Genomic DNA, 59921 nt, shown 5'->3' with positions numbered 1-59921 from the left:
TTTTTTTTTTCTTTTTTTCTGTTATACATATTCTATGTTGAATAAATTTGGTGTCCTATGAAGCTCGCTGCTCTAATGTCTCTTTTTTATTAAAAAGAGAGAGAGAGAGAGAAGAAAAGAAACACTTGCTAAGAAAGACTCATTCCCATTTAATCCATTCTTTAGTTCTTTTTTACAAATATTTAAGAAAAAATTGTAAAGATTGCTCATATTATTTGCTTTTAGGAGTGGTATAGATTATTAATACGTAATTGCATGGAAGCTAGGGTTATGCTTAGGCTAATTGGGCATCGTATTGTTCCTTGCCATGAAGGCTATGCACATCAATAATCTATATACCGTGGAGAAGTTAATCATAACGATATGAGTAACCAGCAAGCAACACTTCTATAGCAAGCAGTCATCTACTATTTTGAACAAGAAAGAAAAAGAACAATTAATCCACCATTTGTAGAGCAAATGATTTGATGATGATACCATTTAGGTGTTCCTGCATGAGATGAGATAAGTCCACTTGATGCGTACTTTTTCTTCTAACATGGCAATATTTGCATAGTTTGACACGATATGGATTGCAGTAATCTCACCAGAATTATTTCGTAGTTTGAGTTGCTTTCAGAGAACTTTTATAAGTTCCTTTTTATGTACCTAGAAGATTCTAACTCTTTTTTTTTTAGAGTTTTCTTTCTCACAAAGTTATAGGTTTCTTTCTTGTAAATTCTTATTAGATCCTAAGAATCGGCAAAATTGGATGCTTGTCTAAGACTAAGATTTTTGGATTTGATACTCACTGTTGTCCATCTATACCACCAGGGTGCAGTCCCTGTCCCTTAAAAAGGGTTCCACGTGATTCCAAGCTTTTAGGGAGTCCCCATCAACCCTTAAAAGAAGGGCACGCAAAAGATACCTCTTTAAATAGACATGCCAAACTGGCCACATATATTGTTTGTGGCCCAGTTCCATAGCAGGACGTGTATGGTCACGGTGCTCCCAAGGATGCAAGAGGTGGTCCAAACAGTTAGTAGTCACAAGCTGAGGTCTAATTATTGGTTAGATAAGATCCACCAGTTTGACGGTGAACCAGTTCAACCACGAAGCAAAGCATCTATATCGCACACCCTTGCTTTCTATTTCTTTATTGTCCATAGATGTCTATACCGCTTCACGATTAGATTGGTGCTGATGGATTTGATACGATCAATAATTTTTCCATCCAAGAAGAACAATTATTGCATGGACCAGATCCAAGTGGACCAGGGCAAATCTCGAAGCATATGCATGATGGATCACGCGCAATTTGGAAGTGGACCAGGCACAAGAACACCTCCCAGTGTATTTGAGCCTTGAGGTGGTAGTAAAGCCACCAGTCTTGATCCACCGCAAAAACGGGTGAGAAAAAATGAGGTCGGATGGTTGCCACCCTTTTGCCTTTCCGTCCCTTCTCCTCGCACTGTTTGCTTCTATGGTGTCGCTCATGGCTGCCTTTTGAACTTGTCTCTCCGGTGACTGCGTCTGTGGAAGTCGTGGGAGGAGGAATAGAGTACAATAATAGAGCTGACATGTGCAAATGGAGCATGGAGTTTTATTCAACACTTTTTTTCTTTTTTTGCTCTAAAGGAGAAATAATTAGGAGCCCAAGTTGATATAATCAAGACAATGGAACAAAAAAGGAAAAAAAAAAATCCTCAAAAAAACTGAACAAGAAAGAAAGAAAGAACATGTGGAGCAAATACCAGATACATCAAGAATGTACGGAGCACATACCACATATCCTGCTTCTTGCTTGGTTCACTTCTTGAGCTAGATATATATGTAGGATGGCCGGAAGATGGATGAATTTTTCTTGCACCTCTGCAATGATTAACATGGACAATTTAAGAAAAAAAAAAAAAGGATAGTATCTAGCCAAAGTGCATAATCTTGGTTACCTTCTAAATCCTTGGAATTTGTTCATTTTTACTGATACACGCGTGCGCGTACACCCAAAAAAAAAAAAAAAAAGGGAAGAAGAAGAAGAAGAATGGAGATGCATTGCGTTTTTTTTTTAGTAGAGGGAGATGCATTGCTTTGATGACTGCTTGTACATCCTAATCAAATGCTGGATTTTTTAAGAAGTAATTAGAATATCCCAAAAAAAATAAAAAAAGAGGCGATGTTTTGAGATGCCACAGAGTCCTAGAAACACAAGAACCTAGAATACCTCGCAAATGTACTAGCTGTATACGTACAAAAATGCATGCATGCATGTATATGGAATGAATACATTTACAACAAAAAAGATTCACTAAGAAGTCAAAGTCATCAGCCAATGCTTAGAATCCCGTGCACTCTTTGCTCTTTTCAAAGAAAATATTCACACGGCAACTACCGATTCCATTCCTTTTCCAGAGATTGCTTATTCTTCTACTGCATCAAATCCTTGTGGTATCTTTTGGCTTGGAACCAAGTGAGAATTTAGCTTCGATACTTTTTCTTACTAATGTGACGGTGGGGGAACAGTGAAAATGACTTGAGCTCCGCTGAGCCACAGAGAGAGGCTACTGTCGCTTCTCTTTCTATTACTTGAAGCGATGGTCAATGCAGCATCTTACACGTAAGAATTGATCCACTATAAAAATCGAACAAGCAAAGAACTTGGCCTTCATGTGTTGGAGCTGCATGCATGAAAGCTAGTAGACTGTCGACGTAAAAATTGTAGTGGGACCCTTTTGAATCAGTAGCTGTTGGGTTGCCCAATTTTTTGTGTTTTGCCTATTTGTGCCCTTCTAGGTCATCCATCTGGACCCAGTAAGCTATTTCTAAGGAAGTAATTGTGATCAAACCAGAGCCGTATCATCTTACCCCAAATAAAAAAAAGAGAGAGAGAGCCGTATCACAGTAGCTCTCATAGCATCCATCCAAAAAAAGGGCGGCGAAAGAGCGGACTTATGTTTGCGAGGCTACGAAGACTGAGATTTCGTTATTCTGTACATGTTATACTGGATGGTGGATATGGTATGCGTGCAATGATCGCATTGTTTCCATAAAATGATTACCTTTTTTCTCAAATTAGTTGATATATGAGTGGCAATTTTCCAAGCTCAGGAGCTCACAGCCAATGTAACCAAGACCAAGTTGGACTCAACTAGATGCATGGATGGGCATAGAATATTCTTGCTCGATCTGATCATTGTAGCTAAAGCAACGTCTGTTTCTCTTGGCTACCTTCCCACCTCCCAAAATGTAAATGAATAATTAAAAAAATAAAAAAATATGGGAAAGTTAAATAGAATGGTGTCAGCACACTACAACGAAAAGGATGTTTAGCGATCATTTTTTGCCGATACTTTTGAAAAGCGTCGACAAGTTGCGCTGACCTACCGACGCTTTTAAAAAGCGTCGTCGTTCAACGACGCTTAAAAGCATCGTAAAATTATAGCATTGTCAACGCCGACGCTTTTAGCAAAAGCGTCATTAAATAAAGAAAATGCCGACGCTTTTTTACGCCACTATTTAACGACGCTAAAAAGCGTCGTTAGGTTCGTTTAATACCCCAACCTCCCGTGCCCTAATCTATCTACCGCCGCCCCTTTCCATCCTTTCCTCCGCCGACCCCATCTCTGCCACCGGTGCGCTCCGGTCTTCCTCGCCACCGTCCTCGAGTACCTCTCCTCCGAGGTTGGTCCTTCTCCTCCCTTTTTCTCTTCGTCATTTAAGCTTTTGAGTTGCTGGCTTTCTTGCATATGACTTGTTCTTGTTAGGGTCTCGTTTCTTTTTCCTCAAATTTGTAAGCAGTATCTTCTTGGTAATGTAAGGGGGGGGCGAGTAGGTGGGAGGTTGGTGCCGTGGAGAAACCGCAGGCCATAGGAGGGGGTGGGCTGTCGGGGGGTAGGTGGGCGGTGGCTCCGGCGGGGCGTGGTGGCGTAGAGAAGCCATGGATCATGGGGGGAGGTGGGCCGTGGTGGCGCGGAGAAGCCGCAGCCCGTCGGGTGGTGGTGGGGGTGGGATCGGGAGCGCAGAGGCACAGACGGCGGGTCGGGGGAAGAGGGCGGAGGAGCCGCGGTTGGCGGGTGGCCGGGGCCGGGGGTCGGGGGGGCACGGCGGAGGAGCCCGTGTGGCGTGGGGGGGTGGGATGGGCACGAAGAAAGCACGGACAGAAGGAGAAAGAGAAAAATATATATATTATATTATTTTTTAAAAAATAATAAAATATATAAAAATATGATATATGTAATATCTTCAAACGTCCTTCATAATAAAATACTATAAAAAATATCATAATATAATTTTATAATCATATAATTTTTATTATATATTTTTTTAAAAAAATATAGATAAAATTGTCACCCCTGTTCCATAGCACATGAAATGATAAAGCAGGATGTCAAACCCATGAAGTCCTTTTATTGTAGGAGAAAAATTGATTGAATAAATTATAACAAACGGCAACATGACCATCTAAGAAGGATAGGTTAATCTAAATGAACTACTCTTATGGAATTTTGAACATAAAGTTAGCTATCAATCTCTGCTTATCAATTGAATAAGAGACTAATTGTATGTTTAAGTCCAATTAATTGGATTAAAATTGTTCTTTATCTAATCTATGCCTTGTTATTGTGCATTTTGAACCAAAAGTTTTACTTTAAAATATCATATCAAGAGGATAAATGACTTTGTTTGGAATCCATTCTATACAGTAAATTTTTTATATGGTGTCTATCGAGAATAGAAAGTTAAGTAACAATTTAATCAATTATTAGATATTTTTATGTTAATCTTATGGCATATTTAGTTCACATATTTTTTTTTAAATGAAGCATGATATTAAAACTTCATGGATGCACTAAACTTTTCTTAATATAAGACCATTCAAGTACCCTTATTTATATAATAGCGAAAAAAATCGATTGGTTTGTTTCTCTTGACAAAGTAAAGACTCCAAAATGCAATCTAACCAATAAATTGCATTCTTTGTTCATGTTAATTTTAGTTTCATATTTTTTTATAAAAAAATTATGATCATGAAACTTCATCAATGCACTAACTCTTTCTTGATATGAAACTATTAAAATATATTTATTTATACGATGCTAAAAGAGTTAACTTAAAGTTTACATTTGGCATGTTTTTCTTAATAACATGAACAATACATCATTATAGTAATCTTAAGTTTATTATAAAATATTATATTAGCAGATTCCACATTTCCTATGTAATGATTTCTCTTAAAGGTAACATAGATACTCGTTATAGCTACAATACTCTTCTGCTAGGTAGGCAGCTGTTCCACGCTGTTCATTTTGAAAAAAAAAAAAGTACTTAGCATGGATTTTAATTTTAAAATCCATGCTAAGTAGATTTTCATGGGTGTTTTTGTGATGGTTGTGAATTTCATGCCAGACAATGTTAATTATGAATTAATTTTAAAAAAAATTGCATTGCATAGAAACATAGACCCGTCTTTTGATTAATGTACATATTCTATTGTATCCGTATATTTATTTATTTTTGTACGGATAAAAGAATTATGTACATTGATCAATTGATTATCCAGTATGGACAGTTTGAAAAATATGAGTAATTCTATAGGTCATTACCATAATCAAATAGTATGCTGAGGGTTCGAAACAAATTTCGGATGGTATTTTTCTTTTGTTCTTCCTATACGGAAGAACTAAGGAAAAATGCTGCCGAAATTTTTTTCGGCTCTTGTTGCATATCATTTGATTTATGTAATTGACCTATAGAATTAATACATTTTCTGAATGGGATAGGACCTTCTTTACCTATTAGTTGATGATAGCAAGCATTTACTATGTAAACTTTATCTAGCTGTTATTTTTTTAGATTTTATGAAATGACTAATATTTTTTACTCATTGCATTAATATAGATTGTATAATTTTTTTTATTTTTAGATAAATTACAAGTTCGATCATTTTTATCCTACAATGGACAAAAGTTGGATAAATAAACCAAGGAATAGTAAAGAATATTTAGATGGAGTTCATGACTTCATTAAATTTGGTATGGAGAAAAGTAGTTTGAATGGAAAGATTTTATGTCCATGTCGGAAATGTGTAAATAGTTCTTCTTTAGATCCACAAAATATTGAAGAACATTTGGTATGGAATAGTTTTTTAAGAGGTTATACCGACTGAATTTTTCATGGAGAATCTATGTTGCCATCATCATGTAACCAACTCCTGACTCATTTTGGATCCACTAGCCTACAAGACAATTCTGCAAGAGATGATGATATAAGGGGTTTGATCACAGATGCTTTTGGATTTGGTGTTCAAAATTTAGGAGAATCCAGTAGTATACAAGAAACAGTTGGGATGTTTGATGGATGCACGCATACGGAACGTATGCATGTTGAGGAGCCTATACATACATCTAATGATGAGACAGCTCGTTATCACACCTTAATGAAAGATGCAGACGAAGAATTATATCCGGGTTGTACGAAATTTTCTAAGATTTTTTTTCTTGTACATTTATTTCATATAAAATATTTGAATGGATGGTCTGGAAAGAGTTTTACCATGCTGCTCAAGTTATTAAAGGATGCATTTCCAGAAAGTACTCGTTTACCACCATCGTATTATGAAGCCAAAAAAGTAGTAAAGGAATTGGATCTTGGATACGAAAAGATTCATAGTTGTCCGAAAGATTGTATGTTATATCGGGATGAAAACGCTAATCAAGAGTCATGCAATGTATGTGGATCTTCAAGATGGATAACACAAAAAGAAGATCGAGATGATGTACTGAATGAATTGGATGCAATGCGGAGTAAAAAGAAACCGGCCAAGGTATTGCGTTACTTTCCTCTTATACCTAGATTGAAAAGGATTTATGCATCATCAAAAACAGCTTCATCAATGAGATGGCATGATGAAGGACGTACAAAGGATGGAATGTTGAGACATCCAGCAGATAGTCTTCAATGGAAAGCATTTGATGATAGGCATCCTGATTTTGCCTCTGATGTTCGCAGTGTTAGGTTTGGCTTAGCTTCTGATGGCTTCAATCCATTTCGGACCCTGAGTTCTACCTACAGCCCTTGACCAGTCGTTTTGATACCTTACAATTTGCCACCGTGGATGTGCATGAAACAATCATCACTTATCTTGTCAATGGTTATTCCAGGAGATAAGGGTCCAGGCAATGATATTGATATTTTCCTACAGCCTTTAATAGAGGAATTGAAACAGTTGTGGGAGGGTGTTGATGCATTTGATGCTTCCAACGGCCAAACATTTAAACTACGGGCAGCTTTGTTATGGACTATTAATGATTTTCCAGCATATGCCAATTTATCTGGTTGGAGTACAAAGGGACGGGTCGCATGTCCTTGTTGTGGAGATTCAACACATTCAATTTGGTTAAAACATGGAGGTAAATTTTGTTACATGGGACATCGTCGATGGTTGGAAGCAAATCATCCGTTTCGATTTCAGAAAGATTTGTTTGATAGTACTATAGAATTAGAATGTGCCCCTATTCCACCTTCTGGAACTGATGTTCATAGACAAATGGATGGCATCAATTATAGCTATGGTAAGCACTCAAAGTCCTCTAAAAAAAGAGGAAGGGATGATGTTGAAAGCTCAGTGCATGAAGGGTTATCAGAGGAAGTCAGTATCAGTACTATAGATGCAGAGGTGTTTCAAGATCCAGACAATTATTTCGAGGATGAAAATGAAGAAGACACACAGATAGCATCTACACAACAGCCCAGTAAATATTTATGGAAAAAACGAAGTATCTTTTTTGACTTACCTTATTGGAAACATAATCTTATTCGGCACAATCTTGATGTCATGCATATAGAGAAGAATGTTTGCGATAATTTACTTGGAACATTTTTAAACCTTGATGGAAAGAGCAAAGATAACATAAAGGCACGTCTTGATTTAAAAGAAATGGGTATCCGACAGGAACTTCATCCTAAAATGCTTGCTAATGATAGAATTTATGTGCCTCCTGCATGTTACACAATGTCTGCTCGAGAAAAGGATAATTTTTTGGGAGTTTTGAAAAGTATCAAGGTACCTGATGGATATGCATCAAATATTTCACGATGTGTGCATCTAAAGGATCGAAAACTTTCAAATCTTAAAAGTCATGATGGTCACATATTGATGCAAGATATTTTTTCAATAGCTTTAAGATCGTCATTGCCGAAACAAGTTGTTACAATTGTACTTCGATTATCGTCATTCTTTAAGGCATTATGTTCCAAAGTTATTGATCCTCGGGAACTTGATCAGTTAGAATCCGATATTGCAATTACACTTTGCCAGATGGAAAAGATTTTTCCTCCTGAATTTTTCACTATTATGGTACATCTGCTCATTCACCTAGCTTCAGAAGTTAAAGTTGGTGGACCGATACATTATAGATGGATGTATCCTATTGAGAGGTATTATTGCAAACTTTAAATCTTTTGATAATTTTATTAGAAACAACAGCATACTGATATTTTAATAAATATTTAATTCTTGAAGGTATCTTGTGCGTCTTAAAGATTATGTGCGAAATAGAGCCTATCCCGAAGGCTCGATTGCTGAAGCATATATTGCGGATGAATGTTTGACATTTTGTTCAAGATATCTTCAAGGTGTAGAGACTATTTTTAGTCGACCTCAACGGCATAATGACTTTGTGGAGAATGCAGAACTGTATAAGTTCTTAACTGCTGGAAAATTTTTGGGAAGAGCTGAAAGTATTGTACTTGATCAAAAATCTTTAGCACAAGCACATCGTTATGTGTTACTTCATAGTGACATAATATCTGACCATCGCAGGTTAGTATATTTAAGGAATGACATCAAAATTTAAATTTTATATTAGATATAATATTCTAAATGATATATTTATATTTTATGCAGTGAATTTTTAATTTATCAGAGACAAGCCAATCATAACATTCGTCCTAATGCAAGGATTGAACAGCGATGGTTGGTCGAGTTATTCCCTATGTGGCTTTCGAATCAGGTGTGATTTACATTTAATTATGGGATATATTAATTTTTGATACATATTTAATATCAGATAACTCAACAGCACTTCGTCATATCATTTTTTTTTAGATATCAAAGATGATGGAGACAAATAATTCAGATGAACTAATAGCTCTTGCTCGAGGACCTAACAAGATTGTGAATAGATATAACGGTTTTATAATTAATGGCTTTAAATTTCATACTAGAGAATGGGAGAAATTTAAAAAAACACAGAATAGCGGTGTTATGGTGGAAGCGGATAGAAAATCCTATTATGGTGCACTTAAAGATATCTATGAGTTGGATTATTATGAAAAATTTAAAGTAGTACTGTTTAGATGTGATTGGATAGACATAAACTCACCAAGGGGTTTGAAACAAGATGCAAATGGATTTACACTTGTAAATTTTTCAAGGTTGATTCACACTGGTGTGTTATTGAAGGATGACCCATTCATTTTTTCATCTCAAGCTCGACAAGTATTTTATGTACAAGACGCAAAAGATAAAGATTGGTTTACTGTCATCAAAACAAAACCTAGAGACTTATATGATATGGGAAACCAAATGGAGGATGATGACGATGGCACTTATACACAATGTATGCCCTACAATTTTGTGCCAGCTGATGATTTAAATGCTACGACGACGTTGGTTAGAACAGAATTTGAAGAAAACACTACTACTTGATTGTTACTGGTAATAATTATTTATGATGTATATATTTTGCATTAATTATTGTGTTATTTTACTCCATATATTAACTGATTCTACCTTTTATTTATATAAATGCTAGGTGACATCATGCGTCGCAGGGGACGATATGCTGGTATGCAGTTTCAGTTTTCACAGACAGAGGCCGGTACGTCTTCTTCAGCACAGCAGCCTGAGGCCAGTTCAGCTGCACAGCATTCTGAGCCCTGTCCTTCATCATCAGCACAGCACGATCCTCCTGTTCATCAGCCAGATGATGAGATACACGTGCAAGATATATATTGTCTTTCATGTAATTTTATTTTTATTTTATTTTATGTATATTTATGATATAGTTACTTGTATGTATTTTTTGCAGACGGATCCGGGAGAGTATGCCTCAGACGCGGACCCACAGTAGTACGAGATGTGTGGCAGATGCGTGAAGGCGAGAGAATTGTTGTGGAGTACAATCAGCTAGGTCAGCCAATTAAGAAAGCTGCCTGCTTATTGACTTCATTTTTGAGAACTGTTGCTCGGAGGCCTCAGCTATGTCCGTTGGGCTATGCAAAATGGAATGACATGCTTCCAACGTATAAAGTTGAGCTCCTCCTAGTTATAGAGGTAATGAATTGATGTTCATACTGTATATTAATTGTTAATCACTTATATAATTTATTTCATTTAACTTTTTTTTTATAAAGCAAGTTTGTTCTCCCTCCATCCACTCATGATTTTGTAATGAAGTCTCTCAACCGCAAATGGAAAGAATATAGAGCACAATTGAAAAAGGACTATATGAGACAGGGTATGACAGAGGAGGAGGTTGCTAGGAATTGTCCTCCTGATGTACCCCTCATCAGTGGATGGAGTTGGTTCATTATTGGTTCTCCGAGAGGGCACAGGTATATTATCTGCTCATTATCTTTTTTTCTAAATATTTTATAAAAATATTAATTTTTATTATATATTATACATATAACAAGTTTTTTACTTTATTTTACAGACTTATTCTGCTATTGGTAGAGCTGCACGAGCAGCTCAGTCTGTTCCTCATACATCGGGATCGAAGAGTTATGCACGACTCCGACAGGAGTTTGTATGTTCCTTAAACTTTCATAATTAACTTTTAATTTTTATGTTAAAATATTTATATAACTAATATCATTATGTATCGTGGACCATGTCTGTATCATGATACTCATATATTTTTTTAAATTATTATAACTGTTTGCTTAAAATTGAAATTATTTGTGTAGGTGGATGAGCATGGGAGGGAACCCGGACAAGTGGAGTTTTACCGGATGACTCATACTCATCAGGATGGTACTTTTATTCGAGATGAGTCGAGAGATTTATATGTACGGCATTATTAATATTCTATTTTTTACAATGATTTAAATTTAATTTTGTTAGCTATTAATGTATAACTCTTGTTTTCAAAATAAATACAGGAGAGGGCTACATCTCTCATTGCGGAGCATGACGACGAGTCCGCAGCATCTACGCAGCAGAGCCGTATCGAGGCCGAGGTGTTCACAGAGTTGATGGGACCAGAGCGCTACGGCCGAGTGAGGGGTTATGGAGTAGGAGTCACCCCCACTCAGTTATCTGATGTTAGTAGATATACGCAGCATGCTGCAGCAGATGCTCAGGATTCACGCGTTCGCAGACTCGAGGCGGAGATACAGGAGATTAGACAGAGTCGTGCCGCTGAGATGGAGGAGATGCGACAGAGCCGTGCCGAGATGCAGGCCATGAGGGGACAGATTGATCGGCTTACATCTTTATTAGAGATGTATGGTCCATCTCAGGTAAACACATATTATTAAATATATATTTTTGTATTAATTTAATGGTTTATATATTTTTATTTATAGATATGCAAATCATGCTTTTGATATATTTCTTGTAGGCTCCTGACACATCAGGCACCCGTCGAGACAGCGACACGTCACGTGGAGACAACGACGACCATCCGCCTGTGGATTGATATTATTTTATTTTTATTGTATTTTTATATTTATTTATATTACTCTTGATTGTAATGGACGATTAATACTTTATTTTTATTTATATAAAATAATATCTTCTGGTTTGGTTAAATTTGCTATTTAAATTTGCTTTTGGTGTGAATGGTGGTGATTGTACAGGTGTGAATGGTGGTGATTGTACAGATTTATGTTAGAATAATTGATATAATTTTGTACAGGAATGTATGTATTTTTTTTTTGTATATAAAATTTGTATTTTTTTTTCTATTAAAACCTTTAACGACGCTTATAAGCGTCGTTAAAGACAAAAAAACCGACGCTTCGAAAAGCGTCTTGGTAGAGTGGAGGACGCGGAGTCATTAACGACGCTTTAAAGCATCGTTAGTAACGACGCTTATAAGCGTCGTTAAAACAAGTTTAACGACGCTTATTAGCGTCGTTATAATTTAATTTTACGATGCTTTAAAGCGTCGTTAGAAAATAACGACGCTTTTAAAAAGCGTCGGCGCTTTTCGTCTCCACTCTTACATAGGCGACGCTTTGGCGATGCTTTTTGAAACGTCGTAAAGATTATTGACGACGCTTATTAGCGTCGTAAAATAACCTTAATAGCGTCGTTAATGACCATTTTCACTGTAGTGGCAGAATCATTATTTTAAAACCAAATATACAATCACCTGATTCGAGTCTGATTGCTGGGTCTCAAAGGGACAATCCAATCCAATTTGGAGATCCAACTCAGTAAATCAATTTTTCAGTTAGAACCATGATGCAACTTAATCTAGGTTCACATATAAAAGTGGTTTACATGCATATTTATATTTTTTGAAAAATTAATTACTCATGTTTACTTGACATTATATTTTTTTAAACTTCTAGTGTTGGGAAATTATTCGAGTTTGTGAGATTTTTAACAATTGTCAAATTTGAGTACAGCAACTACAGAGCTAGTTTTACCTTTCACAATGGCTAAAAGATGTCTCTGAAGCCGGATGTCGCCTATGAGGTTTTACACTATGAAATCTACACTTTTACGGTGAGGTGAATTCAGCTGGAAGATCGGAAGCCCTTGTCGTCCAAACCTTCAATCCCTCTCTTTCGGATATCTGTTTAAGAGGACTCTTTTCTCTAGTTTTCTTTAGCTTGAAGACTTGCATGATTCTAATGCGCACAGCTAACCGTCATGGCTAGCACTACAAAGTGCCTGGATCTTTTCCGCCTTCTCAAAACCGGCTGCCCAGATGCCCCTCTCACGGTGATATGATGTTAGTCTTTTCCTACTTAGAAATAGATTTCATATCAGGCTCATACTAGAGAGAAATATAATAAAATCTATATTATATTATTAAATGAGAGATAAGAGTACCATCTTAGGTAGAATCTTGTAACCTGAATAATATCTTTAGTTGGACTTTATTTAAAATAAAATATCTACTCATATCCGATCCATGTCTCTGATTCATCATGTTTTTTTTTTTTTTTTTTAAAAAAACACGTACTTATAAGAATATCGATATTTTTTCTAAGCCATGTGTCTCTCTTTTATCTCCCACTGCCTTGAACTTGTTTTATTAATTTATTTTTTTAACATGCATTGCTTAAAAAAAAAAAAAAATCCTTATAACTTCAGTTTGGAGCAATTATCTTCGGCCTCAACTCAACCTAGGTGACACAGATCAGGTCTAGATGGGTTTTGTTTTCAAGGTCTTGGTGACTCGACCACTCAAGTGCAACACAAGTCGAGTTCAAGTTGGGTCAAGTACCATAAGCTATAACCTAAACAAGACCGGACTAAAGATGTGGTTTGTGCTTGTCAGCTTAAACCTAACTGTTTTTAGATATAAATAAGCCCAGCTGACCCAAACTACTGGAGGTTCCGGAGTGAGGTGACCTGGGTTGCACTTTGATGTTGGCGTGGACCCGTTCAGTCACCTGCATCAGGAATGGAATGAGAACCTAAGTTTACCCAACCAGACCACACCAGCATGCAAGGGGCTAAGCAAAACAGACCCCACCGGGCCAAACACACCAGTATGGGTCAGGCAAGACCCACCCAGCCCAAGATTCTTGTCCAGCCATGATTTCGTTTTCCTATCAAAGAATTACATACTCCAATTGACACATCAAATATGCGCATCTAGGAGAAGCTGGGGATTGGCACGATACACTAATGAAACACAAGCCATTTGATATCATTTTTCTTTATTTTCAAAATAGAAATAAAATTTTTATTTTATCTCATTTTATTTTTAATATGGTATAATTAATTATTTTTAAAAATATAAACATGATGATAACCCAAATAATTATAGTTGACAGCATGATGATGATGATAGCAGCAGCAATAATTGTTAGAGCATTGGCTATATAATAATGGAGATGATAATGGTGGTATCATGGAAGATCGTGGTGGCAGCAAATATGATATAGGCAGCGGCAATAGTAATGTAGAAGTGACGATGGTGGTGGCAAAGATCATCATGAAAATGACATGATAATAGAGATAGTGAAGATATTAATAATATAGATGGTAAAAGATATAAATTTTTTATTTTGAAAATAACGGATGTGAGAATTTTTTATTTTTATTTTTTCAAAAATAATAAAAAATAAAAATAATAGTGTTAAACATATAGTAATTTTATTTTTAAAAATAAAAAAAATGAAATAAGAGCAATGCCAAATAAGCTGGTGTAAACAAAAAATTAGTAATACACAATAAACACCACAGTGAAAATAAAAGAGTACTCACCATTGCCAACTGGAAAATAAGATAAAACCGATATCAGACAACAGATCAATAATTTTTTGTCTGTGGAAAAAGATATATGCACTCACCCATGGCCTTGGAGTTCTAAGATCAGATATCGGATGTAATTTGGATTACTGACTGGAAACTGATGACTATGGAAATCTGAAACTCAATTCAAAATGGCCTGCAAATGGATTCATAAGACTGTAATTCTAAAGAACTAAATAGGATATCAATTAACTGCAATGCCATTAAAAAATTACAAGACTGATTTATGAGATAAAAAGATAAGCAACCATGTGTCACCAGGTTTTTCTGTGAGCATGGAATGGTGTTTTCTGATAATCAATTCTTCACACTTGTGCCAAGGAATGTACCTCATGATGGAAAATAATTTGTTTTTCAAAATAGTGGCAAATCTTGCCTTAAGACTCACAACCAAAGTAGAAGAACAACTATTGCTAAGATGAAGAAGACTCGTACCATGAAACATAGATAAAAGGCAGAAAATATGAACTATAAAAGCACTGAAATAAGATAACATTTGGGTTATTGATTTAGGTTTCGGTAGCTTCCAATTTACAAAATATGGAGCTGGTGTACAGGAGCAAAGGTAAGCCAACGTAGCATAACATTTGTTGTTTGAAATTCCATTTGAAACAAAATTTATAGTCTATTACATGTTGGATTTTGACCTATGAAATCCAACAAGGACACAAAGATGTGCATATCTAGGTCCAGTTCAGGTTGTTTGGATGAAAGACACCCAATTATGTCCGGTAAAAAAATGGTTGTGCATATCTTTTGGACAAGACTACTTGAATTTCTATTTTTTTGGGTGCTGACTTGAATTTCTATTTCACCAAGAACCAAAACCACATTGAATCCTCATTCCCAGTAGTGAGTTAATCCAACTAGGGCACAAAGATGTGCATATGTAGGTCCAGTTCAGGTTGTTTGGATGAAAAACACCCAATTATTTCCGGTAAAAAATGGTTTTGGATATCTTTTGGACAAGACTACTTGAATTTCTATTTTTTTGGGTGCTGACTTGAATTTCTATTTCACCAAGAACCAAACCACATTGAATCCTAACTCCCAGTGGTGAGTTAACATTCATAGTTCCAAATATTGATATTGTTAATTCTTCAATTTCCGATCCAATAACTAAACCTCAGGTTCAAAAAATTCTTGATATATATGATGCATGTTAATTGATTTTATGCCTCCTCAAAGAATAGGACAAATGGAAAGAAATATTTTAAAACATGAAGAAAGCAGATAGACAATTTAATTTTATATATTCATCAATATCAATAATATCATTATACACACACACACACATAATCAAATATATCATCTCAAAGAGATGATATAGTGTATCCTGATAGAATTTAATATCTCTAGCAAATTCTTAGGAATCTTGAGATATCAAGAAAAGCAAGAGAGACTTTTTACTCTGTTCAAAATAATGTTACTTCATGCATACAATGAAGCAGAAATTTAAAACATTGTAAAGAAATAAATAGATACTCATGATACATTATGACTATTGATGGATGTCTCATGATCTTTCTGTATTGTTTTATTAACATCTCTATGTATCATGTTTTACCTCGAAACTTTTTCTTTTTCTCCTCTCTTGTATATTTTGGTTGTCTGTATGAAACAATCCAAATGAAATGCACCTTCCCAATGGAGATCACTGCGATTTCAAATTTTAAACCATGGACAAAATGAACTTTGTTGGAATAGGGGGGAGAGGTAATAGAGCTCCAATATACTGTAAAAGAGGACCTCACTAGTTTTACCATGCAAATGTAGGTTGTTGAGAGATCATAACAGAAAAGGTGGTTTGGTAAGATTCAATTTCAAGATAAGAAGATGAATGGCATAAATCTTTAAACTAGAAGATGAAATGGTTAGTAGCAGACAAAACGTAAGGTAATATGCTCCCACAATTCCAGATTTGGTGTACATGATCAAAATGCTTGAAATGCTTGAAGATTTATCATTTGGAATTATCTAATCACATCCTAAAAATATGAAGTTACAAATATAATAAAAATTAACAAAATCCATGATATATATTTTTTGCAAGCTAGCACTCCTTTTAGGTGATATTCAACATTTGAGACCAAGCTTATTACTCAAAAGGCCCTTTACAATGATTTGGTGAAGACAGCTACTTGCCCATGTGTCAAACACTGAGCGTATCATAGTTCCAGTAAACACGTCTTTGCATATGAGGTGATGCTGAATCTCCATGTGTTTGATCCTTGCATGACTAATGGTATTAGTTACATGTAAAGTGCATTTAGTTGTTAATTTGACATTCTTAGGTTCTCAATTGATGGTTAAAAGTCCATGATCAGCAATAATCTCCACAATTGTGCTAAGGAAGCAAGAACCTCATTTTTTGGCCCTACAGATAGGCTCTCCCATTGATATAGGCCGTATATATAGGACACCAGAAAACCATTACTTTCCACCTGGAGATGGTTCATTTCAGGCACACAAATGGCACCATTGTTTAGCCACCAAAACAAAAAAAGTATCAACAACACTAGATCTGCCGAAGTATCAACAACATACATTTCCCACCTGAAGATGTTTCTTTTTCATTCTAGGCATGTTGATCACCCATGGTCAGCACCTATCCAGTGTTTTGCAAACTATTAGAAGACGTTATGATGAAACAACAAAGTATCAACAATACTACATTTGCCACCTGATGATGTTTCTTTTTCAGTCTAGGCATGTTGATCACCCATGGTCAGCACCTAGCCAGTGTTTTGCGAACTATTAGAAGACATTATGATGGAATTTTCACTTCTTTGCATTCCTACACCATCATGGAGTATCTTACCTCAGCAACAGTCTGTTATCAAAATCCATTATGGTTTCATAATAGGAATACAAATCATTAACAAAATCAATTTATTTGAATCCTCAAACTGGGAGAAAAAAGAGAGGGTGTTTGAGGTGGTCACAGTTTAAATTAAAGTGTCTGGTGAGGATTATTCAGCTAGTATTAGTCCTAGTTGTCTAAGGAGTCAGTGAATGAATCCACCAGGAGTGAATGACAAATGAAGATGCATACTAGCAATAGGGAAGTGTGGACCTACATCCACACACAGCATGTTAGAAGATAATTTTAAAAAAGAGAATCTACAATTTAGAAAACCAAGAGGTGGTGGTTGATGTATCTAACAGTCAATGGAATTGCTTGGCCAAGATTTCTAGTAAGGTGAGGTAAAATAATTTGCTAGTGAGGAATTGGGTGACACGAACAGGTGAATTGTTAGGAAGAGTACTAATAATAGGATTTTAGTGGCTTAGCTCCTAGAAAAGCCAAAGGGTTTTCATTATCAAGAATTCAAGTCCCAGTGGGAAGTCCCCACAGGATATCGAGATGGGGTACCGTCCCATGTATTGGTACTATACCGTCCTGCCATTGTCCCAGCATCCCAATTGGCATATTTGGGACATCCCCTAACCCAATTGTCAGAATGGGGTGGAATAATAGCGCATCTTGTTCCATGAGAAAAATAAGCCAGCCCGATCCCACAGGATTTAAAACCTTGTTCATTATACTGCTCGCAACATCATGGGGCATTGATGTAAGTATATGTTCTCATAAGTTTTAAGGTCTTTGGGAGGTACTATGATTTTTGGAGACCGGAATAAGCTGTATGATAAGTCGTAAATATGAGATCAGAGGATTGAAAAGCCTGAACTTAATAATATAACACCATAAAACAGGAATGAGAAGCTTATCTCAATGTAAGGAAAATCCCACATAACATTAAAATAAGAGGTTCCCAAGCATACCTAGTCTCACACAAGTCATGTAAAGAAGGGAGTCCAAGAATATGAGCTAGCATTAGGTTAGATCATTTGAAAACACAAAGACAATGGATTTCATAAATGGATTGGACATATTACATGAAAGAGACACTAACTGAAAAATACAGTTGAAAAAAAAAATTCCATTACAAGGACAATTTAAGTTTGACACGGCCATTTTGGTTTTAGAATCATAATGGATTTCTATCATCATGAACAAATTACAGACATCTATATCTGTAAAAAATGAAGTATGAGAAAGCAAGGCACTAAATAAAGAAATTCAAACACTTACCCAGCTAAACCAGAGGCGCACACCAAAATATGAGAAGTACGACATATATTGGCAGAGTCGGGGATTGGCGAGCATCTCCATCTGCTATCTGATATATAAAAACAGCCTTGATTGCAAGAAATGCAATGACTGCCAACCAGAAAAAAAAGAGAGAGAGAGAAGAAAGGATGGACTTATTCTACCTGTGTGAATTGAATCACTAACATGTCAGCTATTATCCTCTCTCCAGCAAGAATGGATTCAGCATGAAGCAATAGTTTGTCAATAGAGCATACAGGAACTGCAGATGCTTCAACAACAAGCTCACCACTAATTGAATCCATTAAAAGAACAATGGGTTGAGATTTTTCCTGTAATTCAAAAACGACCTGCTAAACATATTTACCTTATGAACATTGGCGTCAATACAAGAGACACCTAAAACTTATAGAAGCTCAAAGGAGATTTGCTTTTGGAAGTACGCATGCTCATTTTCTTAACAATGAATTTGGTGTTCATAAGGGAAAATAGATGCCCAAATGGCAGAAGCAGTCATTCTATCTTTAAATATACCAACTCCCATAACTTGCTTATACTATATATCCAAAGAGAAATCAAGTAGACATCAAGAAAACTCAAGGTGCTATTAGCAAATGGTTATTAACATTGATGTAATAAGACATAATTGGATGCTCGTTTACTTGATGACAGATTTTGGCTTCATCAGTGGCACAGGAAATGTCATCTCTGATGGTAGGACATAATGCCCACCAATTATTAAGGGAATTAATGGTGTAGAGGCATAATCTGCTTGCATCCAAAAATCTGTTTGTGAGTATACTGAAAACAGAAAAAGGAAGACATATTTGAAATGAAATAAGATTTATTGATTAATATTGATAGTTTGATGAGACAGAGTTTCACAAGAAGCAGAAGGCCTCAAGGGCCAGATACTGATTTCTGGGGTCAAGAAATATTTGAGATCATACACATGGTTCATAAAAATCTAGAAGGGGTCTATATTTGTCATTTTGTTTGAACTAGGTGAAAATATGATGATTGGATATGGCTGGAATAGCAGGTTTTGATGACTAATCTGCTATCCAAGACAGTCAATAGCAGTATTGAGAGGTAAGATAAGAAAGAAGGAACAAAGAAGATAATGGAAGCATCTTCCAAACTGACTTTCTTTATTTTTCTTGTCCATTCAAAAGGTTCTCTTGCAGAAAGCACACTTTCCCTTACTAGAAGAATTCAACCATAGAAAAATCTCAGTAGAATTTCTAACTTAAAAGGAAATACAATAAAAGTAGATCTCTTATACATATTTATCCATGTCCTCCCTCTAGTCCCTGGTAACAACAAACTAATGGACATATTAGATTTCGTTAGAAGTGGAAACTTTATTTCTGCTGACCGGACCAGTCATTGGTGGATGCATGTGAGTAAATGAGGGGTCAATTGACCCCACCAAAAAAATATATATATATATATATATTAGGCATATATATATATACACACTAGTAGGAAAAGCCAAAATTGACCCCACTAATTTTATAAATGGACCTCACATATCATATAAAATCTTGAAGAAGTAAAGGATAAAAAAAACCGCATCTAAGGAGTAATTATGACCTACATTCCCTCTCTTGAATGACTCACATGTCCTACCTCTCTTTTCCTCTCTCCCTCTCTCACACCACTTTGACCTCTTTCCCTCATCCTCTCCTTCTTTTTGTTTCTTTATTAATTACTTCTTTATTTATGTTTTAATACCCACCCCAGCCCATCCATCCACCTTTTATATTTTAACCCCATAGCAATTTATTTTTTATACCCTAGAAGGACCACATCAAAAGATGAAAAGAATAATTATGACCTACATTCTTTCTCTTTTTATTGATTCACATATCCCATCTTTCTCTCCCTCTCTCATGCCACTTTGACCTCTCTCCCCCTCTCTCATTCTTTCTCTCTTTATTTATTTATCTTTTAATGCCCCATCCCAACCCCATGGTCTCCATCTATCCACCTCTTACATTTAAGCCCCACATCAATTTATTTTTTATAACCTAGTCAATCCAAATGCAATAGAAAATCATACGTTCTTATCTCTCTTCTCAGCCTGAATTAGGTATGTCTCTTTTAGCTTCTTTTTTTTGTAACGCTCTTTTAGTTTTTTTTTCTTTCTTCTTTTTTTACTCATATTAAATATATATGATCAAAATAATTTTTGGTTAGCTATTATAATTTTAACATTTAATAATATCTAGGATTTTGCTATAGTGCTCCTTTATAATATTTTATTATAAAAGATATTTAACATATTACACATTATCATTTTTTATATTTTTTATTATTTAAAAAAAAAAATTCTTTCTCCTTCTACAGCTCCTCCATTTTTTTATTATATTGACCCTATAAAGTAAAATTCCTGGATCCGCCACTGGATCAGTGCCTGGGGAGCATAATGACTTCATGATACACCAGTGAACAGCTTAGTTTGCATCACATTCCCATCACAATTTCACAGTTCTCCATGTATTGCAGAGTGCGCCATGGCAGAAATGCTTTTGCTGCATGGCAGATGTAACCCTGATCAGAAAAAATAACTGAATAAAAGGAAATCAGCCCCATATGACCTGCTGTCATATAGCCAGATTTTCTCAAAGCAGAATCATCTGCTGTTACAGCAGGCAGCAGGATCATTCTATACTTCAGCCTCTTTTGAGCACAAAAGAAGGCCCACCAGAAGCTTAAGGCCAGTACTTAAAATCCTACCACTTGCAGCTGGCTGCATCATGGCAGAAAGAAAGAAGTCCTTCCTATGGATTGAGAAAACTTTAAGAGTGAAAAAATATAAGGGCATCTTAACCTGAAAGTAAGATAAGCTTTTAAGGGTTTTCATTGCATTCATTTGAAAATATGAAAGCATGACAGAGCCTTAAGCAAAATGCAGTTTGTTAGTCCATGCACATTGGCCTGCCTATCATATTGCTTGCAGGACCATTGACGATGTTTGACATCAGAATGCAAACCATATTAGGAAACCTTGGAGCTCTTCTCAGTCCATCTCCCTTCTTCATTTCCTCAGACTATAATGACTTGGATGAATCAATGGGCCACTTGTAGGACTCATAGACAAAATTCTGTTCTAGCAGGTCAAATTAATTTTTTTTTTTTTTTAAAAAAAATCTTGGGTTTAGGATTTAGCTAGAAGCCTCCAAAATTCCATAGTGGCCTATGTATTTATCCGCAAAAGCAAAACAAACTTCGCCCACATCCCAATCATTCATCCTACGAGAATATTTAACCAAATCATCAATTTTCAGTAGCTGCCACCAAAAGTTTGATTCTATATACATAATTCAAAAGTAGCAGAAAGCTGAAACAATTGCTACCTCAGTAAATGAAAAGCCAAATTGCAGAAGCACTAAATATCTGAAAGGCAGAAGGAGGTATGAGTGCACTTCCTAAGGAGTTCCTCCAACAGGGCCTGCTACTCTTTTCCCCAATCAACCCTTAGAATTCTTGACAAGGACACAACTCGCACCAGCAAGAAGCAGAATCAAATTATTAACTATCCGGACACCTGGCGTATGAACGCATCAAGAAGAAACCACTTACTTCGGGTGATAGTTTTTAAGCTTCATACTATCATCTATAACCCCTAATTTAACTGCCCTACAATCAAATAGAGAAAGTTGATTTTGATAGAATGAACAGAAACTGACATCTTTCTGACTTGAAATTTTCACGTTGACTTACTTTTGCAATGCTTTATAGCTTTCACAAATGAAAGCACAAACTTTTATATGCTGATCTTCTTTTCAAGATAAGATTCGTATAAATACTTACGGTACTATGTTATAAAATGTGGGGGTTTTAAGGAAATAAGAAGACCTTACAAAAGTGTGATCCTTATTCAAAATGCCTTTATGAATACCTGAATAATGTTTAACGATGTCCACCACCTGGATTCCAGCAAGGCTTTCTGGTATCATGACTTTGGTACTTATATGATTAATTTTTCAGTTCTCCGTAGATTTTAATTTTAGATTGCAGATGGAACTAATTTTATCATGACTTATGGTAGGTGAAATAATTTCTCAAGTGATTTTTTTTAGACAAGTTTGTTTCTAATATTTATTAGGTATTTCTGATATCTACATATTTGATCTTCTCCAAATCTTTCACTTGCAATAGAAAAGCATCTAGGACTCATTTCACTATATTCACAGACAGCACCATTCGTCTATTCCATTATGAATTAAACTATGCTGGGCAAAAGACTGAAGAAAGAAGTTTTCATGTCTGTATATCATATGCTTTCAAACGCTCTCTTTTGTAAATTAATTTAAGAAAAAGATTTCATCTCGGCAAATCTTTAAATTGCAATAAAATTGCATTGGATATACCATCCAAACATCACTCAAGAATTTGGCAATGAAATATAATATCATTCATAATTAACAACTTAAAATCATTTAATATAAGTGGCAATAAGCAATAAGAAAAGAAACTAATAGAAGATAACCTGTAAACAGTTCAGGCGGCAATATAAAACCTAACAAATTCAAGTGAAACTGGTGGCCCTGTAAGATTGGCTGACAAACAGCATGGATCATAAAAGTAGTTTATGGAGTTATAGAATTAAGCTGCAAGGAATAAAGTTAAAAAAGAGCCTTGCATCTTCACCTTTATCACTTTCAACTATGAACTCTAAAGTAGCAGAGAAAGATTTATGGAGTAAACTCTCATTATATCTGCAGTAATCAGATACTATTACAGGAAGAATTAGACATTAATCACCCAACAGAGCATAACAAAACTGCATAAAAATGATTAGTTGTTATGGATATGTTATACAACATCCGTATAGATTATCCTGCAAATGTAGAGTACATGATGTTAGGAACCCACAAAGTTTCTTCTCAAAAAAAGGATCATCTGACCAACACAAAGAAGGTCAAGTTTCATTTACACAGTGAATAGATGACATTTGTTGACAGATGCATGTAGAACTGTAGATTTTGGTTTTGCACAAGATATAAATAGGCATATGGGGGAAAGAATCGCAACATGAAAGAGCAAAGAGATACCTAGATGCTGATGTTTCCACCATGAAATGTCTCATAAAATGCTCCACGGTTTCCATTCTCTTGTAAACTTAAACTGAAAGAAAAAGGCAGGGAGAGTAGAAATATAGCGGTAAACTATCAATTTGCCTCATTCATTCTCATTCAGATGTTGTTGTGGCCAAACTAAAAAATTAATCATAACTCAATGGCTTACTTCTGCTCTACCGGCAGATGATGCAACCCCTATTCATCTTTATGTTCAGCAGATCAAACCTGTTAGATGAACTTGAAGAATATTATGACGGGAAAACAATAATAATAGGAAACAAGTCATTAATTCAATAAAGCTAGACTATGTTTATAAGAATAAAATAAATTAATGACAACAACAGCAACAGCAACAATGGCAATAACAAGAAGAAGAGAAAGAAGAAGAAGAAGAATGATCCATCATTCCATCCAATGTAAAATTACCATAGCATCCTAAATAACGTCAGTCTTTTGATCTTTACTTCGGTCACAGGCCCATTGAAAGAGATAAAAGAGATAAGAAAGGAGGCTTAGAGAAGAAGATGGTGGGGGAGGACAGGGCTTATGCTCGGCTTGGCCGACAAAGCTTCACCTCGCCGATGGCAGGATGCTGGGCACCGGGAAAGGGGGCCGAGATCCGATTACCACCGACACCGGGAATTCGGTCCTCCCAACTTCAACCAAAAATATAATGCATCATATGGGGAGCTTGTCAAAATCCACCACATCAGATGCTTCTCGCATCTTGGTGAATAGTTGAGCGAATAAAGGGAAAACGAATCCCACCTTCGTCTTCCCTTCCACCTCTCGCCACCGACGCCGATCACGGCGCCGCCACTCCATCGAACGACCCTACGAGAAACTCCCAGCAATTGACATCGTCGGCCGTGACCGCTGGAGTTTAGGATGGTGTCGGCGCCGCTGACGAACAAGCCGAGGCATCGCCGGCTTTCGGACAGGGGAATCGCCGTAGTATAAGGATTCCCATACTTATAGTACGGACTCCCCCGCATAGGAATTTTATGCGCACGATAGGAATATAGGTCCACCACGTCCTCATAATTATTATCTATATGGATTAACGTCCGCACAAGCGTTTCATGCACAGACAAAGACCACGTGCCAGATTTTCCGCATATTATTTAAGTACGGACAAAATCCGCATAATATGTTTGTGCGCGGAAAACACTAATAGTGACGGTATCAGCGTATCTTGTTCACCATGCGGCATGTCAGCCGCACACGAATTATATGCGCCGACATGCCCCAGGATAGTCGTGTCCTCATTTTGTTTCTATGCGGATGAGAAACCGCATGATGTTTCCATGCACGAGCCTATTCCAGGGGCACTATGTCTGCATATCCTCATCTATGCGGAACAAGGCCGCATAACAATTTATGCGCCTACCGTCCAAAAGTGCCCCAAGCCCGCATATTGGCATATATGTTTCCTTTATATGCGGTTTATCAACCGCATAAGAACTTTTACGCGCAGACGGTTCACCGACGCGTTATGCCCGCATATATGTTATATGCGGACGAAATACCACATAATATATTTATGCACGACATCGGTTTCTGATGCCCAGTATCCGCGTAACTTTCTCTGTACGGCACAATGGGCGCATAAGAATATTTATGCGCGAACAGCTCCCAGGCGACGTGAGTTTGTATAGTTTCTACGTGCGGACAAATGCCCACATAATATTTTTGTGCACAAGAACGATTCCCAGACACAGTGTCTGCGTATCACTCTCTATGCGGGATGCGACTGCGTACGATAATTATGCGCCGCTCTATCCCAGGTGACCCATTACCGCGTGATTGTTCTGTGTGGGATTCGTACCGTATAACATGTTTATGCGCTATACCGATTCCCTTACCCGGTGGCCACACATCGTTACGATGCAGTTAATCGACGCATAAGACTTTTCTGCGCGGACAGCACCCGCACCCCCTTATGTCCGCATAGAATTTATGTACGGACGAAATGCCGCATAACATATTTATGCGCACAACCAATTTTTTGTGCTCGATGTCCGCGTATCTTTCTCTATGCAGAAATGTACGCATAAGAATATATATGCGTCGACATCTCCCAGGACACACATGTACGCATATTTATTCTGTACGGCTTAACCATCCTCATAGTATTTTTATGCACGAGAACGATTTCTGGAGCTTAAGGACCGCATACAAGTGTCTATGCGAGCCGCATAACTCTTTTATGCGCCTCTTGCACCGAGGTGCCCAGAGTCCGCATGTTTTTTCTGTGCAGAAGTGGACCGCATAACATGTCTATGCGCTTGACCGATTCCAGGATCACTGTGTCCGCGTGCCGTCTTCTATGCGGCCAACAAACCGTGCAAGACTTTTATGCGCGGAAGGTTCCTTGGCTCCACATTTCCGCATATTTGTTATGTGCGTAGGATGGGCAGCATAATATATTTATGGACACAACCAGTTTCTGGTGGTATGTGTCCACGTATCTTTCACCATGCGCGACTTCCGCCGCATAGGAATATTTATTCGTGGCTAGCCCCCAGACTCTTCAAGTCCGCATCGGGTTTTTATGCAGTTTCGCGCCCTCATAGTATTTTTATGCGCTAAGCCTATTCCTGGAACGCTGTGTCCGCGTATTGTTTACTATGCGGTCTTCATAATTCTATGCGGCTTCTTCGGTGCCCTTGTCCGCATATTTGTCCCGTGCAGTAATTTGCCCGCATAACAGTTTATGCGCGAGACCGATTCCTCGAGCACGATGTCCGCGTATATTTTCTATGCGCTATGTTTACCGCATAAGGCATTTACGCGCGGATGGTTCCCAGACTCTGATTGTCCGCGTATATTATTTGTGCGGTGAGACGTCCGCATATGAGTTGATGCGTGAGAATGGTGCTCGGTATTTGCATCTTATTTTCTATGCGGTCGATTGTATGTATGCGTGGACGCCTCCAAGGCGCCTCATGCCCGCATTGATTTGAAGTGCGGATGCGTGTCCTCATAATAGTTTCATGCGCCCGACCGATTCCGGGAGCCTGGTGTCCGCGTATCATTTGTCTATGCAATCTCTTGCCGCATAAGAAGTTTATGCGCCGACAGTTTTCCATGTCCTTTTTGTCCACATATATGGTATGTGCGGACGTAATGGTGCATAAAAGTTTTATGCGGACGATCGACTTTAGGTGCCACTTGCCTCATACGAACATGGGAATTTTTTATGCGAATCAATGTCCGCATAAATTTTTTATGCGCGCGTACGCCGTTCCATGCGGATTTTTTTATATAATATAAAAAAATCGTGGGTGAAGGCGGGATGCCGTGCGGATCCTGGAGCGTCGGTTTTGGACTTTAAGATTCGCGCGCATTCAGATCAACGGATAAAATACTCCCGTTCGGTGGGGGGAGGTCGTGACCGCTGCTGCCGGCGTCCGCGGCGGCCAGGAAGAGCCTGGTAGGACCAGAGAGAGGGACACCACCGATAGGAGGCAGGTGACCGGTGGAGTCGGCGGAGGGCCGGCACCGGGAAGGAGGAGCTCAAGGTGTTGCCGGCTCGCAATCTGGACTCACCGCCGTCAAAATTCGCGCTGCAGTCTTATCTCGATCGCCACGGTCCAGCGGCCTCCTTTCGCAACCTTTCAAATCCATATATAGCTAGCTATCCTTGTCATCTCACGGGCACAGCATGCCTCCAACTCCAAGCCCTCCTCCTCTCGTGGTTCCTCGGATTCACCTTCTCTCGCCGCTGCAGCCTCCTCTTGTCGCCGTCCCGTGGCGTCCCCCGCGGGCGACTGTGCAAATCCACCACCGTGGTCTTCTTTCACCACCGTCTCGCGGCCTCTGTTCATCATCGTTCAGATCTGCCGCCATGTCCTCCTTTTGTTACTCTCCTACGGAAACTTGCTCACCAAGGTTGGACTTGAAAGTTCTTATTACTTTACTTTTTTTTGGTAGCACTTATTATTTATTTTTATATAATGGTAGTTCTGTTGAGATTATGGCCAAATCCCAATCTAATTACAAGTCCGTTTTAATTGGTCATTACTTTTAATAATTTTAAAATTCTATTTTTTATATTATTTTATTTAATTATTTTTTTAAAGATTGTTAAAATTTATCTCCCAATGAATCTTTAGTTTGTGAATTAAAGTAGAAACCAAACTCTTACTCATGCGATGTTCTACTTAAAAAAAATTTTTAATAATTTTTAATATGTAAAAAATTATATCGAGAATCATATGAAGAAAAAATATATATATATATTTGTACACGTAAAAATTTTTTCGTGAGTCATTTTTGTGAGATTTTAATCTTTATTCTTCTTTACATAAATTTATTGTTTTATCAATTTTTTTTTTCATAATTAATTTTTTCTTATAATTTTTTGAAAATAAATTTTTATTTATTGTTTGTTTTGGATATGTACGATCAACGGATCCTTCGTAGCATATTGTTCTATAAATTTAACGATATCTTTCAACACGAGATATTTTACTGGGAGAAAAAGAAATCAGCTAGCTGGCTAACAGTTATTGGTGCACATTATTTGTTCCCATTTTAGATTGATATAAATAGACGTTTCATCTTTCAAGCAAGGACTTGAATACCACCTAGCAAGCAAGCGGTGGAGTTTTCGTTCTGACGAGCATCAGCTCTCACTTTGATCCCGTGTAATTAGCCCTCAGTTCTACAAGCAGTAGCTTGGCCAGTTTGAGAGCTTATGAGGCTCTAGCCTAAGTGACTTAGCGAGAGTGGAGAGTGCGTGGAGGTCCTCCTCCCCCTTTCTCTTTCTCAAAAAATGCACGGACATTGTTAGGTCCGTCAATATGGAATAAATATTCATTGTAGTTATACTGCATCACATTTGTCACGAATCGTCACATTTATCACGAATCAATGAAAGTTTTTCTTTTCACCAACAAAGATGAGCACTAACATCAGCAAACCAATAAAAAAAAAAAAAAATCTCCCTAAACAAATTTTGACGAACAAAAAAATTTCAAATTTTGGCTAAACAAAACTGATGAGCAAAGCTAATCTTAACTTTTACTATTAGTGCTTCTCCTTGCTGGTGAAAAAGAAGGTTTTCGTTGGTTTACGATAAATATGACGTGGTATAATCATTACAATAAATATTTATTCATCAATATAGGTATAATAATAGGTGCAGTCATGATTGCTGGCTCATCAACATGCTGAGTTGCTGGTTAATGCGGCATGATTTCCATTATTTTAGAGATTTCAAGATGATGATAGTCTTTATTTCTAGATCCAATCTCAAATTAATACTTCCTCTCCCCTAGAAAACTACAACTACGGCCTCCAAGATTTGGAGTGGCAAAAAAAAAAAAAGAAAAAAAAAAAACTTGCTTCGGTGGCATCCTTAGATTTCAAACTTTTATAGTGAGATCAAATTCATTTTACACCAATTTCAAGCGAGTCAATAATGGGTGAAAATTTTGACTCAACTTGGTCGATCGGGAAGGGTTTTATCTAAGTTATGTGAGTTTGGGTTATTTATACCACAAATACAGCATTATCTTTATTTGAAATGCTAGTCTTTGATCAAGTATCTACTGAAATACGGAGTGCTTTTTTTTTTTTTTCCTATTCTCCTATGGTGCGGTGGTCCCCTATTAGGTTGGATGGGAAATTCTTTTTGCACCGCAGGTAGTGTAGAAAATTCGACGTGGAGTGTACTGCCTTATCCGATTAGCCCACGTAATCTTCACTTTCTAATGCGTATTTAATACTTATAAATTAATTTTTTCATTTAAAAATTTTATACGATGAAAATATCTTTATTTTTGCAAGAAATAATGACATCTAATCTATAGTATATCATAATATTTACGTCGGATGTCATAATTTTTCTACAGCACAGAAATATTTTTATCATTCAAAATTTTTAAAAGAAAAAGCTGTCCCGCAGACATTAAATACACGTTGGAAAGTGATTGGATAAAAATACCCTTCTCATATTATGACATCCGAGATGATATTACGATATCCGAAGTCAAATATGATCTCGGATGCCATAATTTTTTAGAAAAAGCAGGAGTATTTTTATCATAGAAAATTTTGAATGATGAAAATGTCCCTGTTATTTGGAAAAAAATTATGACATCCGAAGTGATATTATGACATCCGAGGTCAAAATATGACATTCAAGACAGGAAATATTTTCATTATACAAAAACCGACCTGCAAAATATTAAATGCGTATTGGAAAATGATGACTATATGGATCAATCGAACGAGACGATGCACTCCATGTCGGATTTTTTACACCATCCACGGTGCACAATGAATTGCTCTAGGTTGGATTAGAAACAAGCCCAGCCAGATCCAGTGGGCCATGTAGAGAATGGGAGATTATGGTTTAAGCGACCCCCAAACCCATGTTGGGTCAACTTGGATGCAGAACATGAGTGCATGTTTCATTCTAGCTTGTCCCACCTTTATCTGACTGATGGGCACTTTACTTAAATCTGCTGCGATAGGGTGGGCAGCCAGTTAGGCATGTAGCTAGATGCAGTAAAAGACAATAGAAGACAATTAGCTCCTCAACATCTTTGGTGGATGGAACAAAACAATCCTTATCGCCTACGAGAATGATTATTTCATTAATCTTTCTTGCTTGAGTGACCTTTGACTCTTAACAAGTGCATCCAAATCACTAACCCCCTTACCCACCTCCTTATCCATCAATTCCAACGGAGTTTGTCATTCGGAAGTCTCGCTGGCCCTCTGTTGAATCTAGTCTTATAAATTTGTTTGGTACTTTGACTTTGTACTTGGAGCTCAAACACTGTTCGTAGAGAAACAGTATGGTGCATGATGGTTCAATTAATGAATTAGATGTAGACCTGTTGTGTCCTTGGACTGTTGTAAGCGTGTTAGCAAAGTGTTTATTAGACCATTTTCTTTTTAAAAAATTTTGGGGACAAAAATAATGCCACCTTTTGAAAGTGACAAGGAACTAGAGAATTCCTTTTTCCTCCATCGAAAATGAGAGGAACCTATCCAATTTAATACAATAGAGCTAAATAATTTCCTGGTAGACTACATTGAAGAAATTCTGTTTAAATAGTTACTAGAGTTTGGCCCAAAGTTTAGCATATCTAATGCACATATTATGGGATGTGTTGTGGATAGGCCTCAGAAGGATAACCCTCGAAAGTCCCACATCGGATATGTGAAGAGTGTCTATGACCTTAAGTAGCCCAAGGGAATCTCCTTCCCTCACGAGGCATCTTTTCCTTCTCTGGAGGGGCGAAAGGACAAAACCGTGAGGCTGCCACCCACGTGGCATCGGGCTCACCCTAGTGGGGACCACCGGGCATGCTTCCGATCCGGATCCAGCCGAAGCAGACAATATCAAGGTACCCTCAAGCTCTTGACCCATATCCACATATTATGGGATGTGTTGTGGATAGGCCTCGGGAGGATAACCCTCGAAAGTCCCACATTGGATATGTGAAGAGTGTCTATGGTCTTAAGTAGCCCAAGAAAATCTCCTTCCCTCACGAGGCACCTTTTTTCTTTCCGGGGGGGCGAAAGGACAAAACCGTGAGGCCGCCACCCATGTGGCATCGGGCTCACCCCAGTGGGGACCATCGGGTATGCTTTCGATCCGGATCCAATCGAAGCGGACAATATCAAGATACCCATAAGCTCTTGACCCATATCCATATAGGATGAAAAAAATCTCGACGAGAAAAGCTGGGGAGCGAATCTCATTCAACAGAATAGTGCCTTGTGACATTGGCAGGAGGAGACGGAGACGTATGAGATGGATAGACATGATACGGGGATACAGTGTTTATCCTAGTGATTATTGCAAGTTCCAAGCAAGTGGCAAGACTTTGGATCCATAAACACAAACAGGTAGGGGACACTTAGGGAAGAAGATGCAGGGCAAAAGAATAATTTATGATGAAAAGGTTGTTGGAGAACATATTTTGGACTACAAGCCGTCTCAAGGGCACAATTATCATTCAATGATCCAAGCTATAGGATTTGTCCCATCCATCACATATGATATATCAATAGTTATTTTTTAGAAGAATTTTTTTGAGATTGTCTATGGAAAGAGGGTTAATACGTTAAAAATTTATGTCATTTATTGTGACAATGATTTCATGAAAAAAGATAATAAATGACAAATCCAACCAAAATCTGAATGTAGTTTAATAAACAATCAAACAACTATTGTTGCTTGAATATTAGTGAAGCTATCCAAGCTAACTTAGATTCAATTACAACTATCCACACTAATACACAACAAAGGCCATACAAAAAAAAAAGGGGCCTAATTATCAATGTTTCAATTACTTTTGTAGGTAAAAAGGGCTCATAATATTAAACAAAAACTTGGTCTAGTGGATCTAAGATGGTAATTTGTACCCACCCACGGTGCTTCTATATATTCATCTTGCTAGTGATATTTTATAAGTTATTATGTAATTAAGTATATTTAGGTATTAGTTTCATAGGATTGCTTTGATAGTTATACTATATAACTATTTACAAAGAAATCAAAAATAAAGAAATCATCATTTAGGAAATTGAAATAGGTTTTTAAAAAATTCATTAGGTAATAACACTTGGATGTGAGGGTGAAAAGTGACAATTCCATCGGTAAAGGATAAACCAATTGAGGCTATGGATGGGTTAGCCATACACCATCAAACGAGTATGAAAATTAATGAAAAAAAATAATAGAAGATTATGTGTGTGTATGTATATATCAGTGCGTGTGTATTAAGATTTGCAGAATGTGATCTCAGGATGGATTCTCAATTTAAGTGTTTTATTCTATATTTTAGCGCATTAACATAATAAAAACTATACATTTTCTTTCCATGCATATTGGCTAGAGACCAGCGGTGCAGATCTTTGGTTTAAATATTTTGTCATTAATTTTGAATTTGAGAAAAACAAATATTTTTTTATTTATATATATATATGTGTATATGTATAGATAGATAAATAGCTATATAAAGAAAGGTGAGGAAGGCATGGATCATCCACCTAACTGAACTCCTACCAACTACTGCAACACCCATTTTGTTCAATGCCCATTCTCGCTAAACCCCCCACCTCAAACGACTACCATGAACAGCAAGAAATAGTATAGCAGCCTCATCCAAGAAGCGCGCCCACACAACTTACTCGGACCATGCGTGCCACCTACCTAAACTAAATTGATGACTATGAGATCCGAGCACACGTTCCCTTCCTCCCCCTCTTCCAAGTTGAAGGCTGCCACTCTTCAACGTAATATTATTGACCACAAAAATCAGCCAACCGCATACCCTAACGTCAACGAATAGTTTGGTCATCAACACCACCCAACTCTCAGTCAAAATTCAAATGTCCAATAAAAATTCTAGCCACCATCCTTTCCCCCCTCCCAATAGAAACAATTTCTGCAACAAGTGGACAAGAAATCCAGTTATTTGATGAGTTTTGACGGGAACGGGATTTGTTTTTCCCGTTTTAATCCGTAATGAGGGGGCGAGAGGGGGAGAAGGGGAGGAAAAAGAAAGATCGCATTTTTTGACTGAATGCGATGGGATTGGATGGGGGTAGTTGGGAGCTACTCCCAATCGAGGGAGAGACGGGAAGACGGAAGGTGGCAGTTATCACGTGGGGCTCCCTTCCCATTTAAAGCCGGTAGGTGTCTCTCTCTTTCTCTCATAATTCCACTGTTTTCTGTTCTTCTCTCCCTTCTTTTTATATCTCCGTCCTCGCTTTTGTTCTCTTTTTTCTTATTTCTCTGAGTCATTTCGTCGAATACTCAGTCTTCTCGGCGAATGGGCGTTTTGCGGTGAGTTGAGGAAGAAGGATTAGTATCTAGAAGGACTTCTGATCCGGATTTGGCTTGAAAGGGGAGATCTTGGCCTCCCCTGTCTCTACTCCGATGTGAGTTGCCCAAAGTTTCCCACTTTTTTGCCTTTCTTGCCTCTTGGTTCTGGTACTGGTGTGGTTTTGTGCGGTTTGGACCTTGGTTGGATGTTTTTGGGATGTTTGTTCAATTTTTGAGTGTTTGATTGGTCAAGATATGCTTTTTTTCCCTGATTGATTCGGAGGCTAGTCTGATTTGATGGTGCAAAATTTTATACTGGCGGAGACGTGATATGTTGTCCTATCTATCGTTTTTCAAAATGTTTTAGTGAGATTGATTGGTTCTGAGGCAATCATTGAGCTAAAATATGTCATGGAAGAGTGATTTGAGTCATTATATTTGGTTTCTGGTAAGCTAATCGCTGTCATTATTAAGCTTGCTTTATGTTTTCTTGGGATCGTATTGTATGATACTTCTTTGCAGAACACCTTGGATTTTGGTTAATACTTGTCCCCTCCCTTTTTTTCTGTTTCATTTTGTTGGAAAATTTGTGATTTTATTCTGTGTTCTCCTTTTAAATTGCCATGTACTAGGTATTAATTAACTATTAACTAAACTTCATTTAGATAAACCGATATAGGTATCAAATAATCTGTCAGGAGTGTAAATTTTACCCTGATACCTTGATGATCGTTGGATCTTTTCGCATGACTGTCTTAACAAAATTAGAATTTCATGCAGCTAGACCTTCTTGAAAAATATTCTAAAATCAAATTTTGATCGAAATTCTATAAATAGTCGTTTGCAAAATTGCTCCCTTAGTTATAAAAGAAGACCTTAGTGAGCTTGTGTCACTAAATTTTTATCAGGAGAGATGTTGTTATTAGATGGGTACAAAACATTTAAAGATATTGAAAGAGGTGAAAGAAATAATCCCTAACAATAAACTTTTAGTTTAAAATGCTTGACTCTATTTATGATATTCCTTTGTCCATGCAGCATGTCTGAAGTCCATAGGGGACCAGTGATGGCAGAACCTTGGAGCATGAATGGAGTTGTAAATGGAACGGTTCAACTCAGACATGCAGCTACACTATCAAAAGTTGATGACTTCTGCACAGCGCTTGGTGGGAAAAAACCTATCCACAGTATATTAATTGCAAATAATGGAATGGCAGCTGTTAAATTTATACGTAGCATCCGAACATGGGCTTATGAAACCTTTGGAACGGAGAAAGCAATTCTATTGGTAGCTATGGCAACTCCAGAGGACTTGAGAATAAATGCAGAACACATTAGGATTGCTGATCAATTTGTGGAAGTTCCTGGAGGAACCAACAACAATAATTATGCCAATGTTCAACTCATTGTCGAGGTTAGCTCCTTTCACTTGAGTTTTCGTAAATATGCTTAACATTGATAACCTGAAGTTGGAGTAAACTTGTAAGTTTCTTTGCCTTTTTTGCTTTATGAATATAACAATTCAAATGTTGACAGATGGCGGAAATAACCCATGTTTCTGCTGTTTGGCCTGGTTGGGGCCATGCATCTGAGAATCCTGAACTCCCAGATGCACTAAATGCAAAGGGAATAATTTTTCTTGGGCCTCCAGCTGCATCAATGGCAGCACTAGGTGACAAAATTGGTTCTTCTCTGATCGCTCAAGCTGCAGGAGTACCAACACTTCCATGGAGTGGTTCACATGTAAGTCCTCTACCGTCCTTTATATTTAGCAAGCCCACTTATTTTTTGTCCTTAAATGTGCTATATCCACTTTCCTGGAAATGATCGTACAGGTGAAAATTCAAGCAGAAAGCTGTTTGGATTCTATTCCCGAGGAAATTTATAGAGAAGCTTGTGTTTATACAACAGAAGAAGCAGTGGCTAGTTGTCAGGTGGTTGGTTACCCGGCCATGATCAAGGCATCCTGGGGTGGCGGCGGCAAAGGAATTAGGAAGGTTTGCATCCTACCTGATCACAAAATATTTGTTTCTCCCTACCTTTTATAATGTTTTAAAAAATTCTTAATATTGATCGATTTGATAAGAAAAGTGGACGCATGCTGTTGAGATTTGTTTGTCAAGTATTGATCTTCCAGGATATATGCTGAATCAGGGTTCTTAAGTCTTGGTCAATTTCGGTCGGTTTCAGCTCCTTTTGGCTGGTTTCAATCAATTTCTGTAGTTTGAAGCAAAACCAACCGAAACTAGTATTTATTTATATATCCAACAATTTAATATGATTAATATTTTTTGAAATTGACTAAAACTATTCAATCACACATTTATCTAAGGCTTTGATTATCAAACATGTTATTTTTGTTTAAGCTTTGTTATCATGATGGGTAAGCTGCATTTTGAAATAACAAAATAGAATGGGTTCTTATTAATATGCTTTTTTTTTTTTTGGTGGCTTATGGGTTGTTCAAACAAAAGAGAATGAAACATGCTTATATTTTTTGTTTTGCTTAGATGGTTTATTAATATGTGATGGTCTTTTTTCCCTTTTTCGGCTTAGATGGGTTATTAACATGGAATATAATGAAATATCTTCGATGGGCATTTTCTTGCTTAAATGGGTTATTCAAATGGAATAAACTGAGATATGCTTAGATGGGTTTTCTGTTTCCTAGTTATTTAAATGAATAGAACTGAATATGCTTAGACAGGTTTTTCCTTGCTTATTAGATGAGTTTAAAATGGAAAAAAAAATGAACAATGGGTTTTTCCTCACTTAGACTAGTTATTAAAATGACATAGAATGAAATATGCATTGAGAAATATTTAATATAATGCAAAAACTTGAATAGATATGGAAAATCTACAAAAAGTAAAGAAAAGTGTAGGTAGATTACATAAGTTAGGGAAAAGTGTAGGAAAATAGAACAAATTTATCAAGAGTGGAAAGTTTAGGCGGCGTTTGGATCATTGTCACTTTTCTTTTTTTAAAAAAATCTGGAAACAGAAATTCTATTTATGTTTGGTTTGCTCTCTTCTCTCTCTCTCTCTCTCTTTCTCTACAATGAGGGCCAAGGACGTGGCTGGCAATGAGGGAGAGAGGATATGGAGCCAGTGGCGTGGTCAAGGATAAGGGAGAGCTTGATGTTGGGCGGAGAGGCAGTTAAGGGAGCAGCAAAGGAAAAGGAAGTGGGGATGAGATTGGCAACACGGCCACGGATGAGAGATAAGTCTGCATCGGGTAGAGAGATGGCTGGTGAGGCCTAGGGAGCTGGTGTGGTTTGGGATGGGGCTGAGGGCAAAATTGGGCGGAAGAAGAGGGGTTGGGAGGAGAATGGTGAAAACCCATTTTTTAAAAAATTGGAAGTGAAAATTTTCACTTTCATTTTTCCCAAAAATAATGGAAGTTGTTAAAAAAAAATAGAAATGGATAACTAAAATAAAGAAACAGGAAAAAGAAGTACGAAACAGGTCCTTAGTATAAGACACTAAGCTTCAACATAGTTTCAGCCTGGAACTAGCCTTATTACAGAAACAATGATCCTAAATAGCTTAAACACAACTTTATATATGAAATGACTTATCCTGAGTTTTTAATTATTTTATTTTTCCTTTTTTTGGCATTCTGCTAACTTTTTTGACCAAGATCCCAAAACTTGGAGTGAAACTGCTGAAATTGAAATTCAACTCCGGGGACTTGAACCGAAACCAAAGCTGAGTTTTTGAACCTTGTTGTGAACGGTAACATGAAAGCTATGCCATCATGAATCGTGATTACTATAAGAATAGTGATTACTATAAGAATAGTGAAGATTTTTTTTATAATAAATCTTAACATAGTCCGGGAAGAAACTGCTTCATGCTAAGTGGTAAAGAGAGTTGCCAGAGCACATTTTCATAATTACTTCTTGCAGTTTCTTTCATGTTTAATTTTAAGTATTATGTGTGCTGAGATACTTGTTGCCATGCAAAAGTGTCGATCAAATTTGTTTAACTCTTTTAATTTTGTAGGTTCATAATGATGATGAGGTCAGAGCATTGTTCAAACAAGTGCAAGGTGAAGTTCCTGGTTCACCAATATTCATTATGAAGCTTGCATCACAGGTGAGACCATTTTCAACATTCTACTTTAATTATTAACTATTCCTATTTCTCTGATTTATGGTTCCAATGCTTCAGGTCATCTGGAGCTTAGCTCACATGCCTTCTCCTTTCATCTGTTAAATATTTAGAAATTGGAACATGTCTGCCTTCTAATATTGAGCTAACATAATAGAAACTAGGAGGCTATTACTTGAGACTTGTGGGTGAATATTGTTGTATAAAGTAAGCCATGCATACATCCATGCATACATGCATGCATCCATGCAACGCATGTTTGTTTTGAATTGATAGTTCTGATATCTAATGCTGTTTATGGTATGTTAACTCGTGATAAAAAGTACACATGTTTTCTGACAGGATGAAAAATGACTTACTGTGCTTGCTTTTATCTGTGGTATCTAACCCAATATCTTTTTGACATTTGGATTCCTCTTGTAGAGCCGGCATCTAGAAGTTCAGTTACTTTGTGACGAATATGGTAATGTGGCTGCTCTTCACAGTCGAGATTGTAGTGTTCAAAGACGGCACCAAAAGGCAAGCTTTCATCAATTAATTTCTCAGCATTTCTCTCCTGATCTTCTGAGCTTTAAAATATCTGTAACCAGAGTTTATTGTCTTTATTATGTGAATTCAGATGGTGCATCAATTGTAATTTTGCACACATTCATTTATTTTTTAGCTGTCCATTCTCGGATGTTTTTTTGTCTTGATTCATCTGACTTCTATGTAATATATTTTTGAAGAACAATCATTTACCTTGCGTAGACAAAAATTTCTTGCACTGGCTGTTACATGAACTCCTTGAATAAACATTGACAGTTAATGTCCAACAGATTATAGAGGAGGGTCCAATCACAGTAGCACCTCTTGAGACTGTTAAACAACTTGAGCAGGCAGCGAGGAGGCTTGCTAAGTGTGTAGGCTATGTTGGTGCTGCGACTGTTGAGTATCTTTACAGCATGGAAACTGGTGAATACTATTTCCTAGAACTTAACCCACGATTACAGGTTGGTTTTTTTGTTTGCAATTAGTGGTGACATTTGGCTCGTTAAATTTCTTTCTTGGCTTCTCAATCAATTGGTCCTTTTCAGGTGGAGCATCCTGTAACTGAGTGGATAGCTGAAATAAATTTGCCAGCAGCTCAAGTTGCAGTTGGGATGGGAATACCTCTTTGGCAAATTCCAGGTATGATAATTTCATACTTCTGGTTCTTGGCAGAATATCTCTTATGCATAAATTTGCTGCCTAACCTGCTTACTTCTGTGCCATTGTGCTTCTCATATATAGAAATTAGGCGCTTTTATGGAATGAACCATGGTGGAGGGTATGATGCTTGGAGAAAGACATCAATTTCTGCAACTCCATTTGATTTCGATAAAGCAGAATCCATAAGGCCAAAAGGTCACTGTGTAGCTGTACGGGTAACTAGCGAGGATCCAGATGATGGTTTCAAGCCTACTAGTGGGAAAGTGCAGGTGAGATTTTGCAGAATATGATATTATGCTTGTGGTGCCTGAAAATGTGGGCTTATGATGAGCCTGATTCCATCAAATTTGATTATTTCAGGAACTAAGTTTCAAAAGCAAACCAAATGTATGGGCATACTTCTCTGTGAAGGTATATTCTATAGACAATGCTTTGGGTTGGTTTGATTGCATCAGAACGAACTCAGTTGTCTCTTCTGCTAAAAAGACAAATGTAAACATGGCCTCCTATGCATTTAATACAGACAGATCCCATGAAAACTTTTCTTTCAATCAATTACACAGATTGATATGGACTTATTACTATAAAACATTGTATATAAGGATAAAAATACCAAAAACAATTACTACCACGATGGTGAAATTATAATGGAACTATGGCCATTTTATTGAACATCCTGGTGAAATTATATCCTCTAACATTTGCATTATATGCTTCTTATTCCAAGTGACTGACTGACAAACTTTTTTTTTTTTGATAAATTTGCAGTCTGGAGGTGGCATTCATGAGTTCTCAGATTCCCAATTTGGTATGGATCTTTTAGAACGACCAGATTGCTAGATTCTTGTAAAGCTCTTGATATTGCTTGTTGTTAAATTTCTCATCTCTTCCTAGGGCATGTTTTTGCTTTTGGGGAGTCTAGACCTTTAGCAATAGCTAATATGGTCCTTGGGCTAAAAGAGATTCAAATAAGGGGAGAGATCCACACAAATGTTGATTACACCATAGATCTCTTACATGTAAGTTATTTATTTTAGTCTATGTTGTTAGATTACTGACTATGGAAATTTATAGTGCAGTTCTCATGTCACTCCCTTTCAGGCTTCAGAATACAGAGACAATAAGATCCACACTGGTTGGCTGGACAGCAGAATCGCTATGCGAGTTAGAGCTGAGAGGCCTCCTTGGTATCTCTCTGTTGTTGGAGGAGCTCTCTATGTAAGCATAGTTAACCTAAACTATATTATGATGGCTTGACTGTCATTTATGTTGTCAGATGGTATGATTTGTCTTTCTAATCTGCTTTCTTCTGCTGCATAATTTCAGAAAGCATCAACAAGCAGTGCAGCCATTGTTTCAGACTATGTTGGTTACCTTGGCAAAGGTCAAATTCCACCCAAGGTAATGCACTTCACTGAATCCAGGATTGGAAAAAAGAAATTTTTGCCTTTGAGCTCTCTTTCTCTCTCTCAACATGATCAAGTGATTCAGTAATGTTGATTGCAGCACATATCGCTTGTTAATTCCCATGTCACTTTGAATATTGAAGGAAACAAATATACGGTATCTTAACTATACCTTTGGCCTGAAAAGTCTTTTACCATTTTCTAAGCAAATGGAAGTTATTTTTTGGGGAACTTCTTCATTCTTAATTTATTGAAAATTTTTTTCTTAGATTGAAATGGTAAGGGGTGGACCTGGTAGCTACAAGTTAAGGATGAATGGATCAGAGGTTGAAGCAGAAATTCATACATTGCGTGATGGTGGTCTTCTGATGCAGGCAAGCATTCTAGTTGTCCCTGCTTCCTATTTTCTCAATATCCTACCACTATAATAAACTTTGGTGCTCACAACCAGGAGCTGCTGCACTACATTTCTATGCTAATTTGCAATGTTCGTGCTAAAATTTTCTTTGCAATTATTCTGGCAACCATCTATACAGCTTTCAGTTATTCAGACTTGTAAGGATGAAAGCTTGCAATTAGTTGGAAATGTATAGCAGTATATAAATGTATGGTTTCCTACTAAAGCTATTATAGATCATGTTTTCAGAATTCTTAATCAGCAAAATTCTCCTATTATTTGGGCTTGGATATCCTGATAAAAATTTATAGGGTTATTAATATACTTAAAATTTTAATTGTGAGGTTTGTTGGATGGTGATCTTATTCTCTAAAATGAAGGGATTTCAGTTGTTAGGCTGATGCAACTTTTATAAGATCAAGTTGAAGGGGGTGTTGTTATGTCGATTTTTTTCGGATATATTATCTTCATGTGAGCAAAAAGGCAAAGAACAACCATGGCTGATAATATTTTGCAAATGCAGCAGAAAATAACTTTCTTTTTAATATCTTTTTAGAAACTGTTGCATAGAATTACTTCAATCATGTAGATAGAGCGTAATGTTGAATAATCAGCATGTTTTGTGGTCTTCAAAAGTGGGTAATGACTTTGTGAGCCCATGCTGCAATGTTCTGCTCTCTTTACAACAATCTCTTGCCTAGTTGAACTGTGAAAAATAAGAAAATAATTTGCTGGTCATCAAGGTTCCATATAAATTTCACAATAGTTGCAAGTAGACTTTTTTTTTTAATCAAAAAAATGAAGGCTAAGTCTATTATCATGGGTGTAATTTTCTGCAGTTGGATGGAAACAGTCATGTGATATATGCTGAAGAAGAGGCTGCTGGTACTCGCCTTCTTATTGATGGAAGGACATGCTTATTACAGGTAAAAATAATCATCCTCTTATATTTCTTCGATAAAATCAAATTATCAGAAATAAATTCATACATATTCTCTTTATATCTTGGCAACATATCTTCAACCAAAATTGGAAGTGTGCCTGGGCATATGTTACCAAATGACTTATGGTGCGCTCTACTGGAATGAAGGGAAACAAAATGAAGACACTGATTTGTGTGACAAATACTCATATTTTTCATGCATTTTGGATGAATTAAAGAAGATTTTTGTCTACTGTGAGTGGTAGACTTTTTGTATCTTCTTACTCTTAGTATACACAACATTTTTCCATCAGAACATGTACAGCTGCCCATGGATTGAAGTATGCATGCTGGTGGTGTGCCTGCCTTGCAATGCCACTGTATGTAGTATGCTGTGTCAGAGTTGTACTTATGCTTGGCATACAGTGATGTGGTGGTTTGTCAGATATAGGAATGCAGCTGGTACAATGTTAGTGCCACTTGCCAGTGAGGTGATAGCAAGGTACACATCATGCTGTGTCTTGTGGTGCTGATTGGCACTTATTCCATGTTTCTGCCACTCCTGGATGGTCCTACCCTATATTCTGAATTCTTTGCAATATTTTATAAAGAACTTCAGTCGTAAGTCAAGCTTTATCTTCATGGTATTTATTATTGTTTCCCTGTTCTTGATATTTTTGCTTGTTATAGTACTCTCCAATATCAAAAGCACACAAAAACATCTTTTATTGACCATATAAATTCCTTATTCGCAGCCATAAGTGCCAATTCCTGACCTTAACTTACAGTGGGCATACTGGCATGGATCTGTAGTGCATGTGCCTTTGGAACTACAATTCCTTATCACTTGAGGATCAAATGAATCATGCAATCAAAATTTATCAAGTTTTTTTTATTCACCATATTGACTCGGTGTCTATCTAGGGTCATTTGGCAATACAAACACATTGTGTTTAGGGTTTCTTTGAAAAGTTTGGTCAGATAATGGCTTGCAAAATTCTGTATAATGACTATATGAATTTCTTGATACATTATGCTGATAATTGGCTACCTTTGATGCTGACTTTTGTATTACATGTAAATTTTGGATGTTGTTGGCTTGCACATCCAGCAAAGATCTTGACTTGCAAGTACTTTTGATGGAAAACATTTTGTTCTTTGGTAGTGCAAGAAATGGAAAATAATTCTCTCTTCTTTCAGAATGATCATGATCCATCTAAATTGGCGGCTGAGACACCATGCAAGCTGCTTCGTTTCTTGGTTCCTGATGGTGCTCATGTTGACACTGATGAACCATATGCGGAGGTTGAGGTAATGAAGATGTGCATGCCACTTCTACTGCCTGCTTCTGGAGTTATTCATTTTGTGATGTCGGAAGGCCAGGCAATGCAGGTAACTTTTATCTTTTTTGGCTCTGCTCTTAGACTTCATAATTTTAAAACCAATATCCAAAATAGGCCAACACTATAATTTTGTTTCAGGCTGGTGATCTTATAGCAATGCTGGATCTGGATGACCCATCAGCTGTGAGAAGAGCTGAGCCATTTCATGGCACATTTCCAAAACTGGGTCCTCCAACTGCAGTTTCTGGCAAAGTTCACCAAAGATGTGCTGCAAGTTTGAATGCTGCGCAGATGATTCTTGCAGGCTATGAACATAACATCAATGAAGTAAGCACCATAAACTATAAAAGATAAACTTTAGTTTTCCTTTTCTTGTTTAAATGTTTATTCTTTTGGTTGCTTCTAGATGGTTCCTGATAAGAAATATTAGTTTCAACTAATTTAATGTTCTTGAATAAATTTAGATTTCTTTCTTGTATGTCAACTTTTTTGGAATTAACTTCCTGCATGATATATGTATATATATCATTGGATGGAATTTAAATCATTGAAATTGGATCTGTTGTTCATGATACTGCTTCATACGTTAATTTCTTGCATCAAATAAGGTTCATAATATTGTCATCCTTCCATCATGTAATGTTTAGGAGATAAAAGAAGTTCCGCTTAGTATATTTGCTTAGGCTTTAGAATCTATTTCTTAACTTTGTGCCAGAAAAATCCCTGAATCTTTTGCTATCAGATTATAACATTCCATGCCAATGAATTATGCATTGCCTATGTCACAAAATTTATTGATACTGCTACCGTAAAGTAATATTCAATGTTGGGAGAATCAGTTTCAACAGGCATGCTAGCCTGCAATCAGTAGAGTATGGTACGAGTTCGTACCGTACCAACCCATGGTGTACTGGAACCATGGGGAGGGAGATGTAGGGGGCCGGAGAGCAAGAAGGGAGGGAGGGAGGGAGGGAGGGAGAGATGGGGGACTCACCTTGGCTGAAGAGGTCTGGATCTACAAGAGAAGGCCTTCATCCTATCTTGTAATGTCCAGAGAGGGTCGAATCTGGGACTGGATGGCAACAGGGGAGAGAGACTATGATGAGGACAATGAGGCTGGTTCCTGATGGCCTTCGTTCTTGAGAGAGAGCGGCCATAAAGCCGTGAAGGTATGGGACCGAGGGCTAAACCCTATGACATGGAATGTCTGGCTGAAGAGTACGTGGGCCAGATGGATCGCAGGAAGCAGCACCAACACTGCATCACCCTAGCCATTACCCTAGCAGAGGGGGGGAGGCGGGAGAGGGGAGGTGTACTGGTGAAGAGGGAGGAGTGTGTGGTGGAAGGTGGCTTGGTAGCTTGCCAATGAGCAGCTCTTAAACAGCCAGGTTGGGGGGAGTGAAGACACAAACCATCCCATTGAAAGAGAGAGAGGAGAGTGGAATCAAGAAAGAGAAAACCATCGAAAGCGAGATGATTACTTATAATCGTGTGACCTGAGAGATTGAACCATCCCTGGCTGGCATTGGTACAGTTTGGCATGGGCTGAACTGCCTGGTTTGGGTCGCCTTGGTGATCCTCATTAATATTACTTATCAAGTATAAAATTCTCAATAATAGCTGTCATAGACTTAAAGTACTGTCTCCCTTCTATCTGAATCTGGTCCTTCTGTTACTAAAATAATGAGTAATCTGAAGTAGAATTCAATTTACTTATCCTATTACCATGCACATTTTAAGGTTATTTTCAGCTGCTTATTTATTTTCCCATTAGACAACAACGGCTTTGACTGGCATGACATTGATATAAGATGTGCTTGCATTGGTGCAAATACTATCCTGCTTAAGCATTTTACTGATCTGTGTGACTTATAATTTTTATGGTCATTTATATAAATTTGTTTTGAGCAATTCTGATCATCTATATAATTATCAGGTTGTGCAAGATTTGCTAAACTGTCTAGACAGTCCTGAGCTTCCTTTTCTACAGTGGCAAGAGACCATGTCTGTATTGGCTACTCGCCTGCCAAAAGATCTCAGGAATGAGGTCTGTTTACAATTTAGAATTTACATAATTACAGTTGGCAAGATTTTCTTTTCCTTTTCTTTATCACTTTTTTCTTGGTTTTTATCAACTGTGGAGCAGAGGTAGTATTTAATTATTACACATCCAATGCAGCTAGATGCCAAGTATAGAGAGTATGAAACAATCTCACTTTTTCAGAAGAATACTGATTTCCCTGCAAGGTTACTGAGGGGAGTTCTTGAGGTCGGTGAATCTTTAGACTAATTTCTCGTGACCATCCGGGTTATTTTGAGTTGAAGTTTGGCAATGCCTTTACTTATATGTCTTCTTGCAGGCTCATCTCTTATCCTGCACCGAAAAAGAAAAGGCCACACATGAGAGACTGGTGGAGCCTCTGATGAGTCTCGTCAAGTCATATGAGGGTGGACGAGAAAGCCATGCTCGTGTGATTGTGCAATCTCTTTTTGAGGGGTACCTATCTGTTGAAGAACTATTCAGTGATAACATTCAGGTCATTATTTTTATCACAAGATACCATTTTATTACGAACTGCTGCATTTGTTCTTATTTCATTTTATGTGAGACATTACTAAAATTGATGTCAATTTTTTTCATTCTAGATTTTCATGCATACAAAGTCAGCCTTTATATGTAGCAGGAACAATAGGAATGTTTGAAATAAAATTTCTTATGCGAGGCCTTATGATCTTTTGCTTGATACATAGGCTGATGTCATAGAACGTCTCCGGCTTCAGCACAAGAAGGATCTCCTAAAGGTCGTTGACATAGTGTTGTCCCATCAGGTAATGCTTGATAAGGGTCTGTTCAAACCAGTTATTTTCTGCTCTCCTTCTTGTATCCTATGATGATTGTATTGTAACATGCATATTGTTATGTTGATTGGTTTTTGTAGATATTAATGTTTGCATTGATGAGTAGTTTATATTGTTGTCTTGAAGGGTGTCAGGAGCAAAAACAAGTTGATACTACGGCTGATGGAAGCATTGGTTTACCCAAACCCTGCTGCCTACAGGGACCAATTGATTCGCTTTTCTGGTCTTAATCACACGACATACTCTGAGGTCTATAAATCTAGCTGATATCTATTAGCTGATATCTATAAAATTTTTGTTGAAATATTTCCTTTCTGTTGAGTATGAACACTCCACCTTTAACATGCATGTTATGAATCTGATTGCTGCAGCTGGCACTAAAAGCAAGTCAACTTCTTGAGCAAACTAAACTTAGTGAACTCCGTACAAGCATTGCCAGAAGCCTTTCAGAGTTAGAGATGTTTACAGAAGAAGGGGAACGTGTATCTACACCTAGGAGGAAAAGTGCCATCAATGAGCGGATGGAGGATCTTGTTAGTGCTCCTTTGGCCGTTGAGGATGCCCTTGTGGCTTTGTTTGATCACAGTGATCCCACACTCCAAAGGAGAGTCGTTGAGACATACATACGTAGATTATACCAGGTACTGCTTTAATATTATAACAAGCCCATCTTTTTTTTTTAAAATTTAGCTATTGTTGACAATATTATGTCTCTTTGTTCTAAATATAACTTAAGACATGTTTTCCAGCCCTACCTTGTCAAGGAAAGTGTGCGGATGCAATGGCATAGATCTGGTCTAGTTGCTCTGTGGGAGTTCTCTGAAGAACATATTGAGAAAAGAAATGGGTCTGAAGATCCAATAGCTGGTAAGCCATTGGTAGAGAAACATTGTGAGAAGAGATGGGGGACCATGGTTATCATCAAATCCCTTCAGTTTCTGCCAACAGCAATCAGTGCTGCATTGAAAGAGACTACACATTGTTTAAATTCCAAAGCCGACAATGAACCATTCTCAAATGGGCTACCAGAGCATGCTAGTCAAGGCAATATGCTACATGTTGCATTGGTTGGCATTAATAACCAAATGAGCACGCTTCAGGATAGGTTAGTTAACTTCTTTCAGTTATCTTCTTTTATAAGTAGCTGCAATCTAATATTTTTTTAATTAAGATTTTTTGCATATATTCTGATTAGGGGGGATTTTATTTTGAATATTAAAAGGAATTTCCTAATTGATATTCAAAATTCCTTTGATGTTTGGCAGTGGTGATGAAGATCAGGCCCAGGAAAGAATTAATAAGTTGGCCAAGATTTTGAAAGAGAACTCTTTAAGTTCTGGTCTTCATGAAGCGGGGGTCAGGGTTATTAGCTGTATTATACAGAGGGATGAAGGCCGAGCGCCTATGCGCCACTCCTTCCATTGGTCAGCTGAAAAGCTCTATTATGAGGAAGAACCTCTGCTTCGTCACTTGGAACCTCCCCTTTCTACATTTCTTGAATTAGTCAGTAACCTTATTCATCCATTGATGTCCTATACTTTTTCAAGCACTGTCTTTTAGATTACTTACTAAAATAGTTTTTGCAACTTTAGGACAAGCTGAAAGGCTACAAAAACATGCAGTACACGCCATCCCGGGATCGCCAGTGGCACTTGTACACTGTCCTAGACCCCAAGGCACCCATCCAAAGGATGTTCCTGAGGACACTTGTGAGACAACCCAGCATGACCAATGGATTCTCATCGAGTGAAATCCTTGACAGTGAAATAATTTGCGCACAATGTCATTTATCGTTTGCATCTGTTAGTATTTTGAGATCATTAATGGGAGCATTGGAAGAATTAGAATTACATGTGCATAATGCAACCATCAGATCAGACCATTCACACATGTATCTTTGCATCTTACGAGAGCAACAGCTTTTTGATCTCATACCAGTTTCAAGGTAAGCATTATATATACAGTTATTCTTCTTCTTCTTCTTCTTCTTCTCTCTCTCTGGCATTTTAAGGTATGTGGTAATAAATATGTATTATTTGTCTTCTTTTTCTTTTCCTGGAGAGTCATCTTATTCTATATTGTATATTTTACAAATTTCAAGAGTTCACATGAAAAGAATTACTTGATTATCACTCCATTACAGTCATGTAAGGTCAATGTTCACAAATTTTGTCCAGGACTGTGGATGTAAATGATGGTCAGGAGGAATTTACTATCTGTACAATCCTGGAAGAAATGTTTGTAAAAATTCATGAATTGGTTGGTGTACGGATGCATCGTCTTGCTGTTTGTGAGTGGGAAGTGAAGCTTTGGCTGGATTCTATTGGACTCGCTAGTGGTGCTTGGAGAATTATAGTGACCAATGTTACCGGTCATACATGTACCATACAAGTAAGTGTAATTTATGTCTATGAAACTAACTTTTGGTGAATACAAACTACTAGATATACTTTTGAACCTTATCAATAAGTCATCTTAAGTAGATAGTTCTACAGATAATTGAACTAGATATTATCTGTAAGAGGCATATATGTTACTTCATGATTCCCTTCTTTTTAAAATGAGCAATCAAGTTTTTTTTCTTTTCTAGATCTACCGAGAATTTGAGGACAGTAAATCACATGAACTGGTCTACCATTCTGCCACATCTGTATCTGGTCCTTTGCATGGTGTGCCATTGACTGCAAGATATCAGCCTCTAAGTATCATTGATCGAAAACGTTTAGCAGCAAGGAAGAACAACACTACTTACTGCTATGATTTTCCACTGGTGAAACTTTCATTCCTTCATTATGTTATTATGAATTTAAGTAGTTGCATTCCATATATGAGAGTTAACATCAGTTTCTCTGCTTAATCATCCTAAATTTAAAGTACTGTTTTTTCAGGCATTTGAAACAGCATTACGACTGTCATGGGCATCTTATGATTCTGGTAATGCCAAAGCCAGGGACAGCAAAGATCTTCTTAAAGTTACAGAACTCATGTTTGCCGACAAAAATGGAGCATGGGGGACTCCTCTAGTTCCTGTGGAGCGTTCTCCAGGTCTCAATGATGTTGGCATGATAGCTTGGTTCATGGAGATGTCGACACCAGAATTCCCTAGTGGAAGGAAGATTATAGTTGTGGCTAATGATGTGACCTTCAAAGCAGGGTCATTTGGTCCTAGGGAAGATGCATTCTTTTATGCAGTTACCAATCTGTCCTGTGAGAAGAAACTTCCTCTGATCTATTTGGCAGCAAACTCTGGCGCTAGGATTGGGGTAGCAGAAGAAGTAAAAGCTTGCTTTCGTGTGGGTTGGTCTGATGAGTTAAGTCCTGAACGTGGCTTTCATTACATTTATCTGACCCCTGAAGATTATGCACGTATTGGCTCATCTGTGGTAGCACATGAGGTGAAACTAGAAAATGGTGAGAGTAGATGGATCATAGACACCATAGTAGGAAAAGAGGATGGTTTGGGAGTTGAGAACTTAACAGGAAGTGGTGCTATTGCTGGTGCTTATTCGAGGGCTTACAAGGAGACCTTTACTCTGACCTATGTGACAGGAAGAACAGTGGGCATTGGAGCTTATCTTGCTCGGCTTGGCATGAGGTGCATTCAGCGTCTGGATCAACCTATAATCCTCACTGGGTTTTCAGCACTGAACAAGCTTCTTGGGCGGGAAGTGTACAGCTCCCATATGCAATTGGGTGGCCCAAAAATCATGGCAACAAATGGGGTTGTTCATCTTACCGTATCAGATGATCTTGAAGGTATTTCAGCAATTCTGAAATGGCTTAGCTACATTCCTCCTTACATCGGAGGTCCTCTTCCTATATCAAGATCCTTGGACCCACCAGAGCGGCCAGTTGAATACTTCCCTGAGAATTCATGTGATCCCCGAGCAGCTATTTGTGGCATTCAGGATGGCAGTGGCGGGTGGTTAGGTGGTATCTTTGACAGAGATAGCTTCATAGAGACACTGGAAGGTTGGGCAAAGACAGTGGTTACAGGAAGGGCGAGGCTTGGTGGGATCCCTGTCGGAATTGTAGCTGTTGAAACTCAGACTATGATGCAAATCATCCCTGCAGACCCTGGTCAACTTGATTCTCAGGAGCGGATTGTCCCACAGGCGGGACAAGTTTGGTTCCCTGACTCTGCCACCAAAACATCTCAGGCATTGTTAGATTTTAACCGTGAAGAACTTCCACTCTTCATACTTGCTAACTGGAGAGGTTTCTCTGGCGGGCAGAGAGATCTTTTTGAAGGGATTCTTCAGGCAGGGTCCACCATCGTTGAAAATTTGAGGACATACAAGCAGCCTGTCTTTGTGTACATTCCGATGACTGGAGAGCTTCGTGGGGGAGCATGGGTTGTCGTGGACAGCAAGATCAATCCAGATCACATCGAGATGTATGCTGAACAGACGGCCAAGGGCAATGTGCTCGAACCAGAAGGGATGATTGAGATCAAATTCAGATCTAAGGAGCTTCTTGAGTGCATGGGTAGGCTCGACAGGGAGCTGGTAAGTCTCAAAGCAAAGCTTCAGGAAGCAAAGGCAGTTGGAATCCCTAGTGATGTGGAGTCCATCCAGAAGAGAATAACCTCTCGAGAAAAGCAGTTGTTGCCTGTGTACACTCAGATAGCCACACGGTTTGCTGAGTTGCATGATACCTCCCTCAGAATGGCAGCTAAAGGGGTAATAAATAAGGTAGTTGATTGGGAGAGCTCGCGTTCTTTCTTCTACAAAAGGTTACACAGGAGAGTTTCTGAGGGGTCAGTCATAAGGATTGTTAGAGACGCTGCTGGTGAGCAGTTGCCTCAAAAGTCTGCATTGGAATTGATCAAGAAGTGGTTTTTGGCTTCTGAGCCAGCTGAATTGGCTGGCAGTAAATGGGAGGACGACGATGCTTTCTTTGCCTGGAAGGATGATCCAAAGAACTTTGAGAAATATCTCAAAGAATTGCAGGTTCAAAAGGTATTCTTGCAACTTTCTAGTCTCGGCGAATCGGCTTCAGATTTGCAGGCTTTGCCTCAAGGTCTTGCTGCACTCCTCAGCAAGGTATGCATGCTTTGTTATGTCTTCTATGTGATGCTATTTATACCGTCCAAACCTTAGCAGTGAAATTTATGACCTGTTGATTTTCTTTTTTTTAAAAAAAAAAGGTCAAAGTTGTTTCTCCACAGTTCTACACAGAATTAATGAAAAATCTTTCATGAATTATTGATGACTGTCACATATTACTCTTGATTTTGCTAAAATTTTGCCACTTACCCTGAAACTTAATAATTTTTTCTTTTTAGCTAAAAATGGTTTGATATTGTTCCAGAATATTCTTCTATTCATTAATTGTTGAAACACCGACATCTACAAAAGTCCCACATCTTGAACTTGTCATTGCGATCCAAACTTATTTGAGTTTACTGATGAGTTGGTTTCTGGACATTTTATACAGATGGATTCCTCTAGCAGAGCTCAGTTAACTGAAGAACTTAAACAGGTGCTTGGACAGTATTGAATCAGGTGCTCCGATCACAACAAAGTGATCTTATCCCTGTGAAAATTGAAAAAGCACCACTGTCACACCACAGTATCAGGTTGTTGTTGCTTTCTAACAACCTAGTCTCGTTGTCATTTGCAGCAGTATTTATCTTCTGCGGAGAGTGTATATAAGGGTAAATGCCGGTACGATATTTTGTACTGGTGATGTATTATTTGTTATTGAGAGACTATTTCAGGCAACTAGCATTCATCTGGACCTTCCAGTTATTTGTACGAGTTAATTGTTATTATTTATGAATAAGCGTTTCTGGAATCCAATTTTTTATGGAGCACTCCTCATCTATGAATATGGGGCAATAGCTGTTATGTATTCATTCACCTGCACCACTGGGTGCTCTCAAGCAGGTGATAAGAGAAACAAATGGAGAGAAAAGAAGGAAGAGGTGATGTTTGGGAGGCCTAAAGAAAGATGGTGATCAATGCCATGCCAGAAAGATGGTGATCAATTCCATGCCAGAAAACAGAGCATTTGGAAGAGTAAAGGTTAACGTGTCATGTAAGTTCAGAAAAAAATTAAAAGATGTAAAAATCTTGTCACTGAGGGTACTTCACCTCCATGTTAACTCTTATGGTTTCTAAGAGGCATTTGACGAGGGCATAATATTATTCTGTGATATATCTCTACTGGATGGGAAGACGATTATCTACCCATCAGTTTCTCTTCATTGTGTACTAATCTTAGCAAGCACCGCCAGCTGACTATAAAGAAGTGTTTTCATGATTTTGTTCTTGGCTATTTAGTTCCTTGTACTTGGGAACGCAGTAGTTTTTTTTGGTAGCAAGGGAACGTAGTAGTTGAAAAGACTAAATCTACATAAAAGTATTTCTTTATTCGTTGTGATATGCCTACATGAATGTTCCAAGAGTCACACCAGTAGAATGCATATATTCTTTCCAGGGTAAACTAGATTGCTTATATTGATTGCTCGGGTTAATGAAGAACCCAAAGTAACAGTTGACGCTATGGGTCAGCTAATCTTAACATAACAATTTTTTTGATGTAAAAGGAAGCAAAGTTTGCCACCCAGGATCTTAACCTAACAATTAATTTGGCCATTGTGATCGGTAACACAATGAGCAACCCAATCAATCAGCTGGTTGCGTTCGCAGCAAGCTGTGGCATGCATGAACTGACTAGATTGATCGTCGGTCAATCTACTCCAAATGTCAATTAAAAGTTTGATGTTTTATTACAACGAACATAAATAGGAACTAACAAGATATCTAGTGGTCTAAGGTAGTAAAATAATGTAATCATGAATACTTTAGATGGGGCAACTCGATGTGATTTATTTATTATGTTCTCCCCCAAAAGAAACACTCTTGTTGGAAAAAAAAATATAAGAGGTGTCACAAAAATATATTTTAGAAAATAAGAAAGCATTTGGAAAAGCACAATAAAACTTTTGGTAAACTAAAATTTAAGAAAAAAAAATACTTTTCCGGATATCAAAGTTAAGGATATCTGTTGGTTTAAGAAAATTTTGAAAATAGCTAACAGCTAGGCTGACATTAGGTAGTTTTATTATTGTTTCCGTGAGGTGATTGATAATTTCTAAACATGTCGAACCGAATAATCTTCTCTCTTCACGGCAATGATTTTATATGGGAGAGAAGGAGCTGGAATAGTGCAGGTTTGAGATTAGGATTTAAGAATGGGCTAGCATGGTCATTCTTTTTTTTATGGACATTTTCAAAATATGCACAGCATTCTACGGTCCGCAAAAGGAGATCAGAGAATTAGATGGCAAAGAGTTCCCATGGCACAGCAAGGATACAAGAAAATGATAGACAAGGATGCTAATTTATAAAGTTCCAAATAGACAAGGATGATCTTGTTGGCGCGAAGAAACTGGACAATTATGATTAGAACTTTGTTGACGGATAAGCAAGATGATAGTAGACAAGGAGTTTTTCAGATGCTGGTAGGCTGTGGACACTAGAATCATGGGGGGAGCACGGACTAGCCAGTAGGATGAGCAGCTTTATCTAGGTCAGTGGGGTGGCCCTTGGAACCTTTTGCAACCTCAGGATTTTAGCTGTCGGGTAGCAGGGGAAAGGGTCGGCTACTTGATGGTCCAACGACACCTACTGTGAAGGGATAGTATAGGTTTGATATCCCTTTCAGAATTCAGATTTTGAAGGAAATGGCTCATGGCTTGTAGGTTGAGGTTGGTGAGAACGATTTCATTCCTTCCTCCATGACGGCTAGCTCCGCTTCTCTGGTTCCTCCTTTCATCAGTAGAATGAGGCAAGTGTTGTCTCCAAGATCCTGATGGTGGATTCTGACTGTTCGGGCCGAACTAGATAAAACTCCCATTTGCTGTCCCCCCATACCATCGTTATCATCCTCCCGATGATGCGGGACAATCCTAAAAAAAAATCAATCCTAATAATCAAGCTCTCTTCTGTTCATCAACAACAAATCACGTCCGGCCAGGGGCTCATTATTCCCAGGACAGACAGTATAGTTGCCTATACTCTGCTCAGGAGGCGTGATTGATTGATACGAGACTAAAGCGAGATCAATCTAAATGATACAGACGAATGCCATTCGAGAGATCAGTAAACAATTAGTAATAGAAAATTTCATAAACAGATAGCAGAAATTAAACATGCTCACGAGTAGATGCAAAAAAAAGAAATAAGAATGGAACGAGAGAAAATAAAACATTAAACCCGTGAGAAAAATCCAAGAAGATGATAAGAATCCGGATCGTGGTAGTTAAGAAACTACTCTGATTAGGGCTCTTAATCTTTTAACCAAACAGATCCATTGATAAAGAACTAGGTCTTTACCAATATCGGATTAAAAAAAAAATCAAAGATCAACTGTTAAGGAACGAAGGTCCTTGACAGCATATGATCTGTAGAATAAGAAATCACTCCTTCTCTCAGCACGACAGATGAAAATTCTGGAGGAGACAGATCTTCTCTTGACGGAATAGGCTTGCGTGGGTAGATGGTGGAGTCGATCAGAGTCGCAAAAACACTGAATCTTAGGTAGAAAGAATAGGATAGAAAGTGGGCCTCACACCCTCCCCTTGTGGGGCGATTTTGGGTCTCACACCCTCTCCCTCTCGGAGCGATTAACACAAGTATTTGTGGAGTTTGTAAAATCATTCATTGTTTTTTTTCATGAAAGATACAAGGATTTATATAGGACTCTAAGTGTCCTATTTGTTTAGGAATCTCTTATTTTTACAAGGAAGAAATCAACCCTCCACAAAAAAGTAAAGCATTATAATCTACCATAGGAAAGAAATCAGCCTTCAACAAAATAAGTAAGTAGTCAAGAACTCTTAAGGAATTCTAAGGAAGAAATGGAATTTCATGTGGGTGCTTGATGCTTGACACAACTTGGCATGAGCACGGCATATGCTGGCATGCATATTCTTCTCTTGGCATGTGGAGAGTGGTGGCTCCAAAGGTGACGTGGACAAATCCAAGTATGGCCCTATGGACCCAAAGCCAAATGCATTAAAATTTATTGACTGAAAATAAATAACTGAAGTAGAATCAATTTAATGAGGCTTCTTCGATCTAAATCGAACTTAAATTATGTTGCCGATTTTTTGATGGCTCTGGTGTCCGCACCAATTCTCCCGAGGTGGGAAAAACTCGACCCTGTCGAGTGTGGGTCGATTTCGCTCTGGTGACGCTCAAGTAGATCGGGATCAATGCGTTGCAGCTCTTCTTGAGTGATCCAGGTATCTTCAGACTCCGGTCGACCTCGCCATCTGACCAGATACCGCTGATAGCCTCGACTCCGGGTGGAAAGGATCTGCTCATCCAAAATTCTCTCAATCTGATCGTGTTTTGCTGATATTTTGGCTGGTGGACACTCAGGGATAGGTTCGCTCTCAAAGGTTGGTTCAGGCTCAAATGGCTCACTAGGTATCCGAGTTGATTTTTTATAGGCGACAAGATCTGTAATGTTAAAAGTAGAGCTAATTCCAAAATCAGAAGGTAGGTCCACAACATACGCATTTGATCCGATTTTCTTTATGATCTTAAATGGACCTGCTCCTCGGGCATGTAACTTCTTCACGGTTCCGGGAGGAAACCGTTCAGGCCTCAATCGAACCATTACATAGTCTCCCTCTGCAAACTCTTGAACACGTCGATGAGAATCTGCATTCTGTTTATAAACTTTATTACTCATACTAATTTTTTTACTGATCTCTTTATGCAGACTCTTGACATGCTGTGCAAATGACTCTGCAGATTCGGAAATCCTAGCATGCATGGGTAGTGGGATGAGGTCTATTGGTTTTCTAGGTTGATATCCATGAACTACTTCAAAAGGACTCATGCCAATGGACCTATTAACAGAGCTATTATATGCAAATTCGGCTCGGGGCAGCAAAAGATCCCAGTTACCCATATGTTCCCCAATCAAGCAACGCAAAAGATTTCCAAGACTCCTATTAACCACTTCGGTCTGACCGTCTGTTTGCGGATGATAGGCAGAAGAAAACTTTAGTTTTGTGCCTAAAAGATGCCATAGAGTTTTCCAAAAGTAGCTCATAAATCTAACATCCCTATCAGAAACAATGGTTTTAGGCAATCTATGTAGTCTAACAATCTTATCAAAGTATATCCTTGCAACTTTCGACGCATCAGACGTTTGGCAACAGGGCAAGAAATGGGCCATTTTTGAAAATCTATCTACAACCACTAGAATGGAATCATGCTTCCTGGCTGTCTTAGGTAATCCCAAAACAAAATCCATACTAACATCTTGCCAAGGACAGTCTGGTATAGGTAAGGGTGTATATAAGTCGGTGTTTTGTTTTCTCTGCTTGGCCACGGCACATGTTCTACATTGGGCAACAATTCGGGCGACATCTCTTTTCAAGCTTGGCCAAAAGAACTGGGCTTCTACCAACTCTATAGTTTTATTCCTACCAAAGTGTCCAGCTAATCCTCCAGCATGTAATTCCCAAACTAAAAAATCTCTCAAAGATGTACGGGGGATACACAGCCTAGTTTCTCTAAATAGGTAACCATCCTGAAGGGTATATTTACTACGTTCTCTAGATGGCCCCTTACGTAAAGCGGTAAGTATGTCACCAAAATCTGGACACTCCTCGTAATTTTCTTTAATCTTATCAAAACCAACAACTTCTATACTAACGGTGGACAGCAAAGTATGACGACGACTCAGGGCATCAGCAGCACGATTCTCTACACCTGCACGGTGTTTCAAAATAAAAGTATAGGCTTGCAAAAATTCGACCCACCTACCGTGTCTATGATTCAATTTCTTTTGAGAATTCAGGAATCTAAGGGCCTCATGATCAGAGTACAAAATAAATTCTTGCGGTAGCAGGTAATGCCTCCAATATCTTAAAGCTTGAATTACCGCATAAAACTCCTTATCATAGGTAGAATACTTGAGTTTAGAATCGTTAAGTTTCTCGCTAAAGTATGCTACCGAATGACCTTCTTGACTAAGGACACCACCAATCCCAACTCCTGACGCATCGCACGCTACTTCAAAAACCTTAGAAAAATCAGGGAGACGTAAGATTGGGGCATGAGTCATCTTGTCCTTAATGTCTAGAAAGGCTCTATTGGCTGCCCTAGTCCATTCAAAATTTTCCTTTCTAATGCAGTCAGTGATGGGAGCGACTATGGTGCTAAACCCTTTTATGAACCTACGATAAAAAGTTGCTAATCCATGAAAACTCCGCACGTCATGCACACTCTTGGGCACCGGCCACTCAACTATTGCTCTAATCTTTTCAGGATCAGCAGATACACCATTGGGGGTAACAACAAAACCTAAAAAGATGATATGGTCTGTCATAAAAGCGCACTTCTTAGGATTAGCATACAAGCTTTCTGTTTTAAGAACTTGACACACTCTTTGGAGGTGATCTAAATGGTCTTCCCTAGTTCGACTATAGATCAAAATGTCATCAAAATATACGACTACAAATACTCCTATAAATGGTCGTAGTACTTGGGTCATCAACCTCATGAAGGTACTAGGGGCATTAGATAATCCAAATGGCATCACCATCCACTCATATAAACCATTTTTTTGTCTTGAAAGCAGTTTTTCACTCATCTCCCGGTCTAATCCTTACTTGATGGTAACCACTCTTAAGATCGATCTTAGAAAAGATAGTGGATCCGGCCATCATATCTAACATGTCATCTAACCTAGGGATGGGAAAGCGGTACTTAATGGTGATCTTATTAATGGCACGGCTATCTATGCACATTCTCCATGTACCATCCTTCTTTGGAGTCAGTAGTGCAGGAACCGCGCAAGGACTCAAACTCTCCCTCACAAATCCTTTTTTTATCAGCTCTCCAACTTGTCTTTGTAGCTCAGCATGCTCATTAGGGTTCAACCTATAGTGGGGCAAGTTGGGTAGGGTAGATCCAGGAACTAAATCAATGGCATGTTGAATGTTTCTCATAGGCGGTAAGTAATCTGGAAGATCCTCAGGAAAGACATCATGAAACTCAGCAAGAAGGCTAGCTACTTCCTTAGGATAATCCACCTTAGAATCCTCACGAACTTCTCTAGCAACAAGCATCCAAACTGGTGATCCTTCACTCATGATCGTCTCTAATTCTTTAGCACCTATCAGATTGAGGCTTTTCTTCTTAAGATTTTCTTTTGGTCCATCGCCTATCTTTCTATTAGTAGCCTTAGGTGGGGAAGGATTAATCGTGATCTTCTTACCCTGATGAGTAAAGCTGCAGGAGTTGGTACGGCCATAAATCGTAACATCATTGTCGAATAGCCAAGGCCGACCTAATATGATACTTCCGACTTCCATGGGTAAGACATCGCACCACACATGATCCTGATAGGAATGAAGCTGGATGGGCACACGACATCTAAATTTGATGGGAATAGAGGAGGAATCAATCCAAGACACACGGTATGGACTAGAATGATCTACAGGAGTTAATCCTAATCGCTTAACCGTGTCGGTGGAGATTGCGTTGATACAGCTACCGCTATCAATGATCACCTTACAAATTTTATCGCCAAATTTTATGAAGGTATGGAAAATAGAGGTCCTACGCCAGTCTTCACTTTCCTTAGTTTGGGCTAGGACATACCTAACGACTCCAAGCCTAAGGTCTGACTCAGGTGTGGCATAACCTAGGATGTCCTCAGTACTCTCAAATTGCTCGGCTAAATCTGGATCAGCTTCATAAACTTCCTCCTCAATATTTTCTAGAGTTTCTCCTTCTAATTCTTCTACGAATAATGATCGGTTGGGGCATTGTGCAGCAAAGTGACCGTAACCATGGCACTTGAAGCAATGAGATCGAAAACTACTTCCTTTTGATAACTCTCCTATAGCTCCTTTTCCTTTATCTTCTTTTCTCCCAATAGGATTTGTAAGTGGAGGTCTGTTACTAGGAGTTTGATTAATATTAGGTCTCGATCCAGAAGGGGTTACTCGGTTGGGTTCAGGACGACGGGGAGTCGAATATCTAGAAAATCTTTCAAAATCTAAGGTAAGTTGATAAGCTTGTTCCAACGTGGTTACCTCTCGCAGAAAGAGCTCACGCTGAATATCCTCTCGTAATCCAGCTCTAAATCTAGATAAGGTAACAACTCTATCTTCAGCTACTCCACATCTCATGAGGTATTCATCAAATCTTGTGATATACTCGGTGACTGATCTATTCCCTTGAGTAAGCCTCTGCCATTGATCTAAAAGTCTTTGTTGGTAAGAGGTGGGGAGGTACTTCTCTCTGAGTTTTTCTTTCATCTCATCCCAGGTTTCTATCGGATCTTGTCTTCTCTGATTGAGAAGACGCTCAACACTTTTCCAATAAAGTCGGGCTTGCCTCACCAATTTCATTCTAGCAAACCTAACTCTTCTTGCTTCAGACATTTCGTACCATCCAAAATAGTGGTCCATACTTGATTCCCAATCTAGGTACTCTCTCGGATCTAGACAACCATCAAAACTTGGGGCTTCGACTTTCACATTCCTAAGAATATGCTCATCTTGATCGAACTGGTTATGGTGCGGACGTGCCCCTATAGGTCAATCAAGTTCTAGATTCCTACCTCTTTGTCCTATAGGTAGTCGGAGAGACTCAGGTTCAGGTTGTTTCTGCCTAGCTTCTTCTAATACCACTATTCTCTCATCCATGGCTTTCATAAAATTTTTCATGTCATCAAACTTTTCAGTCAGAGCATTAATGATGGCTGCTATATTGGGATCCATATTGGTGTTGGGTGGGGAAGTAGGATGTTGGTACCAGGTACCTGATCTAGTGGTCATGCAACTCTAAGATGCAGAAATAAGGTGCAATAAAAATTAAAATGCTTGAAAGTAAAGTACGAAATTTAGAGTGCGAAAATTTAACTTGCGAAAATTTAAATTGCTGAATTTAAACTAAAGCCCTAATCAACCTGCTCTGATACCAAATTGATGCGGGACAATCCTAAAAAAAAAATCAATCCTAATAATCAAGCTCTCTTCTGTTCATCAACAACAAATCACGTCCGGCCAGGGGCTCATTATTCCCAAGACAGACAGTATAATTGCCTATACTCTGCTCAGGAGGCGTGATTGATTGATACGAGACTAAAGCGAGATCAATCTAAATGATACAGACGAATGCCATTCGAGAGATCAGTAAACAATTAGTAATAGAAAATTTCA

The 59921-nt window shown here is 38.0% G+C and overlaps 2 protein-coding genes and 1 long non-coding RNA gene across 17 annotated transcripts; 2 read left to right on the top strand and 1 right to left on the bottom strand.

The window, feature by feature from the left end:
• Positions 1–1123: 1123 nt before the first annotated feature.
• On the bottom strand, positions 1124–24643 carry LOC105041785 (uncharacterized). Of its 12 annotated transcripts, XR_012139790.1 has the most exons (9): positions 24455–24643; positions 23853–23911; positions 23660–23732; positions 18761–18928; positions 18579–18666; positions 14521–14618; positions 12640–12962; positions 1765–1851; positions 1126–1554 (listed from the first exon to the last, which is right to left on the bottom strand). It is a non-coding gene; the product is annotated as an uncharacterized lncRNA (long non-coding RNA). The 12 variants fall into 12 exon arrangements; XR_012139794.1 differs by lacking the exon at positions 12640–12962 and having other exon boundaries at positions 1124–1554; XR_012139789.1 differs by lacking the exon at positions 1126–1554 and having other exon boundaries at positions 1563–1851.
• LOC140856532 (uncharacterized) lies at positions 5133–11654 on the top strand. 2 transcript variants are annotated; one of them, XM_073254088.1, is made up of 4 exons: positions 5133–8797; positions 8901–10787; positions 10948–11049; positions 11143–11654. In XM_073254088.1, the coding sequence occupies exons 3-4, from the start codon at positions 10993–10995 to the stop codon at positions 11518–11520; spliced, it is 435 nt and encodes a 144-aa protein (XP_073110189.1). In that variant the 5' UTR covers positions 5133–8797; positions 8901–10787; positions 10948–10992; the 3' UTR covers positions 11521–11654. The 2 variants fall into 2 exon arrangements, with proteins under 2 accessions (XP_073110189.1, XP_073110190.1); XM_073254089.1 differs by lacking the exons at positions 5133–8797; positions 8901–10787 and having other exon boundaries at positions 10825–11049.
• Positions 24644–33210: 8567 nt separating the features above from the next.
• LOC105041644 (acetyl-CoA carboxylase 1) lies at positions 33211–51474 on the top strand. 3 transcript variants are annotated; one of them, XM_010918613.4, is made up of 33 exons: positions 33211–33349; positions 33478–33598; positions 34521–34896; positions 35019–35225; positions 35318–35479; positions 37490–37582; positions 38021–38116; positions 38416–38589; positions 38674–38767; positions 38870–39057; positions 39149–39199; positions 39557–39596; positions 39683–39807; positions 39890–40006; positions 40115–40189; positions 40295–40351; positions 40464–40568; positions 41431–41517; positions 42714–42905; positions 42995–43183; positions 44793–44903; positions 45036–45125; positions 45217–45393; positions 45608–45685; positions 45842–45964; positions 46087–46356; positions 46465–46820; positions 46981–47218; positions 47308–47660; positions 47893–48106; positions 48306–48485; positions 48604–50760; positions 51155–51474. In XM_010918613.4, exons 3-33 carry the CDS (start codon positions 34522–34524, stop codon positions 51215–51217), a joined length of 6837 nt encoding a protein of 2278 aa, XP_010916915.1. In that variant the 5' UTR covers positions 33211–33349; positions 33478–33598; position 34521; the 3' UTR covers positions 51218–51474. The 3 variants fall into 3 exon arrangements, with proteins under 3 accessions (XP_010916915.1, XP_019704875.1, XP_029119357.1); XM_019849316.3 differs by lacking the exon at positions 33478–33598 and having other exon boundaries at positions 33219–33349; XM_029263524.2 differs by lacking the exon at positions 33211–33349 and having other exon boundaries at positions 33459–33598.
• Positions 51475–59921: the final 8447 nt, after the last annotated feature.

This window comes from Elaeis guineensis, chromosome 3 (assembly GCF_000442705.2).
Source record: "Elaeis guineensis isolate ETL-2024a chromosome 3, EG11, whole genome shotgun sequence".
In the NCBI taxonomy this organism is placed as follows: domain Eukaryota; kingdom Viridiplantae; phylum Streptophyta; class Magnoliopsida; order Arecales; family Arecaceae; genus Elaeis; species Elaeis guineensis.
Note: the sequence above shows the minus strand (reverse complement) of the source record. Positions and strands in the feature narration are given on the sequence as shown.

Coding starts and splice junctions, on each gene's coding strand:
- LOC140856532 (XM_073254088.1), top strand. CDS start 10,993: ATGACTCATACTCATCAGGATGGTACTTTTATTCGAGATGAGTCGAGA. Junction 11,050..11,142: donor ATGAGTCGAGAGATTTATAT/GTACGGCATTAT, acceptor AAATAAATACAG/GAGAGGGCTACATCTCTCAT.
- LOC105041644 (XM_010918613.4), top strand. CDS start 34,522: ATGTCTGAAGTCCATAGGGGACCAGTGATGGCAGAACCTTGGAGCATG. Junction 43,184..44,792: donor ATGAACATAACATCAATGAA/GTAAGCACCATA, acceptor TATAATTATCAG/GTTGTGCAAGATTTGCTAAA. Junction 45,686..45,841: donor ACATAGTGTTGTCCCATCAG/GTAATGCTTGAT, acceptor GTTGTCTTGAAG/GGTGTCAGGAGCAAAAACAA.